At 39.0% G+C, this 72,089-nt stretch overlaps 3 protein-coding genes across 5 annotated transcripts; 1 reads left to right on the top strand and 2 right to left on the bottom strand.

Annotated features, from left to right (window-relative positions):
- Nucleotides 1-36,594: 36,594 nt before the first annotated feature.
- Nucleotides 36,595-56,736, top strand: LOC126381143 (uncharacterized). Of its 2 annotated transcripts, none has more exons than XM_050030674.1 (4): nucleotides 36,595-37,161; nucleotides 54,936-55,160; nucleotides 55,584-55,795; nucleotides 56,373-56,736. In XM_050030674.1, exons 1-4 carry the CDS (start codon nucleotides 37,120-37,122, stop codon nucleotides 56,719-56,721), a joined length of 828 nt encoding a protein of 275 aa, XP_049886631.1. In that variant the 5' UTR covers nucleotides 36,595-37,119; the 3' UTR covers nucleotides 56,722-56,736. The 2 variants fall into 2 exon arrangements, with proteins under 2 accessions (XP_049886631.1, XP_049886632.1); XM_050030675.1 differs by lacking the exon at nucleotides 36,595-37,161 and adding an exon at nucleotides 37,568-37,619 and having other exon boundaries at nucleotides 54,881-55,160.
- LOC126381145 (uncharacterized) lies at nucleotides 37,769-53,937 on the bottom strand. Of its 2 annotated transcripts, none has more exons than XM_050030677.1 (2): nucleotides 53,815-53,937; nucleotides 37,769-38,463 (listed from the first exon to the last, which is right to left on the bottom strand). In XM_050030677.1, exon 2 carries the CDS (start codon nucleotides 38,385-38,387, stop codon nucleotides 37,776-37,778), a length of 612 nt encoding a protein of 203 aa, XP_049886634.1. In that variant the 5' UTR covers nucleotides 38,388-38,463; nucleotides 53,815-53,937; the 3' UTR covers nucleotides 37,769-37,775. The 2 variants fall into 2 exon arrangements, with proteins under 2 accessions (XP_049886634.1, XP_049886635.1); XM_050030678.1 differs by having other exon boundaries at nucleotides 37,769-38,394; nucleotides 53,815-53,931.
- On the bottom strand, nucleotides 38,785-41,288 carry LOC126381140 (uncharacterized). The gene has a single exon (XM_050030669.1). The coding sequence runs from the start codon at nucleotides 41,177-41,179 to the stop codon at nucleotides 38,990-38,992; it is 2,190 nt and encodes a 729-aa protein (XP_049886626.1). The 5' UTR covers nucleotides 41,180-41,288; the 3' UTR covers nucleotides 38,785-38,989.
- Nucleotides 56,737-72,089: the final 15,353 nt, after the last annotated feature.

The raw sequence follows: 72,089 nt of genomic DNA, 5'->3' as shown, positions 1-72,089 counted from the left end.
TGAGGTGCGCGCTCCTTCAAAATTATTTTGAGAGCGGTTTTGACTGTGCGGATCATCCTTTCCCATGCACCTCCCATCTCGGGTGCTCCGGGTGGAATAAATCGCCATTCCAAACCTCGAACTGTCCCGTCTTCCTGTAACAAAGTAGTATTTAATTCCGCTAGACTTCGCTTTAAATCGGTATCTGCTCCTCTCAAATTTGTACCGTTGTCTGAGTAGATTACTGTAGGAAGACCACGGCGGGCAGACATTCTTCTCAAAGCCATAATAGTCGAGTCAGTACTCAAGTCTTCAGTTAATTCAATATGAATGGCTCTGATAGTAAGGCAGGTGAAAATCATTCCATAACGCTTCTGCCTTCTTCGGCCAACAGTGACCTCTAGTGGTCCAAAGAAATCGACACCCGCATAGCTAAAAGGCCGTCGACTATGTTGTAGTCGCGCCTCTGGTAAGTCAGCCATGCGTTGGGGTTGTGGCACCGCCCGTCTGAAACGACACAACAAACACTTGGATGCCACTGTGCGAACAGTGGGCCTGAGTTTTAATACCCAATATTTTTGACGTAGCTCATTAACAACGAGCTCATTAGCTCCGTGAAATGCTTGCCTATGATAGTGTTCTACCAACAAGCGCGCGATACGGTGTTTACCATCTAGAATAGCGGGCCTGACCATAGATATATCCACACCTATGACCTTGTTAATGCGACCGCCAACACGCATTATACCCGACTTGTCAACAAAGGGAGTCAGTGTAAGCAAGCGACTGTTGGTCGGAACACGCTTGTTTTGTTTTAAACTAGACAAATCGGCAGCAATTGAATCCTCTTGGCATTTCCTGATCAGCAGCTCTTCCGCTTCCTTCATTAGAAGAACGTCAAGCTGCGAAGGTTTACGCTGACATCTTCTAATGAAAAGTAACATCCTAGCTGTAGCGCGCACGAGGGTGATCCAGTTCGATATATTATCTTCAGCAGGTAAAGATAATATTGAGCTGTTAGTGGTCACCATGTGAACTGACCTCTCTTCACACTTTACTGTCTCTGACTTTGAAAATTTGCGATCTTTTGGCCACTCATTCTCCGGGCGACGTAAAAATACTGGACCTTGAAACCAAACGTCAGAGTAGGTAAGTGCTGGAGCGTCTTCTCGTGTGGCTGTATCCGCCGCGTTCAATTTAGTGGGAATATATCGCCACTCACACGATTTGCTGAGCTGATCTATTTCACCCAGACGATGTGCGACATACGGTTTATAATTGCGAGAGTCACTTCGTATCCATTGCAACACTGTACTGGAATCTGACCAAAAATATCGTTTGCTCAATGTTACATTTTTGTGATCGTCCTGAATAGTCTTTGCCAGACGCGTTGCTAATACAGCCGCCTGTAGTTCTAACCGAGGAATGGAGACAGGTCGTAGCGGAGTTACTCGACTTTTACTGGCAACAAAAGCAATGAGTACACGGCCGTCCGACCGCGTAAAACGCCAATAGATTACGGCTGAGTACGCCTTAACAGACGCATCGCAAAAAATATGCATTTGCCGCTCGATAATGGGTAACTCAGTAGTTGCTGGCTGCTCCGATAGGGAATACAGGCGTGAATTGTGTTCATCTGCCCACCCCGCTACCTCAACATAGCATTGTGTCCACTCACCAGTGTCAAGGTAACAGCGTGGTATACGTAGGGAACTCAGCTGCTTTAAATCGCTTAGCCATGTTTTCCATTGAGCATACTCATCTGTTTGGATGCGGCAATTCCATTCAACTCCGCTTCGATGTACATTTTGAAAACATATTTTTCCTTTTATTATAAAAGGAGACAAGAAGCCATGTAAATCGTATACCGACATTATTATACTCAACATTTGCGCTTTTGTAGGTGGCTCAATTCCATTTAAAACACTTTCCGGTATACCATTAATCGATATTTTAAAGCCAAATGAATCATCGCTCGGATGCCATATCAATCCGAGAGTGCGCTCAGTTGTATTATTTGCTCCATGTCTAAATTCCAATGCAGTCTGCGCTAGCTGATCGGACGGGAAGGATCGGAGCACTTGTTTACTGTTGCTCGACCAACGCGTTATCTCAAACCCGCCTTTTTTATGTACATATGTTATTTGTTGCGCTAATTGTATGGCCTTTTCTTCGCTGTCGCATGAATGTAAACAATCATCCATATAGTGATCATTTATAATTACGTCAACGGCCTCCGGATACAAATCTTGATACTTTAAAGCATTTTTATTTTTTATGTACTGCGCAATGAAGGGTGAGCAGGTCGCGCCGAATATCAAGCTAGTCATGGCACAAACTTTTATTGGTTCATCGCGACTGCTTTGCCATAAGAATCTCAAAACATGTTGATCTTCACGTCGGATCTTAATGCGGAGAAACATATCTTTTATGTCTCCTATCAAAACATATTTATGTTCACGGAATCGTAACATAATTCCAAGTAATGAATTATATAAATCGGGCCCCGTGAGTAAGAAGTCATTGAGGCATACACCTTCTACCCTGCCTGCACCGTCAAATACTAATCTAAGTTTACCTGGTTTGTTTACGTTCTGTACTCCAAAGTGCGACAAGTACCATATGTGTCCAGCTGAGAGTTCATTATCATCTAGTTCTCGAGCGTACTTGTTGTCGAAAAGTTTTTGCATCTCCTTCCGATACCTATCCGCGTACTTGTCATCAGTTTGAAATTTTTTCATTAAACCATGTAACCGTGACCGTGCATAGTCAAAGCTGTCGGGCATAGCGAACTCGTCCTTAACGAAGGGCAAGCCAACCTCCCATTGATCCCCCACTGGACGTGCTGTCTCATCTAATATTGATACAGCTCTCAGATGTGCCGTATGTTCACGGCGTAAGGTTGAAACTCCAATGGAATCTAACTCGAACGACTCTTTAATTAAATTGTTTAAATGCGAAATATCAGTGTGACTCACCTGTTGTGCTTCGCTGTCCGCGTGAACGATGTGGAATGCGTGCCCGCTACTTACGGGGAAGGCAGTAGGTCTGTAGGACCCATGAATGGTCCACCCCAAGCGGCACCTAGTTGCATAAGGCTGGGATGTGTCCCCATGTAAAATTTCTAAGGGAGCTAAAAGAAAATAGTTATCTTCTCCGATTAGTAAGCGAGGCACCACACAATCTTTACATACAAAATCTTTTACATGTAGTAAATGTTCACATTCAATTCTATTTATAACAGACAAATTTTGCATTGGCAATTTTAATTTATTAACTTGACGTAAACACACATCATAATTTAAGTTATCGTAACCTGATAATTTTGCAAATATTTTTGGTGTATCTGGTTGAAATACTTCAAGGCCAAATGCGTCAATAAACTTTATAGAACTAGAATGAACACTTGGCAGTCCAAGTTCTTTCACCAATTCTGCGTCTATCATCGATATTGATGCACCATCGTCTAATAAGGCATATGTACTTACGGTACCATTAGGGCCGTACAGATTCACTTTTACCACTTTAAGCATCACATCACCAGTCGGTACAGGCCCGGCGCCGCCAGCAGGCCGGCCGGCTGCCGCGCCGCGCCCGCTACCTCGCAGCTCGCAGGGGCTCGGCGCTGCCGCCGCCGCGACGCACGCTACAGTCGCGCCGCCGTCAGCTGACGATGACTCGCCCTCTCTCTCCGTCGCCCGTCGATCGCGTTGCCGTTCCTCTAATGTTTGTGTGTGCATTATAGGTTTTTTATAATGTAGTAAACGGTGATGTGTCATTCCGCAATTATCGATATCGCACACAGACGCAGGGCATGCATTCTTCTCGTGACGAGATAAACAGTTATAACATAGGCCGTTTGCTTTAAGAAATGCCCATCGATCTTTACGCATTGCCCGCTTAAATATTCGACAATCTTGTAGTAAATGCACAAACTTTTTACAAAACTTGCAAACGTTTGTATTGATGTCTTCAGTTGATAACGTTGTAAATACAGGTCGATTATTAGTGTAGCGAGGTTTATCATCGGACCTTTTAAAGGGTACAACAGGATCAGGTTTTTTTTCTTTTAGTTGAGTTACGCCGACGATTGACATCATTTGTGCTTCGCGTGTTAGAAACGTAGCCAGCATTTGCAGTCTAGGCTCATTATCTGTCAACATCTTATTGTAAGCGTAATCGGTCCATTTACTAATTAGTATGCTGGGTAATTTAGAGACAACTGCAGCAGAAAGTTCTGGACTTCTAATCCATACTAATATTATAAATGCGAAAATAACTCTGTCTGTCTGTCTGTCTGTCTGTCTGTTACTCTTTCACGCCTAAACGGCTCAACGGATTTTGATGAAATTTGGTATGGTGATAGATGATAACCTAGAAATGGTCATAGGCTATAAATAATCACGCCATCGTTCTTAGGGGGTAGGCAGTTGGCAGATAACTAAATTGATTTAGTGATTTGTAGTCGTTTTTGTTGGGACTTTTGCTCTTTCACGTCTAAACGGCTGAACGGATTTTAATGAAATTTAGTAAGGTAATAGTTGGTTATCTACAAATGGTTGTACGATCAAATTGATCACGTCATCGTACTTAGGGGGTAGGAAGTAGGCAGAAAACTGAATTGAGTTAGTGATTTTTTTATGGTTTTTGCTGGGAGTTTTGTCTATCATGCCTAAACGGCTCAACGGATTTTGATGAAATTTAGTTAGCTGATAGATAGTAATCTAGAAAAGGATATGGCCTATTAATATTTATGCTATCGTACTTAAGGCGTAGGCAGTAGACAGAAAACTAGGTTAGTGATTTTTAATTGTTTGTTTTAAAAGTTTGCCTCATTCACGCCTTAACGTCTGAACGGAATTTTATAAGACTTGGTTAATTTAAAGATAGGATCTTAGGCACGGACACAGGCTACTTTTTATGGCGGGAAAATACCTCATTCCCGCGGAAATCTAGATTTCGTGATCGTGTCAAGAAGCGCATGACGCCATAGCTACTGGAATGATTTCGATGTTTTTTTTTTTAAACTGAGTGACCTCAAGTTAGTATTTGATCACTTTTCTAACTTAGAGGGTAGGTAGGCGCCATAATTTAGGGAATTTATGATAAAATTTTGATGCAACTGTCTTTATTAAACAGTTATATCTCATTCCTACAGGAACCTACACATAGCTATAGCTAGCTATCTATTAACATTAAAACTCTTTCTAGAATCACATTACGCCAATTAATTGATCTGATTTGTATAAGTTTTTTTATTCAACTGACTGTTACATTACATACAGATAAAATCTAATTACTTACACCACAATTAATATAGTACTACATGACTAGCTACGCTTTAAACTTGAGGAGGTAATTCGATAGACATTTATACGAACTTTAAGCCCAGTAATCAATCATAGTAATAAGGTAATACTCATTTTAGACAAAGAAACGGATAGGTAATCAGTTCGTCAACGAAATTATAACACCTACACTTAGTTTGTTTACTATTTAACGAGGGAAAATAATCCTTACTAATATTATAAATGCGAAAGTAACTCTGTCTGTCTGTCTGTCTGTTACGCTTTCCCGCTTAAACCTCTCAACCGATTTTGATTAAATTTGGCACAGACAATCTTTAGACCCTGAGAAAGAAAATAGGATACCTTTTATTGCGAAAAGAAGGGACGAAGAGATTGAAATAGGGGTTGAAAGTTTGTATGGGATATTTTAATTTTAAAATATAAATCCATGAAACTTTATATTTAAGCACTTGATAAAAAATAATTAAACATTTGTTCTAGCGTTGCTGAAATTTCGACCAGTGAGGGGGTGAAATGAGGGTTGAAAGTTTGTATGGGAGTTCGTCATTTTTGGGGATAAAACCACGAAACTTTATATTTAGGAACTTGATAAGAAATAAAAAAACAATTTGTTAAAGCGTTTTTGAAAATTCGATCTTTGAGGGGATGAAATAGGTGTTGAAATTTTTTATAAGGTTCGTCATTTTTCAAGATAAAAATATTAAATTTTGTGTTTAGGCACTAAATAACAAACAAAAAATCGTTTGTTCAAGCATTTTGAAATTTTTACCAGTATGGGGGTGAAATACGGGTTGAATGTTTGTATGGGTATTCGTCATTTTTGAAGATAAAACCATGAAACTTGGTACGTAGGTCTCTTAGGATGTGCAGAGTTTTTCAACAAACGGATTTTCCGAAATTCGAACGGAACGGAACGGATTCGGAACGGGAACTACGAAGCCAAACTTTTTGTATACAAAATATTAACCACTGAACCTAGGAACATGATATTTAGTAGTTTTGGGTGTATCAAGTTAAAAAAATTTGGCTTTTGTAGATAAAGTTCCTTTTAACGAATACTCTGCATCGCCGCCACTGCCGTCGGTCGTCGTTCGTCGTCGCGCACATTCGCCGAAGTGTGGCGGCAGTCAACGGCGCTGTCTTGTGGTGGGGGAGCGCACGTGGTGTATACGTGGCCTGCTCGCGAGTGTCGAGTCCAAACAATTTCTACATTTTAACAAATAATAACAAAATAGCAAACGTTGTGTACAAAAAAGTTTTAAAATAGGTCATTTTAAAATATTTTTGTACACAACGTGACGCTGACCCCTGTAAGTGTCTTGGACATAAGGGACCGATAAATATTCCTAGGTAATTTCTGCCACTCAATGGAATACATAGGTACTTTATAACGACTGTAAACAGATATTTTTTATTTTTTTTTAAATATACCTACTTACTCTCTTTTAATCACATGCTATACCGTTCCTTTTATATAATCCTTAATATTCAAATTAAAAGTACGCAGACGAAGTCGCGGGTACCAGCTAGTATAATCATATTCCTTCAGTGCCTGCATTGTGGCCACACAGTTGTTGACTTTAATAGAAAAATTAACTATATCTTGTTGATAGTTTGTAGGTAAAGGTGAAAGCCTTTTCAACTGCGATGTGACATGGTGTATAATAATATCAGAACGGCCGAACCTGAGTTCCAGAGCTTGCATGATGACGTCGGGTGGCGTGTTGCCGATCAGCAAGTCGGCTACCGCCTCCTTAGCTTCACCTTTTAATGCGCGGCGAAGCCTCCATAGATTTTCACTGTCACTGAATTGGCAAATAATATTTGACTCATTATATGCACTCTGGAAATTCTTCAAATGGCCTTCTTGATTACACACTCTGCATACATACATCCTGAACTTGCATGTTTCCGACTTATGCTTGCCTCCACATGCATTACACACAAACATGTTGCCATCCTTAGATGATCCTCGATAATTGTACGATGGTCGGTATTTATTATTGGCGGCGTGCGCCCCTGCACCTCCGCCGCCACCGCTGCCTGAGTCACGCGGCTCGCGCGCGCCGCCGCCGCTGCGGTCTGTTGTCGCCGCACGCTGCGGACGGCCTGCCGTGTGTTGTCTACCGCTGCCGCTGGTGTGAGCGGAATGGTCGACTAGGTGAACGGACGCGGTGTTGGAATCTTTAGGTGTCCCCATGCCAATCTTGCCTCGGGTACACCCTTCCACAAACGCCGCGTTCGCCTCTGCCGCCTCCATCGATACAGCTAGCTTGTATGCCCGCTCGAACGTGATGCCGTCGTCTTCCGTAAAAAGTTTTTGACGAATGTCGTCGCTCCTTATACCGCAAACAAACTGATCTCTTAAGTTTTCTTTCAAACTTTCCACTGTAAATCCACAATCCTTACTTAATTTTTTTAGTTCCGTCACGTAGGTAGCAATAGTTTCATCAGATCTTTGAATACGTTGCCGATACCTAAACTGTTCCGCAAGCAAACTGGGTTTAGGATTCAAATGTCCCTTCATTACTCCCACCAAGTCTGCGTATGTTTTAGACGATGGTTTCTCAGGCGTACACAGGCTAACCATAAGTTCGTACGCGTCATTCCCAATCACAGTTATTAACGTCGCAACTTTCAACTCTGATTTCACTGAATTAGCAATAAAATACTGTTCTAAACGGTCGACATAAGTATTCCAATTGTCCTTTACAAGGTCAAACGAGCCGATTTTGCCAACCGACATAATGGCGGTGACTAACGACTATGACGAAGTAGGTAAATAAGTTTCTTTATGTTTACGAACTCACAACACATTAAATGCACTTAATATTTATCACACGCGAGTAGATTCTATTATGCTCGTCGCCACTGAAGAATATGTGAATGATCAGCTGATGAGATCCTACGGAAGCAGTGAATGAAACAGCGGACGTCTGTTCTAAACTGCATATATTCGAAAACTGATTTTACCCACCACCGGAACATTTGTCGCATACCGTACATCCATACTAATATTATAAATGCGAAAGTAACTCTGTCTGTCTGTCTGTCTGTCTGTCTGTCTGTCTGTTACTCTTTCACGCCTAAACGGCTCAACGGATTTTGATGAAATTTGGTATGGTGATAGATGATAACCTAGAAATGGTCATCCATACTAATATTATAAATGCGAAAGTAACTCTGTCTGTCTGTCTGTCTGTCTGTCTGTTACTCTTTCACGCCTAAACGGCTCAACGGATTTTGATGAAATTTGGTATGGTGATAGATGATAACCTAGAAATGGTCATAGGCTATAAATAATCACGCCATCGTTCTTAGGGGGTAGGCAGTTGGCAGATAACTAAATTGATTTAGTGATTTGTAGTCGTTTTTGTTGGGACTTTTGCTCTTTCACGTCTAATACGGCTGAACGGATTTTAATGAAATTTTGTAAGGTAATAGTTGGTTATCTACAAACGGTTGTACGATCAAATTGATCACGTCATCGTACTTAGGGGGTAGGAAGTAGGCAGAAAATTGAATTGAGTTAGTGATTTTTTTATGGTTTTTGCTGGGAGTTTTGTCTATCATGCCTAAATGGCTCAACGGATTTTGATGAAATTTAGTTAGCTGATAGATAGTAATCTAGAAAAGGATATGGCCTATTAATATTTATGCTATCGTACTTAAGGCGTAGGCAGTAGACAGAAAACTAGGTTAGTGATTTTTAATTGTTTGTTTTAAAAGTTTGCCTCATTCACGCCTTAACGTCTGAACGGAATTTTATAAGACTTGGTTAATTTAAAGATAGGATCTTAGGCACGGACACAGGCTACTTTTTATGGCGGGAAAATACCTCATTCCCGCGGAAATCTAGATTTCGTGATCGTGTCAAGAAGCGCATGACGCCATAGCTACTGGAATGATTTCGATGTTTTTTTTTAAACTGAGTGACCTCAAGTTAGTATTTGATCACTTTTCTAACTTAGAGGGTAGGTAGGCGCCATAATTTAGGGAATTTATGATAAAATTTTGATGCAACTGTCTTTATTAAACAGTTATATCTCATTCCTACAGGAACCTACACATAGCTATAGCTAGCTATCTATTAACATTAAAACTCTTTCTAGAATCACATTACGCCAATTAATTGATCTGATTTGTATAAGTTTTTTTATTCAACTGACTGTTACATTACATACAGATAAAATCTAATTACTTACACCACATAATTAATATAGTACTACATGACTAGCTACGCTTTAAACTTGAGGAGGTAATTCGATAGACATTTATATGAACTTTAAGCCCAGTAATCAATCATAGTAATAAGGTAATACTCATTTTAGACAAAGAAACGGATAGGTAATCAGTTCGTCAACGAAATTATAACACCTACACTTAGTTTGTTTACTATTTAACGAGGGAAAATAATCCTTACTAATATTATAAATGCGAAAGTAACTCTGTCTGTCTGTCTGTCTGTTACGCTTTCCCGCTTAAACCTCTCAACCGATTTTGATTAAATTTGGCACAGACAATCTTTAGACCCTGAGAAAGAAAATAGGATACCTTTTATTGCGAAAAGAAGGGACGAAGAGATTGAAATAGGGGTTGAAAGTTTGTATGGGATATTTTAATTTTAAAATATAAATCCATGAAACTTTATATTTAAGCACTTGATAAAAAATAATTAAACATTTGTTCTAGCGTTGCTGAAATTTCGACCAGTGAGGGGGTGAAATGAGGGTTGAAAGTTTGTATGGGAGTTCGTCATTTTTGGGGATAAAACCACGAAACTTTATATTTAGGAACTTGATAAGAAATAAAAAAACAATTTGTTAAAGCGTTTTTGAAAATTCGATCTTTGAGGGGATGAAATAGGTGTTGAAATTTTTTATGAGGTTCGTCATTTTTCAAGATAAAAATATTAAATTTTGTGTTTAGGCACTAAATAACAAACAAAAAATCGTTTGTTCAAGCATTTTGAAATTTTTATCAGTATGGGGGTGAAATACGGGTTGAATGTTTGTATGGGTATTCGTCATTTTTGAAGATAAAACCATGAAACTTGGTACGTAGGTCTCTTAGGATGTGCAGAGTTTTTCAACAAACGGATTTTCCGAAATTCGAACGGAACGGAACGGATTCGGAACGGGAACTACGAAGCCAAACTTTTTGTATACAAAATATTAACCACTGAACCTAGGAACATGATATTTAGTAGTTTTGGGTGTATCAAGTTAAAAAAATTTGGCTTTTGTAGATAAAGTTCCTTTTAACGAATACTCTGCATCGCCGCCACTGCCGTCGGTCGTCGTTCGTCGTCGCGCACATTCGCCGAAGTGTGGCGGCAGTCAACGGCGCTGTCTTGTGGTGGGGGAGCGCACGTGGTGTATACGTGGCCTGCTCGCGAGTGTCGAGTCCAAACAATTTCTACATTTTAACAAATAATAACAAAATAGCAAACGTTGTGTACAAAAAAGTTTTAAATTAGGTCATTTTAAAATATTTTTGTACACAACGTGACGCTGACCCCTGTAAGTGTCTTGGACATAAGGGACCGATAAATATTCCTAGGTAATTTCTGCCACTCAATGGAATACATAGGTACTTTATAACGACTGTAAACAGATATTTTTTATTTTTTTTTAAATATACCTACTTACTCTCTTTTAATCACATGCTATACCGTTCCTTTTATATAATCCTTAATATTCAAATTAAAAGTACGCAGACGAAGTCGCGGGTACCAGCTAGTAGGCTATAAATAATCACGCCATCGTTCTTAGGGGGTAGGCAGTTGTCAGATAACTAAATTGATTTAGTGATTTGTAGTCGTTTTTGTTGGGACTTTTGCTCTTTCACGTCTAAACGGCTGAACGGATTTTAATGAAATTTAGTAAGGTAATAGTTGGTTATCTACAAACGGTTGTACGATCAAATTGATCACGTCATCGTACTTAGGGGGTAGGAAGTAGGCAGAAAACTGAATTGAGTTAGTGATTTTTTTATGGTTTTTGCTGGGAGTTTTGTCTATCATGCCTAAACGGCTCAACGGATTTTGATGAAATTTAGTTAGCTGATAGATAGTAATCTAGAAAAGGATATGGCCTATTAATATTTATGCTATCGTACTTAAGGCGTAGGCAGTAGACAGAAAACTAGGTTAGTGATTTTTAATTGTTTGTTTTAAAAGTTTGCCTCATTCACGGCTTAACGTCTGAACGGAATTTTATAAGACTTGGTTAATTTAAAGATAGGATCTTAGGCACGGACACAGGCTACTTTTTATGGCGGGAAAATACCTCATTCCCGCGGAAATCTAGATTTCGTGATCGTGTCAAGAAGCGCATGACGCCATAGCTACTGGAATGATTTCGATGTTTTTTTTTTAAACTGAGTGACCTCAAGTTAGTATTTGATCACTTTTCTAACTTAGAGGGTAGGTAGGCGCCATAATTTAGGGAATTTATGATAAAATTTTGATGCAACTGTCTTTATTAAACAGTTATATCTCATTCCTACAGGAACCTACACATAGCTATAGCTAGCTATCTATTAACATTAAAACTCTTTCTAGAATCACATTACGCCAATTAATTGATCTGATTTGTATAAGTTTTTTTATTCAACTGACTGTTACATTACATACAGATAAAATCTAATTACTTACACCACATAATTAATATAGTACTACATGACTAGCTACGCTTTAAACTTGAGGAGGTAATTCGATAGACATTTATACGAACTTTAAGCCCAGTAATCAATCATAGTAATAAGGTAATACTCATTTTAGACAAAGAAACGGATAGGTAATCAGTTCGTCAACGAAATTATAACACCTACACTTAGTTTGTTTACTATTTAACGAGGGAAAATAATCCTTACTAATATTATAAATGCGAAAGTAACTCTGTCTGTCTGTCTGTCTGTTACGCTTTCCCGCTTAAACCTCTCAACCGATTTTGATTAAATTTGGCACAGACAATCTTTAGACCCTGAGAAAGAAAATAGGATACCTTTTATTGCGAAAAGAAGGGACGAAGAGATTGAAATAGGGGTTGAAAGTTTGTATGGGATATTTTAATTTTAAAATATAAATCCATGAAACTTTATATTTAAGCACTTGATAAAAAATAATTAAACATTTGTTCTAGCGTTGCTGAAATTTCGACCAGTGAGGGGGTGAAATGAGGGTTGAAAGTTTGTATGGGAGTTCGTCATTTTTGGGGATAAAACCACGAAACTTTATATTTAGGAACTTGATAAGAAATAAAAAAACAATTTGTTAAAGCGTTTTTGAAAATTCGATCTTTGAGGGGATGAAATAGGTGTTGAAATTTTTTATGAGGTTCGTCATTTTTCAAGATAAAAATATTAAATTTTGTGTTTAGGCACTAAATAACAAACAAAAAATCGTTTGTTCAAGCATTTTGAAATTTTTATCAGTATGGGGGTGAAATACGGGTTGAATGTTTGTATGGGTATTCGTCATTTTTGAAGATAAAACCATGAAACTTGGTACGTAGGTCTCTTAGGATGTGCAGAGTTTTTCAACAAACGGATTTTCCGAAATTCGAACGGAACGGAACGGATTCGGAACGGGAACTACGAAGCCAAACTTTTTGTATACAAAATATTAACCACTGAACCTAGGAACATGATATTTAGTAGTTTTGGGTGTATCAAGTTAAAAAAATTTGGCTTTTGTAGATAAAGTTCCTTTTAACGAATACTCTGCATCGCCGCCACTGCCGTCGGTCGTCGTTCGTCGTCGCGCACATTCGCCGAAGTGTGGCGGCAGTCAACGGCGCTGTCTTGTCGTGGGGGAGCGCACGTGGTGTATACGTGGCCTGCTCGCGAGTGTCGAGTCCAAACAATTTCTACATTTTAACAAATAATAACAAAATAGCAAACGTTGTGTACAAAAAAGTTTTAAATTAGGTCATTTTAAAATATTTTTGTACACAACGTGACGCTGACCCCTGTAAGTGTCTTGGACATAAGGGACCGATAAATATTCCTAGGTAATTTCTGCCACTCAATGGAATACATAGGTACTTTATAACGACTGTAAACAGATATTTTTTATTTTTTTTTAAATATACCTACTTACTCTCTTTTAATCACATGCTATACCGTTCCTTTTATATAATCCTTAATATTCAAATTAAAAGTACGCAGACGAAGTCGCGGGTACCAGCTAGTAGGCTATAAATAATCACGCCATCGTTCTTAGGGGGTAGGCAGTTGTCAGATAACTAAATTGATTTAGTGATTTGTAGTCGTTTTTGTTGGGACTTTTGCTCTTTCACGTCTAAACGGCTGAACGGATTTTAATGAAATTTAGTAAGGTAATAGTTGGTTATCTACAAACGGTTGTACGATCAAATTGATCACGTCATCGTACTTAGGGGGTAGGAAGTAGGCAGAAAACTGAATTGAGTTAGTGATTTTTTTATGGTTTTTGCTGGGAGTTTTGTCTATCATGCCTAAACGGCTCAACGGATTTTGATGAAATTTAGTTAGCTGATAGATAGTAATCTAGAAAAGGATATGGCCTATTAATATTTATGCTATCGTACTTAAGGCGTAGGCAGTAGACAGAAAACTAGGTTAGTGATTTTTAATTGTTTGTTTTAAAAGTTTGCCTCATTCACGGCTTAACGTCTGAACGGAATTTTATAAGACTTGGTTAATTTAAAGATAGGATCTTAGGCACGGACACAGGCTACTTTTTATGGCGGGAAAATACCTCATTCCCGCGGAAATCTAGATTTCGTGATCGTGTCAAGAAGCGCATGACGCCATAGCTACTGGAATGATTTCGATGTTTTTTTTTAAACTGAGTGACCTCAAGTTAGTATTTGATCACTTTTCTAACTTAGAGGGTAGGTAGGCGCCATAATTTAGGGAATTTATGATAAAATTTTGATGCAACTGTCTTTATTAAACAGTTATATCTCATTCCTACAGGAACCTACACATAGCTATAGCTAGCTATCTATTAACATTAAAACTCTTTCTAGAATCACATTACGCCAATTAATTGATCTGATTTGTATAAGTTTTTTTATTCAACTGACTGTTACATTACATACAGATAAAATCTAATTACTTACACCACATAATTAATATAGTACTACATGACTAGCTACGCTTTAAACTTGAGGAGGTAATTCGATAGACATTTATACGAACTTTAAGCCCAGTAATCAATCATAGTAATAAGGTAATACTCATTTTAGACAAAGAAACGGATAGGTAATCAGTTCGTCAACGAAATTATAACACCTACACTTAGTTTGTTTACTATTTAACGAGGGAAAATAATCCTTACTAATATTATAAATGCGAAAGTAACTCTGTCTGTCTGTCTGTCTGTTACGCTTTCCCGCTTAAACCTCTCAACCGATTTTGATTAAATTTGGCACAGACAATCTTTAGACCCTGAGAAAGAAAATAGGATACCTTTTATTGCGAAAAGAAGGGACGAAGAGATTGAAATAGGGGTTGAAAGTTTGTATGGGATATTTTAATTTTAAAATATAAATCCATGAAACTTTATATTTAAGCACTTGATAAAAAATAATTAAACATTTGTTCTAGCGTTGCTGAAATTTCGACCAGTGAGGGGGTGAAATGAGGGTTGAAAGTTTGTATGGGAGTTCGTCATTTTTGGGGATAAAACCACGAAACTTTATATTTAGGAACTTGATAAGAAATAAAAAAACAATTTGTTAAAGCGTTTTTGAAAATTCGATCTTTGAGGGGATGAAATAGGTGTTGAAATTTTTTATGAGGTTCGTCATTTTTCAAGATAAAAATATTAAATTTTGTGTTTAGGCACTAAATAACAAACAAAAAATCGTTTGTTCAAGCATTTTGAAATTTTTACCAGTATGGGGGTGAAATACGGGTTGAATGTTTGTATGGGTATTCGTCATTTTTGAAGATAAAACCATGAAACTTGGTACGTAGGTCTCTTAGGATGTGCAGAGTTTTTCAACAAACGGATTTTCCGAAATTCGAACGGAACGGAACGGATTCGGAACGGGAACTACGAAGCCAAACTTTTTGTATACAAAATATTAACCACTGAACCTAGGAACATGATATTTAGTAGTTTTGGGTGTATCAAGTTAAAAAAATTTGGCTTTTGTAGATAAAGTTCCTTTTAACGAATACTCTGCAGCGCCGCCACTGCCGTCGGTCGTCGTTCGTCGTCGCGCACATTCGCCGAAGTGTGGCGGCAGTCAACGGCGCTGTCTTGTGGTGGGGGAGCGCACGTGGTGTATACGTGGCCTGCTCGCGAGTGTCGAGTCCAAACAATTTCTACATTTTAACAAATAATAACAAAATAGCAAACGTTGTGTACAAAAAAGTTTTAAATTAGGTCATTTTAAAATATTTTTGTACACAACGTGACGCTGACCCCTGTAAGTGTCTTGGACATAAGGGACCGATAAATATTCCTAGGTAATTTCTGCCACTCAATAGAATACATAGGTACTTTATAACGACTGTAAACAGATATTTTTTATTTTTTTTAAATATACCTACTTACTCTCTTTTAATCACATGCTATACCGTTCCTTTTATATAATCCTTAATATTCAAATTAAAAGTACGCAGACGAAGTCGCGGGTACCAGCTAGTTACACTTATAATACGCAGCGACAACGATACGAACCGAGAAAAGTATGAAATAAATCCTCGTAAAGGCACTATTCCCTACTATTTTTCTCGGGTTCACGTAGACGCAAACCTGGAAAAGCCTAAAAAAGGGACCATCCCCTACTACTTCCGTGCAGCAAGGCGGGGTGAGGGTTCAGGTCTGTTAACCAACCCGCAACCTCACCCAAGAATCAGGAAATCTAACTTTTTTCGTGAATAATGTGACATACGAAAATGAACATAATCAATCAGTTAGTCCTCCCCATAGAACTCTAGCTGTTTTTGAAGTTTTTCACCAAAATATGGCAGGAATTCTCTCTAAACAAGACTTATTACAAATAACACTACTTGAGCTACGGGATAAGAATATAAACCCAGATGCTTTATGTTTTACAGAAACTTTCTTGCGAGAAAATTATGGTAGGTATGTGAATGTGAAGGGTTATGTTTTCGCAGCCAGCTATAATAGACCAGCAATATCTAGAGGTGGCAGCAGTATATTACTAAAAGAAAATTTAATTTTTAAAGAATTATCGTTTCTAAAACAACATGCAACAATAAACGTTTTTGAGTGTTGTGGAGTTGAAGTATGTCAAAATAAAATGATTATCATTTGTATTTACAGGACACCATCTTCAAACCCTAGTATATTTTTAGACAAGTTTGAAATTATGCTACAAGATCTGTTGAAAAAATTTCCACCTAAAGTTAAGATTGTAATAGCTGGGGACATTAATATAAATACTTTAAAGACGGGACAAATAACGGATCGTTTTGAGGATATTGTCTTAAACTATAATCTAATTATACATGTAAAGGAGCCAACTCGAAAGAAAAGTTGCATTGATCACATTATCAGCAACTAGCTGGTACCCGCGACTTCGTCTGCGTACTTTTAATTTGAATATTAAGGATTATATAAAAGGAACGGTATAGCATGTGATTAAAAGAGAGTAAGTAGGTATATTTAAAAAAAATAAAAAATATCTGTTTACAGTCGTTATAAAGTACCTATGTATTCCATTCTTATCTTATTTAGCCTATACGATCCCACTGCTGGGCAAAGGCCTCCCCTTGATTTTTCCACTCCTCTCGACTTTGTGCGATCTCCGGCCAATCCTTGCGATAAGCATTGAGGTCGTCACACCATCTTTTACGCGGTCTGCCTCGACTTCTAAGCCCGCCCTGAGGTATCCAGGTGAGGTATGAGGTGTATTCCATTGAGTGGCAGAAATTACCTAGGAATATTTATCGGTCCCTTATGTCCAAGACACTTACAGGGGTCAGCGTCACGTTGTGTACAAAAATATTTTAAAATGACCTAATTTAAAACTTTTTTGTACACAACGTTTGCTATTTTGTTATTATTTGTTAAAATGTAGAAATTGTTTGGACTCGACACTCGCGAGCAGGCCACGTATACACCACGTGCGCTCCCCCACCACAAGACAGCGCCGTTGACTGCCGCCACACTTCGGCGAATGTGCGCGACGACGAACGACGACCGACGGCAGTGGCGGCGATGCAGAGTATTCGTTAAAAGGAACTTTATCTACAAAAGCCAAATTTTTTTAACTTGATACACCCAAAACTACTAAATATCATGTTCCTAGGTTCAGTGGTTAATATTTTGTATACAAAAAGTTTGGCTTCGTAGTTCCCGTTCCGAATCCGTTCCGTTCCGTTCGAATTTCGGAAAATCCGTTTGTTGAAAAACTCTGCACATCCTAAGAGACCTACGTATCAAGTTTCATGGTTTTATCTTCAAAAATGACGAATACCCATACAAACATTCAACCCGTATTTCATCCCCATACTGGTAAAAATTTCAAAATGCTTGAACAAACGATTTTTTGTTTGTTATTTAGTGCCTAAACACAAAATTTAATATTTTTATCTTGAAAAATGACGAACCTCATAAAAAATTTCAACACCTATTTCATCCCCTCAAAGATCGAATTTTCAAAAACGCTTTAACAAATTGTTTTTTTATTTCTTATCAAGTTCCTAAATATAAAGTTTCGTGGTTTTATCCCCAAAAATGACGAACTCCCATACAAACTTTCAACCCTCATTTCACCTCCTCACTGGTCGAAATTTCAGCAACGCTAGAACAAATGTTTAATTATTTTTTATCAAGTGCTTAAATATAAAGTTTCATGGATTTATATTTTAAAATTAAAATATCCCATACAAACTTTCAACCCCTATTTCAATCTCTTCGTCCCTTCTTTTCGCAATAAAAGGTATCCTATTTTCTTTCTCAGGGTCTAAAGATTGTCTGTGCCAAATTTAATCAAAATCGGTTGAGAGGTTTAAGCGGGAAAGCGTAACAGACAGACAGACAGACAGAGTTACTTTCGCATTTATAATATTAGTAAGGATTATTTTCCCTCGTTAAATAGTAAACAAACTAAGTGTAGGTGTTATAATTTCGTTGACGAACTGATTACCTATCCGTTTCTTTGTCTAAAATGAGTATTACCTTATTACTATGATTGATTACTGGGCTTAAAGTTCGTATAAATGTCTATCGAATTACCTCCTCAAGTTTAAAGCGTAGCTAGTCATGTAGTACTATATTAATTATGTGGTGTAAGTAATTAGATTTTATCTGTATGTAATGTAACAGTCAGTTGAATAAAAAAACTTATACAAATCAGATCAATTAATTGGCGTAATGTGATTCTAGAAAGAGTTTTAATGTTAATAGATAGCTAGCTATAGCTATGTGTAGGTTCCTGTAGGAATGAGATATAACTGTTTAATAAAGACAGTTGCATCAAAATTTTATCATAAATTCCCTAAATTATGGCGCCTACCTACCCTCTAAGTTAGAAAAGTGATCAAATACTAACTTGAGGTCACTCAGTTTAAAAAAAAACATCGAAATCATTCCAGTAGCTATGGCGTCATGCGCTTCTTGACACGATCACGAAATCTAGATTTCCGCGGGAATGAGGTATTTTCCCGCCATAAAAAGTAGCCTGTGTCCGTGCCTAAGATCCTATCTTTAAATTAACCAAGTCTTATAAAATTCCGTTCAGACGTTAAGGCGTGAATGAGGCAAACTTTTAAAACAAACAATTAAAAATCACTAACCTAGTTTTCTGTCTACTGCCTACGCCTTAAGTACGATAGCATAAATATTAATAGGCCATATCCTTTTCTAGATTACTATCTATCAGCTAACTAAATTTCATCAAAATCCGTTGAGCCGTTTAGGCATGATAGACAAAACTCCCAGCAAAAACCATAAAAAAATCACTAACTCAATTCAGTTTTCTGCCTACTTCCTACCCCCTAAGTACGATGACGTGATCAATTTGATCGTACAACCGTTTTTAGATAACCAACTATTACCTTACTAAATTTCATTAAAATCCGTTCAGCCGTTTAGACGTGAAAGAGCAAAAGTCCCAACAAAAACGACTACAATTCACTAAATCAATTTAGTTATCTGCCAACTGCCTACCCCCTAAGAACGATGGCGTGATTATTTATAGCCTATGACCATTTCTAGGTTATCATCTATCACCATACCAAATTTCATGAAAATCAGTTGAGCCGTTTAGGCGTGAAAGAGTAACAGACAGACAGACAGACAGACAGACAGACAGACAGACAGACAGACATACAGAGTTACTTTCGCATTTATAATATTAGTATGGATATAAAAGATGCAAATGTTATGGTTCTAAAACATCACCTTTCAGATCACGATACTGCTCAGTTGTTAAGAGTTCCTATTGGTTGTAAGGTAGTTAAAACTATGTCCTATTATATTTACAGGCGTGATTATAACGAAGAAAATATTAAAAAGTTTAAAGAGTATATGTATATGTGTATGTGTGTGTTATGTACAGGGTGTAACGGAACGGGGGTATCAACCCGAAGTGTGCCTACTCTGTCACTATCTACAAATCACATGCGAGAGTATTGGCCGCCTAAATTCATATTTGCATTAGTTATGAGCAATTGAATTCCAGGTCTTCATGTAATAAATTCAAATTTGCACAACACTACGTAGCAATCAGCTGTTCAAGGTATTTAACTTTTGAGTGAACAGCTACCACCTCTTTTATTTATGCCTGCCCTAGTAAAGGGTAAACGTGCCAGTGATGGCCATATTAATCAATATTTTTTAAATTGTTTTGTTTCATCCTTGTGAGGCCAAGATTTCCAGACACAATATTTAAAAAAACAATTAGCTTTGGTCCCGGTTACTGCTTACTGATGTAATAAGTAGTCGTTACATGAGCCATGTCAGGGGCATTTGGCGGCTCAATAATAACCCTCGCACCAGGATTGACGAGGTTGGTTATCCACCGCACAACCAATAGGATAGAACAAGATGTGAACATACATAAATCACGGCTTTATCCCTAATGGACCAGACAGAGCTACAAGTAATTACACATATCTAATATCACACTTACTGCGCTACTGAGGTGGGCAGAGTCACTTTGTTGTACAAGTTTTGTCAAAAAATGTAGTCGATTACCTACATTAATAGTTGATAAAGAAATGTACTTTACAATGCATCTCGTCTCCTTGTGTAGTATGCTTTATTTTATGATTACGTAATATCAGGCTCCCTTAACACCGTCATCCAGGTCAAATGGGCATCACGCTAGCGGCGAATGCGTTCATGGCTAGCTAGGTACGGGACAGTTTCATTAGAATACTTTCAGAGTTTTGCAGGCCCTAAACAACTACTACTACTCATACACAGTTACCACCAATCACTGACTAAGGTGTGCAAGTACTAACACTTCACTTTACAATGGATCAACGGACACAGCGATTCAAGAGGTAACGACGCGGCGGACGAGTTGGCCAGAAGGGGAACGGGAGGTAACAGCCATCGGTCCGGAACCGATATTGCCGATCTCATTCAGACAGGTCCGCTCGCTGCTACGAACGAGAGCAGCCAACAAACACACCTTTTTTTGACGTGACTTATCGAAGATTTGCCGCAAATGACATTAACTACTTGGCCGGACAAATGGGGAGCGCTGAAGGCTCTCACCCGGTACAACATTTAAGACAACAGGCCTGAGGGTGCCCAGTTGGGCGCGAACCTCGGCTCAGGGCGTCGTCTGAGAGGAAAAATATTTGAAAGAATTAAACGACCCTAGTAAGTCGATAGCGATAAGCGCTGATTGAGGGAAGTCGTCGACCACGCCGGCGGTGTCGGTATCGGGGTCCTGAAATGTTTGTTGTCGCGAGCTGATTGGCTGATTCTATGGCTAGAGTAATCGGGTCGTCGGGATCGTATTACATACTTCGGACGCCGATGCTATTCAGTACCGTTCCTAAGCGGGATGTATTCGGAAGCCGCAACTACCAGGGGATTTGGTTGGTGCGGAGCAGAATCGAAAAAACTAATTTGAGCCATTGGGCAATGGTTGGCAGACTTAGGTCAATGTGCAGATTTTCATTGCGAAGGAACCACGAACGATTTTGTATTTCCTGTAGACGGTGGATTTGAGAGAGACTCGCGTGAGCGAAAACTACCCCTGCATAGGTCATGATCGGACGGATGCAAGTCGTGTAGATTCCTAAGGGATAATTTACTACGCTTGTTAAGGAGACAATGAACACGGCCCATTACAAACGTGGCGCGATCGCGCACACGTTTGATATGGGCCTTGAAAGTAAGACGTCTATCTAAGACTACGCCGAGATATTTGACTTGCTCCTCCCAAGGGATCGGCTTGCCAGACATCTTGATGACTTAAGTTGACAGCGTGACCGTGACGTATTATAATAGCCCTTTGAAAAGTACACCGCTGCACTTTTCTCCGGGTTTACCTTGATTCTCCATTTGCGAAACTACTTGCCCAAGGCATTGGCGCGTTGGAGAATTCCGGTCATCATAACTCGACCACGGCACGAAGAATAGATGGCTGTATCATCCGCAAATAAAGCTAGTTCGGTATTAGGGTATTTGGGAATGAACAAACACACCAGACTATGAACCACCGTAAATAAATGCAGGCAGGCTAAGATGGCACTACCCAATATCAATAGTTGTCTCTCCAAAAGAATTCTAAATGTGAAGAGGTCTCCACTAATACAGGTAACAGCTGCAGGTAGCAGGTGTAGCTGTGTGGTCACGGTGATATCAACAAACATCTGTTTACACTAGGTGTCACCGACAAGCCCCTGTGCAGAACCTGCATGGACGAGACAGCGGCCCATGTGCTACTGGAGTGTGAAGGAGCCGCCAACTACCGGGTCCGGCACCTTGGCCAGACGGGGTGCCTCCCTGAGGCGGCCGGCAACGTCAGAGGCTTGTTAGAATTCCTTGGGGATTTACAACATAGTAAAAGCAAAATAAATTTCTCAAGTACCGTTGTGACTGCCTACCCCTTAGTGATACGGGCGTGATATTATGTTAGTATGTTCTGATTACTTATGGCTCTGCCCACCCCATTAGGGATACGAGCAACTGCAAGTGATTGTGTATCTTATTAACGAGACATTAATGTTACGTTTACAACATAGTAAAGACAAAATTAATTTCTCAAGTAAAGTACCTACCTAACATAACTTTACTTTTACTATGACATGGTAAAAGTAATCTTAAAATAAGTACTTTCGTACAATACAATAATACTTTATTGCCTACAAGGAATTAAAAACACATAACAGTATTTTTTTAAATCTTTTTCTATCGTGTGGGTTGTGAGGTGGATTACCAACCTCATCAACCCTGGTGTCAGAGTAACTATTGAGCCGCCAGAGGCCCCTGACATGACTCATGTAATGACTACTTTCTTACATGAGTAAGTAGTCACCGGGACCAACCGTGCCTTCCGAAGCACGGAATTGCAAATTGCATTGGGACAGTTAATGGGATTTATACCCTGTACCAGGATGCCAGGGCTCGCGAATAGAAAAAGGCACGCTAGTGTTTCAAACTATCGATAGTTCAGTATCGATTATCGATCATAATCATTTTCAACTACGATTTTGATTGGTAGAAATAAAAAAATAACTTTTCAAAAAATCTAAATCCATGGACTTTTGAGTTATTGAAATTCAGTTTAGACAATCAGCCCACTCAAAATAACCATACTATCGGAGTGTAGCAATACTACTGACTGAGGGCAAAATTATCGATAGTTTGTTATTAATCCGCAACGATACTATCGATTGTATTGCACTTAGGTAATAAAATCGAAAATGTTCCCACTTTCCGAGTTATCAATAGTCTTGCTATCGATCGACTCTCGGTCGGGATAGATTATCGATAGTCATTTTTTGATCGGCAAGCCCTAGTGCACCCGAAATTCAAAATGGCGGTGCTGTTAAGGGAAAGTTATCATTAACCATGATAAAAAATATTATTTTTTTTTGTATTTTTTTTCCTTCCTAAATTGTAGTCGTGTATTGTCCAACAGTGAACAATAACATCACGCCTTTTTCCCATTGGAGTAGGCAGAGACTGCGGAATTTCACTTACCACTACACGCTCGTATCGCTACATGCCCGTACCAAACATACATACATAATATCACGCCTTTATCTCTTATGGGGCAGACCTACGAATAAATAATAAGTCAGGAAGAGTAATTATGAACAAACGCCGGCGAAATATTGGCCCCACGACATTCTAAAAGGTCGTAAATCCATAAAACCAATCAGTAGCGATTCCGTGACGCGCTTCATTGCGACAAGCGCTGTGATTGGTTTTCAACAGGCATCGTAATAGAGGTTGGTCCGTGTGTTTCCGGGGTTCTCAAATCAAGGATGTTGTTATGCAATGCATGGGTGAGTATAAGTAAAAAAAATGGACGAAACTAATGATGGATTTAATAATTTTCAGTGTTTTGTATTTCGGATGAGGCGTGTTGCTGAATTATGTATTCAAGTATATATTATTATATCGCATGTTTTGTGTTTTGAATTAATTGGTATTTAGTAAAAACAACTATTCAATACTTCATTTTTTTACTTGGATGATATATAAATATAATTACAATGTGACTTATTATTTACTATTTATTTACTGGAATACGATGGAAGCCGATTATCCTCTCTTCTTTCGTAACGAACTGCTTTTATCCATTTTTGCAGTTGGTTTTCATTTTTGGGGAAAATAAAAAAGGAAATTTCGATAAGATTAAATAACAGAAATACTTATATTTTGCTGGAAATTGTTAGTATTACTTGTCTGCATAGTATTACAAATTATAATTTATCTGAATTAAGCTAGGAACTTCTTGAATAATGCGGATCAATGTACAATGTGTTTACGAGAACAGAAATGTTATATTTACCGATGATAAGTTATTCCAGTTAACTTTTTGCTGAGCTTTTTTCGTTTCCTACACCAACTAACTACACATGACGACATTTTACATAATATTCCACTGCTTTTTCCATAGAAATATACCATAAATCGAGCAATGGCATACGTCAGTGACGGCGCGAGGCAGATTGAAGTAGGTGCGAGTAGTCTTTTTAAGCCCCGCCCACTCAGTGTACATTTTAGTGGCGTCAAATTGTGAGCGTTGTTACTCTTCCTGACTTATTATTTATTCGTAGGGGCAGACAGAGCCACAAGTAATCATAACATAGGTACATAAATAATTATCATGCTCGTACCGCTAATGGGATGTTCTTGTGACTCTGCCCACCCCATTAGGGATACGGGCAGAGTGATAGTATGTCTTATTATTGACAGATTAATTTCGCCTTCTGCTATTGCGCGGGATATTTGCGAAGAAACGTGGCAATTCTGTGTTAGTGCCAGAGTGTGAGCGCGGGTGATCCTTATTAGATAAACGACTTTTTTACTTTTCTAGGTTCAAAGTAAAATACGTACCTACTTTCATAAAATACAATACATTCATTCATTCAAACAATACCATAAAAATAATTTATTGCGCACAAAGAAATAACATACCCTTAAGTACCAGGATACTAGCATTCGAAAGAGATAGAAACATGCACACGAAAGTAAACTGTCAAATTATTTGTCAGTGCTTGTTTACTATCTGTGGAGTGAAGTTCGAAATTTGGATTTGTTGTGATAACTGTGATCAGTGATAGTTCGAGGTGTCTTTGAGTAATGTAGGTTATTATGAAATGATGATGTGTGTGGGTGCCGGCGATGGCAACTTAAGTGAAGCACGGAACTTGTATCAGCGATTCATAGAAGGTAGACCAGCTGATGAAGCCAGGCAACTGCCTTCACTGCATTGCTTCAGGAAAATGGTCAATCGCCTACTGCATTTAACGGGCTCTTTCCACGCGTCATCCGAGACTGGCCGCTCGGCGACCCGTGATCCGGAGTTTGAAGAAGCCGTACTAGCCGTGCAGCCAACCCAAGGACTACCACGCGAACCTTACCACATGCAACGTACGCCCGAGCTAATTCCTGCTGATTATTTACCTCGTGTGGCATTCTGAGAATGGTACCGAGTTCAAGTGGAAAGCTCACCAGACTTTGCTTCGAAAGTGTTGTGGACAGATGAAGCGGCAGGTCTGTGCATCGAACGGGGATGACGACATTTCGAACCTTTCTTGTAAAACGTAAGTCTAATTATTAATTACCTACCTACTTACCCACACTCACACTTTTATTTCCTATTTACTATTAAATTAAATACCTTACCTAAACAAGTAGGTAATTTTAACTTATTTTACACGTCATAAAATAATGTGAGAATAGTTGTCAAAGCAAAATGACTCCAATTATTAGATGCTTTAGTGTCATTCTTGTTTGTTACAGTCGCCGACGTGCCGCCGACTCGGATTGTTCCAATCGGCCGCCGACTCCTTTTGACGTTGCCGCCAAAGCCGCCGCCCGCTCGAATTTCGTACCTATCGCGGCCGTGCGAGCGTCACGAGTACCAGGCGACCAGGACGCACTAGGAGATTTGTGTAGTGCCAATATTTGAGTGGATTAAGAACAGTGACCTCAATAGTGCTGTGCCGTGTTTTTTACATGCTGGAAATATTAAAATATTTTTTTAACTGAAATTTAAAAAAATATCAAAAGTGTTTTTTTTTAATTGAAATTTTGCAGATAAGATCTACATAAGGTATAGTTTTGTCCCCTTTCGGCTTGATACCCCCCTTCCGTTACACCCTGTATATGTGTGTCGTAGATTTTACCTGAATAAACTTTTTTATTATTATTATTTTTAAGAGTGTTTAGGAAACTTGCCTTGGTCGGAAATATACACAGAGACAGATCTAAATCACGCATTTTGCAAGTTTTATGATTGGTACTGTTTATTCTACAAGTTGTGTTTCCCTAAAAGGCGTATTAAAATAAACAACATGACAGGAAAAAAACAAAAATGGATTAGTAAGAGACTCAGAGTTAGTTGCAAAATAAAACGTTTACTACGCTATAAATACTACACAACAAAATTAACAGTGGATAAAGAAAAATATAAACTATACTCTAATATACTGCAAAAATGTATTTCAAGATCAAAAAAGAATATAAATATAAAACACATTATTAATAGCAAAAATAAATGTATAGCTACATGGTCAATTATAAATAATGAAGTGTGTACAGATAAATCTGATAAGGAAGTTATAGATGCCATTAAAGTCAACAATGTTATATTGTCAAATCCCGAAAAAATGGCTACAGCATTTAACGAACATTTTCAAAACACTGGTGGTAATCATTTTGGAAATGTAAGTGACATTTCAGTAAATAATGCAGCTATTAATAGGTCATTAAACTCAATGTACCTTATGCCATTCTCTGAGCTTGAAGTTAGAAAGGAAGTTATGTCTTTGAAAAATTCAAAGTCTGTAGGCCATGATGAGATTAGTACCCACATTATTAAAATATCTGTGGATGACGTTTTACTCATATTAACCCATTTAGTGAATCTTTCTTTTGAGACTGGAACTTTTCCAGAAGCGCTAAAAACCGCTATCATAAAACCACTCTACAAAAAGGGTGATAGAGATGATATTAAAAATTACCGACCAATAGCACTGTTATCAATATTTTCAAAACTTTTCGAAAAATGCATGTTAAAACGGTTATTACAATTCCTAAATTTTTTTTTTTAATTTTTTTTAACCCCTTTTTTGCGCGCAATCTATCACCCTTGGATAATAAGCACTTCTTGTGGTGTATAGGTATCATTTTAGGTAAGCGACCAGTGTCGCTTCCTGTTTTGGGCCTTAGTTGGCTAGATCCTGCGGCAGCCTCCTTCTTAGTCTTAGTTGTGTGTGCTCATCCATGAGCGGCCTGGCCAGTATATTAGGATGGGCTGTTATTCTGTTTTTGTAAGAGCAGCTTACATTTTTTAACTCTTCACTTACTGTTGGGATTCCCAACTCTTTGTGTAATCTGCTATTGGTAATGTACCATGGAGCATTTGTGATAATGCGGAGGGTGTTGTCGCTTGGGGTTGATTATCTATCTTTTTAGATTGTAGTTAAATTAATTCGAAGCAAATTAAAAGAAAACACAACACACCATTGTTGTTGAAAAACCAGCCATAATATTATTTATTATTTTTTTTCACATGTCACAAAATAAGGCAAAGGAACGGCCTATTCAGCCTACTGTCAAACACTATTATTTTACATTATTTAACATCCTCCACACACCAAAAAGAATAATGTCTACGGATAAATACAAATTAAGTTTGACAGAAATAACTCAAACCATACTTAATGATAGGTCATACTTCCTTAAATCTAAGTTTACATAACAACATTGTCGTTTTAATGTATTAGACAATCATTTGAATGAACATAAACACATATAGGTGACAATATTCATCATAAAAAAAAAGAAGGTACATAAAACATTTTAATACTGTATTACAACAATAAACATTGACTGAGACATAACATAAAGGGAAACAAATCACTTTATTAAAACTTATTGGTGCAGCTTTCAAAAAGGTACATAAGAATGAAACTTACTTGGAATTTTTACCTGTCTACCACTGCGACTAGTCATTGGTACCTGTGGCTGTGGTTCACTGCGGACTGCACGGGTGTCATTATCGATAACAACAGCTTCTTCTGAGGAAACATTAATACCTGTAGGGTTACTTAGTTGAGGAGATTCCTCTGAAATTAACAAATGGTTATCTGTCGAAACTTCTAATGGGTAAAGTTTCTGAAATGGACGTATCCTGCTGCCTACGTGAGTGCGTACACGAGCAGTTCTATATTCCCCATCTTTTCCCACAAATACATCCTCTATTAGACCTAAAGGCCATTTTAATCTTTTTTCATCAGTCTCTATGAGTACTACGTCACCTATTTTTAATTTGTCTCTCTTCTCTTTCCCTTTCTGCACAAGCAGTGTCAAATATTCTGTCCTAAATCTCTGACGAAACTGTTCTCTTACCTCATGTAAATATCTGGAACGACTATTCAAGTTTACTGCATCTACTTGATCGAGATCAGCGACATCTGTTACTGGAATAGGTTGTACAAAACATGCAGGAGTTAGCGGCTCCAAAAATTCCGCTCTGTCGCCACTTACATATGTCAAGGGGCGTCCGTTCATCACTGCTTCGCAATCACACAACAAAGTGTGAAGTTCATCATATGAAACAGACGATTTACCTAATACACGTCGTAGCAAATCTTTTAATATTCTAATAAGACGTTCCCAATATCCGCCCCGGTTCACTAATGTTTTACAAAAAACGTATAACAAATAATCATTTTACAAACAACGTTTGGAAAACTAATCATTTGACAAACTTTCATTTCGCAAACATATTACTTTAAAAACAATCATATGACATAATACAGATTCCACAAATGTTTTACTTAGAAAATAATTCAACTATTAAAATATTATATTTAAAATAATCACATGACTAAATAATTCGTTTGCCAAACTGGTGATTATACAAAAAGTTACAAGATAAATTATTATTTTTTTAAAATAACTATTTTTATGTGAAGCCGTACAAAAGGCGGTATTTTAGAATAATTTTATTGTAGTACCCACTTATTGCCGCACTATTTCGTTTATTGCACTGTCTTTTAAAATAAGTGTGACTGACGCGTATTGTATTTTTTTTAACTATAGTAAACAGAGAAAGATTTTTGTTGATTAACATAGATTTTGGTTATTACAAAAAGTTAGAAAATAAATTATTACTTAGTTTTTAAAAATAACTATTTAAACTCTTGAACAGATTGTTTATAGGCCAGAAAAAAATTTGTATTAATACTAATACCATAGAAACTTAAATCTTTAAAAAAAAATACATACTACGTGAATTAAGTGAAATAAGTAGAATTCGGTTCTGGCACTCGCCGGCCGCTGCCGCGGCACGCTCGCTTCGCTCGCTCGGCTCGTGCGTTGTGGTCGCAGTTCTAACCTAACCTAACCAAAGATTGGAAAATAAAAGATTATTATAATTATTTCACTTCTTTATTATTATTGGACTTTCATGCATGAACCCAAAGTAATGATATACACGTACTTAATAGCTTACTACTTTCTTCTAAAATGATCTTTTTTCATACGGTTTTTGTTAAACTATAGTAAACTAAGAAAGATTTTTGTTGATTAACATAGATTTTGGTTAATAAAATATTTACCAAGCAAAGCATTTTGTCAAATGTTATTTTTGCTTTACGTTGTTTTGCCGTCTAACATGTTTAAAAAATAATCAATTTGTAAATTAATGTTTTAGCGTAATAATTATTTTTTTTGTAAATATATTGTCTAACGAGTAGTTTATTAAACAATAGTTTGTAAAATGATACATTTATCAAATATAGTTTTGACAAATGTTGTTTTTCAAATGAAAATTTATTATTTGTTTTTTGTCAAATAATCGGACACCTGTTCGGTTAATAAATCATTTTGTTGACAATTATGAATTTGTTTCAGCTAGAGGAAAATTTACTGAATTATAAGGACTGGGTAGAGAATAACAAAGCCAAGGCTTAAACCTGATATGCCTGTAATGTTAAAGAATATTGGACTGGATCTTAGCAGTGTCATGCCTTCTGGATTAAACTGGGAAGAACCTGTGCCAGCTACACAGGATAAAGGTATTCAGTGTGGGCCTTACTATACAGTAATAAAACTGTGCAAGTTATGCCAACCATGGTCAGCAGGTCAGTTGGAACAAAGCTTGCGAAATTCCAAACACGAACCTATCCTTACTGAAGAGGAATCATCGGAGGGACACGATCCATCTGCAATTGCAGTACTACTGAACTTGAAGTGCAAGAAACTTTGAAAAATAGTGATTGGCACATTGTTAATACCCAGAATAAAAATAAACTAAGAAAAACAAAATCTTTTAAGGGGCAATGAATATGTTTTTACAATAAAATTCCCATCGACGTTCAAATTTACATTTGAACAGTTTTAAGGCAGTAATTAAACAGAAACTTTGTAAAAAAGGTTATTATTGTAAGATTAGTGATTATTTAGATGATATGAATGCATGGGATTAATTGTCAGGGAACTGGTATTAGGTAGCCTAATTACTAAATTGTATAACAATATTTTAAGGTTTTACTTGCAGCTTCTTTTTCCTGGCTATACAAGTTGAGAAGCTGTAGTAGTTTTAAGCGGTTGGATCATATGTTCATTATGTAAAAAATGATGATACAAAGTGTAGCTATGTTACCTACTGAATAAAGATATTTTTGAATTACTTAATTTTTTTTAATATATGGTCAAGGTCGACAATGACTTTACATTTTAAACATTGATGATAATTTTATAAGAATAAAATAAATGAAAATCAGATCAGTGTTTTGTGGTAATTGTTTAATTACATTTCTTATCTATTTAATTACATTTGATATCTATCTAACAATCTCCCCATTCTAAAAGTTAATTTTTGATTTATATTTCTTAAGATGTGATTTTTTGATTTCAAATACAAATGTTTGCAATGGGGAAAAAAACAATGTTCTGGCAGACCCTGTTTGAACCAAACAATTTATTATTTCAAATACACTGGGTGTACTACGACAGGTTGAAGAATTTTGGCAAAGAAATATCTTTAACAAAATGTTAGATATTGTAAGGCATAGGTATTTAAAGGTAAATACCTAGGCCTTGTTAGATATTGTAAGGACAATATCTATAATATTTTGTGAAAGATATATTTTTTCCAAAATTCTTCACCTTCACAAATTAACTTTTCCACATACAAACATACAGCCACACCTGATGGTGTATTGCACCTAGTTGCCTCATATATATATTGTAGTTACTCGACCTTGTCTCAATGTATGCCATAACTGGCTATCAGCTTGTCCACGAGTTCTTTCTTTAATTTCTGTGGGTAATTTGCTTTCTGCAAACTCTTTCCACTGTAGAAAATCTTGATCCTTCTGAGAACAATTGATTGTATAGTCCAATAAAAGCTTGAATATTCGACAATCATCTAATGGTTTACTTTGCATGTTAGTATAGTTAGTTAGTATTAGACACAAGGAATTGGGCAATAACACTGCAGGTTGTACCCTTCTTTCCATCTCGTTTACCTTTAAACTTGTTTCTAGTAACAGCTTCAGAGAGTTTTGGCTGACTCCAGTAACAATGTATTGACATCACTGACGGCTCATCGGTGCGCTTGATAAGCCACATAATAAAACATATGGAATGTTTGCATCCACCCTCACTGGCAGCACAATCTTCGCACTTCACCACCAATATAGATTCCTCTATCTCGTTCATGGATGTATTTACCAGTATACATTTTGGGACGTATTCTATGTTCGGGTGTCACCATGACCTTGATGAAACAAGTTGATTTTTCGCGTTTCACCTCCACGTACCCTACCCTTGTTTCTACATAAGCATCCCTCGATGAAAACAACACTTTTGCGCCCCTGATTTCCGCAATGTTAAAGGTGTCTTTTTCACGCATGTAATGCAATAACATCATATAATCTACTCTAGGAAGATTTCGGCTGTCCGTCATCGTAAAACCTTCGGAAGCCTTCATTGGCGCAGAAAAATAGAAACAGTAAGTATAGAAAGAAAAAAATAGAAAGATTTGGTTATGTTTTGTTGTGTCACAAACTGGTCACAAACAAGTCGCAAACAAAGTGTCATGTCATGTATGACATTTACTTTTTTTATAATTTTTATGTAAAGGTCTGAACTTATTCTGCCTTCCTCTTCTGACCTCGTGGATTTTTCAATATATTTCTATTATTACTGAATTAAAAAATCTGAAAAAATGTGTTTTGTGTAAATCATAGAAATATCTCGAAATGGTTTTCGATTTAAGGCACCTTAGTAAAAATGAAATGTTGTCAATTACACCAAATCAAAGCACGCAGTTTGTAGTTTATTTCTATATAACTTTCAATACCAAGTTAACACTTTTAGAGCAATATTTTTATTAAATAATACGGAACGTACTCAAACACGTCAGGTCACTATAAACGCTCCCCGCGTCACTCCTCCTTAAAGATGATTATAAGTTCAACCCGAGTATAATCTGTGAAACATGCATTTATATATTAATAAATAGGCAAATGTCGATAACCTAAACTAACTTTAATTATGACACTATTCAGACTTACCATTTAAGGGTCTACATCAACTCGTCATCTGGCTAGCTTCAAGTCGATAAAGAATGGTAGTCACCTCGTATCTGAAAGTTAGAATTAAATCAATATCTTCATCATTTACCGGTTTTTTGAGCTAGATTAGGTGCGTATGAAAATAAATATTGTGCATTCTTACCTCGAGAGTGATCGTTGACTTTAATAGTACTTTCTTGAATTTTCACTCATGAATCGCAGCAAGAAGTATAATTTTGTTCTTACTCACTTTTTGTTGTAAGTTGTTGAAATACCTTTCTCTGTGTATCGGTGCAGATCGTGGATCTTCTACTTAATTTTTAATAAGTAGGCTGTAAGAAATTTAAAGTTATTAGCTCATAAGTTCATAATTATTGATTTATGAAAAAAAATAACTGAATTACAGTACTTAGGTAAACTTATTTTAATTCAAACTCACCTTTTTGGTAAATCACAGTAATTCTGAAATATATCTTGAGGTTCAAACGTACGAGGGCTTCAACGGGCGAAATATGTATGGTACCTAATTCTGAGTAAGTATTAGACACGTGTAATTAAAAGTATTACGTATTAAGTAGGTATGCTGGTATTGCTTTTTTGTATTGATGTTGCAATATTCCGTGAGCTATTTGTTCATCGAAAAAAGATGACTTTAAATATTTTTTGTCAATGCTCATCATTACGTCAACCTCACACGGGCGTTTCGTGAACGTTTGCACTCCGCGAACGTACATTTGACGCAAACGCGGCGCTCAGACCGCGAACCATATCGTTTTTCTAACGTATAGCACGAACGCTCGTGTGGGTCGACCAGTAATTGAATTAGGTTGCTTTTGCTTGCAGTTTTTATAATAGGTAGAGTTCATGTTAAATGGTTTTCAGTGCTTTATTCAATTTACGTTGCAGGTTTTCGTGAGCTGTAACATGGTATCCCAAATAAAATATTTTCGAAAAGGACGTATGTCAACGAATTAAATAGGCTTTAAGGCTTTTTAAATTACGATGTAACATTTTTGCTTAATTTTAGTTTTGGGGTATAAAACAGCGAAGTCTTTGGTAAAAATTATCAGAAGCAGATCAAGAACCTCCTCGCCGAAAAGAGTTGAGTAACCCTGCTCCTCAGTGAAGAGAGTTGAGCCCTGAGCGACCCCAGCCACCGCTTACCAGCCCTGAGTCGACCCCGGCGCTGTGCAAGTGAACACTTCAAGCTAAAACAAGTTCCACTTCTGAGCACTATGTAAGTTCTCCATCACATAATTTTGGAGGTTAACTTAGAAGTTCTGCTTCACCTATTAGTGTGGGGAGTACACATCACCCAAAGAATTTCTACAGTTACAGTGCAGTACATTACATTGATTTGATTTGATTTATTTTGTTTCAGGTCCGATTCAGAATTTGAAGTTATTCCGAAGCAGGGATCTACAAAGAAGACTCCTGCTGCACGCCAAATGAAGCGTTCGCGAGCCCCTCCGTCGATTTCGTCGATTGACCAGGAGAATACAAAGTGAGTATAATTAACCATGTGACATGTTAATATTTTTTTCAGCAGGTGGTGCATTGGCTTGTGGCGCATCACTACATCGACGACGTCCCATCACTACACCAGGCGAGCGAGGAGCATGCTGGGGCGCGGAGACGCGCACACGCAGCGAGCTACCAGTTCGCCGCGGGCATCGCCAGTGCCGCTCCAAACGACTCCGAGCACACCCGCGTCGCTTTGCTTACGCTCCCGCGCTATTATCCTCGCTACGTATTTACGCGATTATTCTTTCTCCTTCAAGCTTACCTCATCATTCTTCACTCTAGTATTGTATACCTTCCCCCATCGCTCGCGTTTCATCTTCTGTGCATCTGTAACCTTCTATTCTATCTCTTCTATCATTAAACTTCATTTCTACGCTTCAAGCTTCGTTTCAATTATATAGACATATATCTATAGTGGTGACCCGTCAGGCTACGGAACACGCACGATGTTGAACACTGAAGAGCGCTTCGAGGACGCAACGTCATCGGTGGACCGCGTTGCTGTACGTTTACCTCCCTTTTGGCCGGACGACCCGGACGTGTGGTTCGGTCAAGCTGAGGCCCAATTCTCCGTATCTGGTATAAAGGACGATACTACAAAATTCAACATGATACTAAGCCAGCTGGAACACAGGTATGCTAAGGAAGTTAAGGATATAATGAAGGACCCACCAGCGACTGACAAATATAAAAAATTGAAGGCGGAGCTTACCAAGCGGCTGTCTATTTCACGAGAGCAGCAGATCAGTCAAGTCCTGGCTCATGAGGAGCTGGGCGATAGACGTCCATCGCAGTTCCTCCGGCATCTAAAAGACATGGCAAACGGCGGAGTGACAGAGGAATTTTTGCGGAGCATGTGGTTGAACAGCCTACTACGACGTCCGCGTCCCTCGACGACCTCGCTGACCTTGCTGACAAAATATACGACGTTGCGCCGGTAGTTTCGCGTCAAGTAGCCAGCACATCCACGTCGGACAATTTTGATGGTTTGTTAAAAAGGTTGGATGAGATGATTACCTTCAGAATCCAAAAAGAATTAAGTAACCAGATTTCTAAAATAACGCTTCATCGACGGGGACAGGACAGATCCAGGTCTAGAAGCAGGAGTCGGAACCGCAGCAACAGCCGCCCACGCACACCAGGTATGTGTTGGTATCATCATACCTTTAAGGAGAAAGCTAGGAAGTGTACCCATCCGTGTAATTATAGAGCGGGAAATGAACCGGGCAGTCAGTAATGGCGGCAAGTGACTGTCGGCCTACCTCCAGCCGCCTTATCGTAACGGACAGGAAAACAAAGATTAATTTCTTAATTGATACGGGTTCCGATCTTTGTGTCCTACCTCGCTGTTTTCTACGTCAGACCTGTAAACCAACAGACTACGTTTTAACGGCAGCAAACGGTACCAACATACGTACCTATGGGATCCACACTTTGCATCTGGATTTCGGCTTACGACGCGACTTCACTTGGAATTTTGTAGTGGCGGAGGTAGATAAACCTATAATCGGAATTGACTTTATGACACATTTTGGCCTACTTGTGGACTGTAAAAGACGCAGACTATTGGATAGTATAACTGATCTTTCCATTGCAGTTCATGAAACTAACTGCCAGATTTCCAGCATTAAAGTGCTATCGGGCAGCACGGAGTACCATCACCTACTAGCACAGTTTCCCACCATCACGAAACCTGCTGGAGTGATGCGAGAGGTAAAGCATAACACTGTTCATTATATACGGACAACACCTGGCCCACCTGTATTTTGCAGACCTCGCAGGCTCGCACCAGATCGTCTCGAATTCGCAAAAGAATTGTTCGAGGAGATGCTAAGGGATGGCACCGCGCGACGTTCAGACTCACCATGGGCATCTGCACTCCACCTGGCACCGAAGGCTGGTGACACCTGGAGACCCTGCGGTGACTACCGTGCTTTAAATGCGCGGACAATTCCTGACAGATACCCAATTCGCCATATAGAAGACTTTTCTTACCGTCTAGCAGGTTCGCAGGTCTTCAACACTCTGGATTTAGTAAAGGCATACAACCAGATACCGGTTTACAAGGATGACACGCCGAAAACAGCAATCACTACGCCATTCGGTATGTTTGAATTTCCCTTTATGTCATTTGGCCTAAGAAATGCTGCACAGACTTTCCAGAGGTTCGTAGACGAAGTTCTTCGAGGCTTAGACTTCTGCTACGCGTATATCGATGATATATTGGTATTTTCTCGCGATCACAAGGAACACCTGGAACACCTAAAATAAATTTTTGAACGCCTAAAGGAGTATGGATTGCTTATTAACGAAGCTAAATGCTCATTTGGTCAAGAACAGGTCAAATTCTTAGGGTACATCGTGTCAGCGCAGGGAACGCAGCCCGTACAACAGAAGGTCGTAGCTATACAAGAATATCCACCACCAAAAACGATCAATGGCCTCCGCAGGTTCTTAGGAATGCTGAACTTCTACAGACGATTCATACCTCACGCAGCAAATGACCAAGCTTTACTACACGGTATGATTGCAGGACCTAAAGTAAAGGGATCACAACCACTTACCTGGACTCCTGAACTGTTACAGGCTTTCAACACCTACAAGGATAGTCTTTCCAGATCAACACTGCTAGCTCACCCCATCGCGAATGCACCGCTAGCCCTTGTCACCGACGCCTCGAGCACGGCCCTGGGAGCGGTTCTCCAGCAATATGTCAACTGTGAGTGGCAACCATTAGCGTTCTTTTCAAAAAAGCTGAAGAAAGCACAATGTATGTACAGCGCTTATGATAGGGAACTTTTAGCAATATACGAGTCAACCAAACATTTTCGCCACATGTTGGAAGGCAGACACTTTTCAATATACACAGACCATAAGCCTCTTATGTTCGCTTTCCAGCAACGCGATCGCCAATGTTCTCCAAGACAATTCAACCAGTTGGATTTCATAGCTCAATTCACAACAGAAATTAAGCACATCTCAGGGAAGGATAACATCACTGCCGACACTATGTCACGCATTGAGCAAATATGTTCACCACCGGACCTACACCAGTTGGCACTGTCTCAACAGCGCGATGAAGAACTGATCCAGATCATAAAAGATGGACACTCTTCACTCAAGCTGCAGGAAATCCCGGTACCAGGTATAGATTTAAAACTGTATTGCGATACATCGACGTCGAGGCCACGTCCTTTTGTTCCAAAAGAGTTCCGTCGACAGATATTCAAATCTTCACACAGCTTGAGTCACCCTGGCGCAGCAGCTTCTACAAAATTGGTGTCAGAGAAGTTCGTATGGCCTTCTATAAAGAAAGACTGTCGTACGTGGACACGTGCATGCGAACCGTGTCAAAGGAGCAAGGTGCATAGACACACATCTTCACCGTTGGGTAATTTCAAGCTACCACCATTTCGCTTCAGTCATGTCCACATTGACTTGATCGGACCGCTACCACCGTCTGAAGACTACCGTTATTGTCTGACAGCCGTAGACCGATTTACTCGCTGGCCAGAGGTACAACCGATAAAAGACATCACTGCAGAAACAATCGCACGTGTATTCTACAAGATTTGGATATCACGTTTTGGGTGCCCAGCAACGGTTATGTTAGTACGAGGGGAGCGGGGAGTGAGAATGAAACGACGCGTATTACTCACAAGATGGTCTATTAGTGACTCCCGTAACCGGTCGTGTAGGGCGCAGCGTACACGCAAATATTAATGTACCTTACATTACTAACATCCCTCCACCCTTAGCCTAATATTCCCCAAAATAATCTTTAAAAATAAACAAGTCCCGTAACGGGTTACGAGATGGAGGAGGTGGTGACTGCGCCTCGTCCGCTTCGGGAGACGCGAGGCCTGGATCCGGCGCGAGCGCAACACCGGCTGCGTGGTCGCTGACGTCGTCTGGTGTCTCAGTGCTTTCCTGAATCGACTCCTCTGTCACTTCTGAGTGTTGTTGTTCCATTGAGATTTGCTGGTCCTCATGTGCTAACAGGACTATCGGTGGTAGCTCTGTGCTGGTGTCTCCTGGTCCATCATCGCAGCTGCTGGGTGGCTGACTATCCAAACGCTGTAGCTCATCACCCGCATACTTCCACAATTGATTGATGTGGCGCCTGATGTAGACGTCGCTGGGGTGATCTAGCAGCCGCACTAAGTACATAGCGTTGCCGATGAAGTCCTCCACAACACCTTTTACCCAATATGTTTTTTGCTGTCTGTATTCTTTCACTAAAACTAAGTCACCTTTCATTAACTTTATTTTTCTATTTCCCCCATAGTATTTACCCTGTGAGCACTGGTTTTCGTTCACTACACGTTCGAGGTCGAGGTCTGATGTATTCGGGCGATACACGTTTAACATGTCTAATCTGTTTCTAAGTTTACGGCCAAACAAAATTTCGGCGGGTGATCTGCCTGTAGTGCTATGTTCTGAATTTCTATAGTTGTATAGAAATTCATTTAATTTGATTATCAAATCTTTTGCATTAATTCCTGACAAAATAAGTGATTTTATAGCCTTTTTAACGATCTTAACGCTACTCTCAGCCTGACCGTTGCTGCTTGGGTTATAGGTAGGGGTAGTTATGTGTTGAATGCCGTTCTGTACACAAAACTGTTTATTGGGGTTGTGTGTGTGTGTTGTTGTTTGCTGTTCTGGGATGGCGAATGATACACTTGTCACTCAATAGTAAACTGATTTATTGTTCACGGAAAACTTACTGTTAAATGTTGTGAAAATGTTATGAATGCACGTCCGGTACGTAAGATACAGATAATTGCACTGAATATGAGTTAATCGGCGGAATTAGGCCGCACGTGTTATAAGGTGTTCGATTACATCGAACATATTCCCGGGGGAGCAAAAATGAGCCGGGGTGCATCCACAGTAATGTTATGTTAGTAATGTTGATGATACAAGGTGAAAAAACAATAAAAATGTTAGTAAAACGTAATGTAGCTTAATTACACTGAGTCTTCATTAAAAACTAATTTGGTGAACTTCGGTTGCACTTCGTATTTTTTAAACTCTTTCATTTCACACTCACTATCACTCACAGTCACATGTACACTAGCACGATCCTTTGCTGTTGTTCTTCGCGGCGCAGCTCGAGGTCTGTGGTGGACCACCACTGTGGGCTCAGGCGCGGGCGCCGCCGCGGGCGTATGCCAGCTGCCACGAACACGACGCCACGCTGCCACCACGCCGACTACCACCAATGTTCCAATAATGCCGTAGATCGCTGTGTAATGGTGTATGTTATGATAAGAAGCCCAATCATCAGGTTCGTAGGTTTCCCTTTGTTTCATGACGTTCAGCTTGGCTCCTATTTCCTTGTAAAGCTGTGTAAGTTCCATCTCCGTTTTGTTAACGTCATCATCTTCTTGTTCTTTATCGATCGTAATGTTGATGATATGATTTATCGGTGCCACTGAGACCGTCTCTATGTTGTACCTTACGTCAGTCAAACTTTGGCGATATTTGTGTCCATAGATCGTAAATTCATTTGTTTTTATGACGCAACCATCGTCTAGGCTAATAATGTTAGCCCGCACCAGCTGATGCGCCGTAACTTGATCGCCGCATATTGTTCGCAGTTGACACCGCTCACAGCAAAAGTAAAAGTAGGTGTTTATTTTCTTTAGACTAGTCCACTTGTTTTTGCATCCGGTGATGCTTGTTTTACAATTATTATTTTTATCTACAGAACAAAGATCCCTATCAGTCTTCAATTTGTACATCGGATGTAGCGGTTTGCATAAATATATTGTACTCTCTTGAATGCATTCCTGTAGATTTTCGGGCGTAACTGGAAGATAACTATCTTTATTCAGATTAATTCCCACATATTCTGCAATCGGTGTCACTGTAAGGCTGTTTATTCCATCCAGTTTTGGAATAGTGATTATGTGGTATAAGTCGTAAATGTCTCGACTGACAAGTGGTATATTTATCTCAAAAATAAAATATTTCTCTGTCATTCTAGCCTTTGTCTTCATTAACTTGTAAATTTTGCGAAGATTCTGTTGAATGTTATCGATTGGTAATATTATATCCGAAGTCAGCAATCCAGAAATAATGTTAAGTTGTTCTTTCAACTGTTTTGGTGTCAATAGGTGTAAATTAAACTGCCCTTGATATATATCGGTAATAGTGTCCATCAGCATGTTTTGCACACTTTTAAGGTTTTGTAGCATGCCATGTGCAGATATTGCTGTTAAAGTGAAATCTTGATCGTCGTTTATGTTTTTAATTTCCGTCTGAAGTGTATTCACCGCCTTATCTAGACTATTAAGATGTTTATTTACGATTTTGTGTTGTTTGATCATAATATCTTCTGTTCTCTTTACCAAATTATATTCCGATTCCACTATCGATGTCTGATTACTCCACAACTGTTTTAAGTGCGCCTCATTACGCCTTATCTGTTCAATGTCTCGTGTGTAATGTTCTGCGAAATGTTGATCCAATACTCCGAACAGACTATTCGCAACGTAGCCTATCCCGTCGATAAGACCTCGCCGCTGTCTGGAGTGCTCGCTAAAGTGTTGAGTCAGTAGCAGCTGGTTGTAGTATTGTAGTTCAGTGTACTCGTGACGTAACTGCGGGGTGATCAAGTTGCATTTGTTACTCTTTTCCGCTGTACTACATGTCGTTTCCAGGTAAGTCAGTAATTTTTCGAATGCTGTTGTACCATCCCAATATGGAGACATGTCGTAGTACACCACTAGGGTCCACTGATCTCGCAAAAGTTGCATCTTCGCTATGGGATCGAAAAATAGTGGTTGGTTGTTATTTATCTCCGTAATGTTATTTAACCCGCTCGATGTCGAAACTAATGTCATAAAAAATAGAAGCGCCGCCACAATCGAAGATAGAGTCGATGGTGGACGCCTGCAGTTTCTTCCCTTTGTGTCTTTATCCTCCTGTTTATCTTTTGCTGTTTGTTCTTGTTCTGCTGACTTTACGGGTAATATACTCAGTTTCACAACGGGTCGCTTTATAATTCCATTTTCTGTTTTCAGCGATACGACACGAACGTATCCGTCGCTACCGGGATGTAATTCGATAACTCTCGCCATCGGCCATTTTCCAGCTGGCAGGTTATCGTCTTGTACGATAACTAAGTCGCCTACATACATACATACATACATACATAAACTCACGCCCGTAATCCCTAATGGGGTGGGCAGAGCCACAAGTAATCAAAGACAACTTGCAGCCACTGTTGATACGAAGTCCAAAGATGGATAAAGTCGCCTACCTGCATGTTTATTTGTGGATATTGCCACTTATTTCGTGCGTTTAATTGTGACAGATATACAGCTCTCCATCTCTTCCAGATCTGCTGAAATAGCTGGTATGTTAGGTACCATCTGGTTCTGGCGTCTTCTGCGGTGTCAATCACTGTTACTCCTGCTCTTCCTGTTAGAAAGTGTGCTGGTGTTAGGATATCAAGATCATCTATATTTTCGGTTAGTGCACAGAGAGGCCGTGAGTTTAAACATGCCTCTAACTGTGCTAAGAGGGTTGAGTACTCCTCGAATGTTAAGCGTTGTTCTCCGACTACTCTCCTCAGATGGTGTTTTAGGCTACGTACAGCGCGCTCCCAAAGATCCCCAGCACTGGGCCACGATGGCGCGTTGAAGTGCCATTGAATGTTCATGTCGGTCAAAGCTCCCACGAAGTTATCGTCAAATGTTTGTTTTACTTGTTCGTACTCCTCTTGCAAGATCCTATTGGCTCCTACAAAGTTCGTCCCGCAGTCACTATACATATGCCGCGGGGATCCACGACGCGCCGACATTCTACGAAGGGCTGCTAAAAACGCCGAACTTGTTAAATCGGTCACCAGTTAGGCACACGCGTGGCGCACGCGCGTGGGAGTGGGGTGAAAAACTTCAGCTCCGTGTTTTTATTGTTGTTAATATTATAATACGTCGAGTTGTATAGCAGAGAAATGTAGAAACGGATAGCTATTTGGACGAATGTCCTGTGTTATCATTTGTGGCGAATAAAACAGCGAGTTCAAAGTGTGGTGTATAAAAAAAGTTTTGATACCAGTGAGCTATGGCGTTATGAGTTTTTTGAGACGAATCGTCGTTATGAGTGTGAATGAGTTTTATAGGGCATTTTGTGGAAGTGTTGCCCTCCAAGTGGCTGAGGGCTTGCCAGATAAGATTGGTTTCACATTTCTTTTAATCATTTGTTGTGATACGGAGTGGGTGTATTTGTGTAGTGACAATTTGGCAGTACCCGCATAGTTTTCACTTCGGTCGAACTGCAATTCAAGTAACGTGTTGCTTGGGTACCGGTATTTCGCCGAGACTGCTTTGAGGTATTCGGTGCGTCGGTCAGCGGTGCTCGTATGCGTGGTGTTACAGCTCCTTGGTTGTGAGTTCGAATCCAGACGCGACGCCTTTTTGACTTTTTTTTTTCCCCCTTTATTTAACAGTTTTAATAGTGACTTTTTTTTTTTGAATATACTTTTTTGTTATTATTGTATTTTAAACCAAGTTTAGAGATTTTCATAGGAAAAGAGATTTTAGGAATGAATTAAGGAATGGATCTTGTTAATTTAGTATGTAATGTTTTGTGTTAGTTCTTTTCCCTTTTTTTTGTTTTGTTAGTTTTATATTTTCTTATTATTTTATTTTATTTTTTAGGATGTTTTGATTAAATGTTATTTTTGTTAGGTAATAAATGTAGAATGGGTTTAAGTAGATATTGGTTGCATGGAATTTTTGGACAGTACTTTTAATAAAATTTTTTTTTTTTTTTTGGACGGTTTTTAACTGTTTAATTTATTTGGCTATTTGGTTTCTTTTCATAGTGTGTATTTTTTAAATTGTTTTTACTATTATAATTTTATATTTGGTGTTTTATATTGCGTACTCAGTATTATTATTTTAATTTTTAATATTATTATTTAGGGAATAATGTATCACGTTTTGTTAGACACTGTTTTTATTTTAAGACTGCGAATGGCAAATTCGAATATTGTTGTAATGTCCTAGTTTTTCCGATTCCTGTGGAGTTTTGGAATATCTGTAGCTTGTTTCAATAATTTTGAATTACATTTGGAACGAGTTATTTATTTATTTTAAAGATGTCTTTACCCACCACATTAGATCCTTCAATGCCTAATTCCTCTGGCGGCGCTGCTGGGGGCTTATCACTGGATGGGTATGAGAGATGTGTGCTCTGCGCACAGCCACGTTTCTTTAAGGGTCAAAGGGGTCTTAATATCCATTTGGGTAAGGTTCACAGGAGAGCCCCTCAGGTTCAACCAAATGAAGCCTCCAGTTCTGATGTAACACCAGTCCGCTCGGAGCCGGATATTCCGTTTTGGGAATTTCTGGGGAAATGCAAAAAACACATGCCGGTAGTCAAAAGGATTCCGCGTGGTGCGAGGTTGTCAGTTGCGGCTGCCTTACAAAGAACGGTTGACAGGGTCGTTGCGGTTAACGATTTCGATAGCTGGAAGAAGCTCTTTACTTTTGCGTACCGAATATTGCATGTCTGTAAGGATGATTCTCGTTCTATCTCTCTCACCCAATCAATTAAGAATAATTGCATCAATCAGAGTGATTTGTTACATGTCGAAAGAGATGGTCATGGTGGGGCTGGAGTTATTCGAGAGAAACCTTATAATGTTATAAGGAGGATAGAGAGCAAAGTAGGTGATGGGGATCTGAGAGGAGCGGCGCAGTTAATTTTTACCAGTGATTCGCTGGCCCCGAACTCTGAAGAAACGCTTCTTTCTTTGAGTTCGAAGCATCCTGTTCCTGCGACTCATTCCGTATTGCCAGATCCCCCGAAATCTTCAGAACCCTCTCCGCAAGCAACGGCGGAGGATGTGTTGGCTGCTCTAATGAGTTTCCGCAATGGTTCGGCGGCTGGTTTGGATGGGTTGTCTCCTCAACATTTAAAGGACCTTGTTTGTGGCTCTACCGGTGTTGCAGGGAGAAGTCTACAGTTGAGTTTGGTTTCTTTGGTTAATATCATGTTGGCTGGGAAAGTTCCTGTAGGAGCGACTGACGTTCTGTATGGTGCCAACCTTTGTGCCTTAAAAAAGAAGGATGGGGGTATACGACCCATAGCTGTAGGTACAACAGTGAGGCGGTTGGTTTCCAAGATATGTTGTAAATACGTATACCCTTGTTTGAGTGAGCACTTTCAGCCAAGGCAACTGGGTTTCGGAACCAAGGGGGGTTGCGAGGCTGCTGTGCATTCGGTAAGATCTTTCCTGAAGGAGGGTATTGGGCAGGTGTTAATTAAGGTAGATGTCAAGAATGCATTTAATTCTATCGACAGGGGCTGTTTTTTGAGGGGGGTCAAGGAGCATATACCGGCTATTTATGCGTATTTGTGGCAATGTTATAGTGAACCTTCCAAATTGGTCTACAATCATCATCTTTTGTTTTCTTCTACCGGTTGCCAGCAGGGAGATCCTTTGGGTCCAGCAATTTTCGGCTTGGGTATAAATCCAATAGTTTTCGGCCTCAGATCTCCTTTGAATGTGTGGTACCTCGATGATGGCACTATAGGAGGGGATGCGTCTGTGGTGCTTTCAGATCTCGAGGTTTTGATTAAGAAATTTTCCGATATTGGTTTGCATTTAAATTTTGATAAATGCGAGTTGTTTTTGCAGGATTCTTTAATGGGCCAGGCGAGTGTTAGAATTATTTCGGAATTCAATGCACTTGCTCCCGGTATTAAAGTGGTGAGCAAAGATTCCCTTCGGCTGTTGGGTGCTCCCTTATTGGAGGAATCGATCCCAGGTTTCGTGGATGAGCAGCTCGTTAAATTTGCACAGTCCTCTGATCGGCTTTATAAAATTAACGCACATATGGCATTGTTTGTTATTAGATTTTGTTTGTTTGTGCCCAAGTTCACGTATTTTATGAGATGCTCTTTGTTGTGGTGGTTCCCGGAGCAGCTGGAAAAAATGGATTGTGCAGTTCGGGAGCTGCTCTCGAGAATTTTGAATTGTCGAATGGATGACGGTGCTTGGGACCTGGCTTCTCTCCCGGTGAGGTTTGGAGGCATTGGCGTGAGAAAGATCTCGGCTGTTGCTCTTCCTGCTTTTTTGTCCTCTGCTTACGCTTCTACCTTGCTATGCGGAAAGATACTTAACCCTTTTTCGGGTTCCGTGCAGGTTTTTGGTGTGGCGGAGGCCACGAGTGCTTGGAGTTCGTTGCGGCCTGGTGATCTGCCTTTGAACCAGTTTTCGCAGAAGCAGTGGGATGAACCTTTGTGTAAAAAGGTTCAGCAAAATCTGGTTGCGAGTTGCGCCACTGCGGAGGATCGCTCTCGTCTTTTGGCCCTGTATGAGAGGGAGTCGGGTTTTTGGCTACAGGCGCTTCCTTCGGTGAATGTGGGTACACTTCTTGACGACGTCACGCTGTCCCTTGCTATTGGGCTTCGCTTGGGGGTGCAAATAAATCAGCCACATCTGTGTCGATGCGGAGCCTTAGTCAATGATTTGGGGCGCCATGGTTTGTCATGTCTGAGGAGTGCGGGTCGGATACCTCGTCATGCCTCCTTAAATGACATAATACGCAGGGCTCTTTCTTCTATAGGAGTCCCGTCCATTCTGGAGCCCAGTGGAATTATTCGCGCGGATGGCAAACGTCCGGATGGGTTGACGTTGGTTCCGTGGAGCATGGGTCGTTGTCTCGTATGGGATGCGACTTGTGTTGACTCTTTGGCACCTTCTCATGTACCTTCGACCTCTGTTAGGGCAGGTGCTGCGGCCCAGGCAGCGGAGGAGGGGAAGAGAAGGAAATATGTGGGTTTAAGTGGGTCGTATATCTTTTTGCCATTCGCAGTGGAGACGATGGGTCCGTGGGGTCCTGAGGCGAAATTATTTTTGAGTGACATTTCGGCGCGTCTCATTGAGGCAACTGGCGATCCGAGAGCTGGCAGTTATTTTGCGCAGAGGATAGGCCTGGCAGTTCAGAGGGGGAATGCTGCCAGTGTTTTGGGCGCTCTGCCTCAGTGCGGCGCGCTGGAGGAGATCTTCTATTTATAATAAGTTCGTATTGTTAATATTGTTATTTTTAGATCATTTATTTGTTTATATTTAATATATCTTCACCAGTTCTAAATGAATGGCTTTAGTCACCATGCAAATAAAAAGTGCAACGTAGCCCTTTATAGATTTCGCATTCCTCATCTTGTTTGCTTTGATGTTCAGAAAACCAGTGTAATCCACGCCTGTGTGATAAAAGGGGTGGGCTGGTTCGACACGAGCAGCTGGTAAGTCTCCCATTAATTGATGTTGTGTTTTCGGATTGTTCTTTCTACAGGTTACGCAGCCCCGCACTATCTTCTTCACGATGTTGTTTCCTCCAGGGATCCAGTACTGCAGTCTGAGATTGGCTAGAGTCAGACGAGGACCACCGTGAAAGGTAAGTTCATGTGCTTCGTTAACCAATAGCTCTGCGAGCCGACTATGTGGAGGTATGATTTTTGGTTGTTTCATCTCGAAGTGTATGTTCGCGTGACTTAACCGACCACCGACGCGTAGGATGCCGTCTCTATCTATGTGCGGATTTAGGTTGATTAACTTACTTTTGATATGTATTTTTTCGTGTTTGCGTAATTGTTCAAATTCCTGTCTGTATTCATTCATTTGTGTATGTTTTACGATAGTCTGCTTCGCCTTGCGTAATTTTTGTAACGTGAGATAGCTCGGCCTTTCGTCACGTTTAGGTGTCACTGCCCTGAGTATCCATGCTAATATGCGTGTTACTTTCTGAAATGAATTATGTTTTGTTAACAGCTGGCTTATAATGTTTTCATGGTTATGATGTTGTGTCGCGTTTGAATGCATAGGGTATGTTTTCTTAATTTCCTCTTCTGTTTTGTACGTTTCTTTTTCAGCTTGTTCGGGAATAAATGTTTTTAGCCACGCCGGGCCTTCTCTCCATAGCAAATGTTCCTGTAGTTGAGACGGGTACATTCCCCGGCTCGCTGCATCGGCCGGGTTTTCTAACGATTTAACGTAACGCCAGCACGTGCTCGGCATGACGTCAATGATTTGTTGTACGCGGTTAGCCACAAAGGGTCTCCATCGGTAAGGTTCTCCTTGTAACCAACCGAGCACCACCATCGAATCGGTCCAGCCATGCAGGTCCAATTCATGTTGTGATAGCGCCTCCCTTATTTTGCTCATGAGCTTCGACAGCAAGTGAGCACCGCTCAACTCGAGTCGGGGCAGCGTGATAGCTTTTTTATGTGGTACTAACTTTGTTTTAGCGGCCACTATGATAGTTTTTGTTTGACCCTTTACTCTTGCATAAACGACGCAGGCATACGCTTCAATGGATGCGTCACAGAAGCCATGTAATTCTATGACGTCACCCTTGTGGCTTCGGATCCATCTCGGCACTTCGTGTTGTTTGAGACAATGTAACTCCTCCTTTATCTTAGTCCACTCTCTCTGAATTTTATCTGATACCTTATCATCCCAGTTGAGCTCATCCTTCCATACCGTTTGAAAAAGCAATTTTAATTTTGTTGTTAAGGGTGCCAACCAACCCAAAGGATCGAATAATTTTGATATCTCAGACAGTAGAACTCTTTTGGTTGTTATTTTTGTTTTGTTAGATATGTTATAGTTAAATGTGAAAATATCATTTGTAGAATTCCAAGATAGACCCAATGTTTTCGATTCATCGCCTGTTTTAAAATTGAATACGTTGTCTTCCGATTTGTTTTGTTCCGATTTGATCTCTTCCAGTAGCCTGTTTTCGTTTGAAGACCATTTCCTAAGATTAAAGCCACCCGCCTTCATAAGAAGGTTCAAGTTAGAGATCAATTCCTTTCCTTCTTCTATAGTGTCTGCTCCATGTACAAGGTCATCCATATAAAATGCCGTTTCTACCACTTTTGACGCTTCAGGGAAGTTTTGTCGTTCATCTTCGGCCAGCCGTCTCAATGTCATCATCGCTAAGAATGGTGCTGCTCGCGTACCGTAAGTGACAGTTGTTAGGTTAAATGTTTCTATTGGCTGTTCCGGTGATTCTCTCCAAAATATTTTTTGATACCTGTGATCAGCTTCGTTGACTAGAATCATCCTAAACATCTTCTCGATATCTGCTGTAAACGCATATTGGTATTGTCTCCATTTGAGCAGTAATGTTTGTAGGTCTACTTGGAGGTTAGGGCCTGTTAGCATGAGGTCATTCAGGCTACACCCTGAATCAGTCCTGTGGGATGCGTTGAATACAACCCTGTATTTCGTAGTAAGAGAGTCTACGCGTTCGACACCGTGGTGAGGTAAATAGTATTCAGGTGTCTCATTACCGCGCGGTGCCGGTGTCATATGTTTCATTGTTTCATATTCATTCATGAATTTTATGTAATCGCTAGCCATTTTAGGCTGTTTTAGAAATTTTTTCTCTAAACTTCTAAATTGTGCCAATGCTGTTCCTTTTGAGAATCCCAATTTGTCTTGTATGTCGTCTTTTAGTGGTAGTCTGACTTCATATCGCCCGTCATCCTTTCTGTTAGTTGTTTCATTGTAATACGTAATACACAGTTGGTCTTCCACCGATAATTTTGATTGTTCGCATATCTCTTCGACCTCCCAAAACTTCTTCATCTCATCGATGTTATGCATTAACACGTTGCATTTGTATGTTTTTACGCCTCCGCACAAAAGCCAACCTAGCCTGGTTTGTTGCACAATGGGCTCGGCGTGATTTTCTCCTTTAATCATGCCGCTCAAAAGGATGTTTGAATAAATATCAGCGCCAAATAAAATCTCTACAGGGCGACTGATGTAAAAATCGGGGTCTGCGAGCGATATGTTTTCAATGTGGTTCCACTCGGGTTTAGTAAATGTTCTGTTAGGTAAGTTACCGATCAAATTGTTCATTATAATAACATCTGTTTGAAATTCATAATCATTGTGTATGGAGTGACAGTCAATGTTGAGCATGCCCTTTCCGCAGCTTTCTCTCTCTCCGACCCCAAAAATCGTTCCTTTACAGCTTCCTCTTTTCAGTTTCAACTGTTGGGCGGCTCGCTCGGTAATTAACGAAACTTGAGAACCTTGATCAATCAATGCTCTCATGTTATGGTAAGTGCCATCGGCTCCCTTAACTTTTACCATAGCTGTTGATAATAACACCTCCGTCTGATTTTGTTCATTTTTGCGGCACGTGACTGTTAATGTTTTCATTTTGTAGGTATGTAGCTGTTACACCGAAAGTTGATGCAGTCGACCTATTTGTAAATGCATCATGCAATATGGTGTTATGTTTCTTCGCACATTTTCGACATGTTAGCTTAGATTTGCAATCGCTGTTGTTATGCGAGAATAGGCAATTAACACACACTCGCAACTCTTTAACAGTTTTTATTTTTTGCTCGTTTGTTGATTCCAGAAAGTTCTTGCAATTATACAGTCCGTGATCGTTGTTGCAGAGTGGACATTTTATCAAAGTTGCGTGAAATGTTGATTTTGCAATAGGTTTGTTATAACCGCGATTCCAAGTATTGTTTGTTGGGGCAAGCGAATATTTTTTGATTTGCGGTGATTGTTGAAACTGTTGACCTCCGAATGTTTTAGGTTGGTTTGTTATTATGTCATTTTTGCGACGAGATGTTTCCAAGGCTGTAAATTTTCCCTCTAAGAAGTCAAGAAATTCTTGTAGTGTAGGCAGCTCTCTGCGATTTTTCAGCGAATCGATGTATTCAGCGTGACTGTCGGCGTCTAATTTCAGGTCTAAGATATGTACAATGAGAGGGTCCCACGCGGTAATATCTACTCCCAAGTTCTTAATTGCGTTGAGTGACTCTTGAGTGACGTCATACATTCTTTTAATTTGAGCCAGTGATTGCTGTCTCATGATTGGTAGTTCAAGAAGTATGTTAATGTGTGTTGAAAACAAAAGCCGCTTGTTGTTATAGCGGTGGTTGAGTATATCCCAACACACCGTATAATTTTCAGAACTGATGGGCAGATGCTGGATAAGTCGCTCTGCTTCCCCACGAACTTTACTTTTCAGAAACTGCATTTTCTGAGCCTTTGACAGGGAGGGATTATTGTGAATGGCTTCTGAAAAAAGGTCTTTAAAAGACACCCACTGATTGTAGTTGCCATTAAAGGCAGGGACTTCTAATGTTGGAGTTGTTTTCTCCCTATGTTTTTCCGACCACATCTTTGAGTTAATCGTCTTCTTAATGTTATTATATTGAATTTCGTACCTGTTAAATAAATCTTCCATGTCTTTGTTATCTTGTCCATTCAGCTCACTCTCTATCTCCCAGTGAAGACAATCAATAGTTCTCCAGCGCGACTCTAGTGTTTTCAATGTGTCTTCATACTCCCACTTCTCCGTTATTGTTTCGATGTTAATGTTGGTTAATGTTCGTTGAAAAGCCTTATAATTTGCCGCTTGTTTTCGTAGTTGCTCATCTAACTTGCTGTTGATCGTTCCTTTAAAATAATCATTGTTTTCTTCCCTCTTCGACTCGCTTGTTTTTTGTTGTAATGTTATGTTACTTGTTTCCGGAATTTTCCTCTGTCCACTTTTCTCTTGTTCTGTTTCTTGATATTTAGTAATGTAGGCGCTCACCTCCAAATAAAATGTTTTTGTTGATTCATAGTAATCACCGATAAATTTTCACTCGACTTGTCCTCGTACTTGTTCAATATAAGATGGTTTGCATGAAAGTCGTGGAATAGTTCCATCAACTCATCTAACCTCCTGGAAGCAATAATCTTTCTACGCTCCACATTCTCCTTCTTGAAATCCTTAAACAGTTTCTCAATTGCTGCATTCAGATCGAGTTGTTTGGTTAGAAGATCTTCCATGTTAATGTTTTGTTGAATGTTCAATAGTAAGTCTTCGAATGACTGTTGTTGTTGCTGTGGAATGTTGTTACGTCACACAACCTCTGTTGATGTTCTGTTTCACTGTTTATGTTCCGCTGGTTCCTTTGGCGCGTACGGCAAGCTTTTAGTGTGTTATAAGCACTTTCTCAATCCGCTGGTGAGATCCGCTTGTGGAAGGACAGCGAACCGATTGCTAACACAGCTAGAAGTCACCAAAAACCACCAAAGTTGGTATCCGGCTCGAAGGACCAATATTGGGGTTGTCTGTGTGTTGTTGTTTGCTGTTCTGGGATAGCGAATGATACACTTGTCACTCAATAGTAAACTGATTTATTGTTCACGGAAAACTTACTGTTAAATGTTGTGAAAATGTTATGAATGCACGTCCGGTACGTAAGATACAGATAATTGCACTGAATATGAGTTAATCGGCGGAATTAGGCCGCACGTGTTATAAGGTGTTCGATTACATCGAACACTGTTTGAACTCTGAGGAAACGAATGAGGTGCCGTTATCCGTGCAAATCGTTTTAATCAACCCAAACCTACTCATCACTTCACATAATTTACTTATTACGGCCTTAGTTCCGTACCCCGTGGATACGTCAAAACACTCTAACCATTTTGAATAGGCATCCACTACAATTAGGTATACCCTCCCGTTAACCGGTCCTAGAAAATCTAAATGTACTCGGTACCATGGCTCAGGCGGATAAGGCCAGGCCGTGAGAGGGGCGCGGCGCGGCGCGGGACGTAGCGTCTGACACACGTCGCACGACGAGACGAACCTATCGATATCAGCTGATAAGCCCGGCCACCAAAACCGGTTCCGCGCTTCCGCCTTCATTTTATTTGTGCCTAAATGCCCATTATGCAAATCTCTCAATACCACTAATCGTTTGCTAGACGGTACTACTAACTTGTATCCACGTACTAAACAAGATTTTTCTACAGATAACTCTGCTCGACACATAAAATATGGTTTTAATTGATTACCTATAAAATGTCGTGGCCACCCTGACTGTACATACTTACATACCTTTGATAGTACATCATCATTTTGTGTCTCCTTGCCGATATCTGTGAGATTCACGAATGGTTCTTCGCCGCTTCCATTGTAAACAAAGTTTACGTAGATTGCCGTATCTATAGACTCGACTTCGTTTTGGCTGTCTTGAATGTTGAAGTTGCCCGTAGACGACCTACTCAAGAAATCTGCGGCGTTTAGATTGCTCCTTATGTATTCTATCGTAAAATTATACGATGTTAAGTATATTGCATATCTCTGTAACCGATTAGCAGTAACCTCCGGTATACCTTTGTCTGAATTAAAAATCGATAACAACGGTTTATGGTCAGTTCTTAAAACAAACGGAATGGCCCTACCATACAAATATTGATGGTATTTCCTTACACCAAAAATAATCGCGGTCGCCTCTTTCTGGATCTGACTATAACTTAGCTCCGCTTTAGACAGAGACCGTGACGCGTAGGAGATCGGGCGCTCGATGCCGTCGGCCGCCACCTGCGACAGCACAGCACCCAGCCCGCTCGGCGACGCGTCCACAGTCAGGATCAGCTTGGCTCGCGGATCAAAGTGCGCTAACGTTATGTCAGACACCAAATCACTTTTAATTTGCGATACCGCGGCATCATGCTCCGCGTTCCACTGCCATTTAACGTTTTTCTGTAGTAAGGTATGTAAGGGGCTTAACACACTAGACGCGTTTTTTATAAAGTTCCTATAATAGTTGACCATGCCTAAAAATGACTTTAATTCTGTTACATTAGTCGGTGTCTTAGCCTTTAACACCGCTTCGACTTTATCTTGACATTTGTGTAAACCTTTGCGATCTATTCTAAACCCTAAGTAAGAAACTGATTCCTGAAAAAGTTTACACTTGCTTTTTTGTAAGACTAAACCGGCTTGCTCTAGTCTACCTAGCACTTCCTGTAGCCTGCTCATGTGCTCCCCTTCGGAGCTACCTGTCACCAAGATATCGTCCTGAGAAACCAACACATTCTCGATCCCGGCGAGCACCTGCTCCAGCGTTCTCTGAAAAATGGCTGCTGAGCTAGATAGGCCAAACACTAGTCTGGTGAACTTAAATAAGCCCTTGTGGGTGTTGATGCAAGTGAGCAGTTGGGATTCCTCATCTAAAACTAGCTGGTTGTAAGCTTGCGACAGGTCTAGTTTCGAGAACGTCTTCCCACCATGAAGCTTAGAGAACAACTCCTCTATACGTGGCAACGGGTACTTCTCTATGACTAGCTGTTTGTTCAGAGAGACCGAATAATCAGCACATAGACGGATGTCGCCGTTGCTCTTCAAGACCGGGACTATGGGGCTAGCATAGTCTGCGTTGCCGACGGGCACCAGAATACCTACCTTGACCAACCGTTCCAACTCTCGTTCTACTTTCTCTCTAAGAGCAAATGGCACTTGTCTCGCTTTGAAATACATTGGTTTAGAATCTGGTTTCACACGTAATTCAACTTTGTGTTCTTTTAAGCAACCTAGGTCATCGGAAAATAATTTGGGATATAACACGGTCATCCGCTCCAGATAGTCCGTACAGGTGTTTACTGAAGTGATTTGCAAGCCAAACTTGGATATAAAATCTCTACCTAACAGATTCGGACCGCCACCCCTAACTACAAACACTGTTAAAAACTCAGTTTTGGATTTGTAAGTAAAAGGCAAGGTGAGAGTACCCACAACGGATATATTGGTGCCGTTATATCCCTGTAAAATAACTTCACTAGGCTTTAACTTCACGTTGTTAAAATATTTGTTATAAATTTTGTCAGGAACTAACGTTACCGCCGAACCGGTATCTATTTCAAAAGTAATTTTCTCTTTATAAACCAGTACAGATGCCCGCATTGGCTCACCGTTATTAGATGATATGTTACAAATGAAGTTACGCTTACCATCATCACCCGAATCATCACCCTCGACCTCAATAAAGTGTTGCTGCACCTTATTGTTGGGGCACACCCGACGCAGGTGCCCCCGGTTGCCGCACTTGTCGCACTTGTACCGCTTGTACCGGCACTCCTCCGCCCGGTGTCCCAAATTGCCGCATACAAAACACGCGGTCGAGCGCGGTTCTCGAGCGATCTCAGCCGCGGCCCCCAAGGCTCCTCTGCTGTTGCTGCCGCGCGGGCCGTGTGGTCGCACGCTGCCACCCGCTCCGGCCGCCATCCTATACACGGGTACTTCGACGTGTGGCGCGGCTCCTGGCGCCGCCTGCGCCGCCCCGAGTCGAGCACACCGTATAGCCTGAGCAGTTTCTAACGCTTTGCTCAGCGTCAGCTCCGCCATGTCCATCGTGAAGAGCTTGTCCCGCTCGCGGCCCGGCTGCATACCGAGCACGAAGCGGTCCCGCAACAGCTCGTTGAGACAAGCCGCCGGGAACGCGCAGTCCACAGCGAGCCCGCGCACCCGCGCCGCCCACTGTGCTAGATCTTCCGATGCCTGTTGAGTCACTAAGTAGAACCGATTTCGTTCCGCAAATCCACATTTAGCCGGCTCACAATGGTCGTCCAGTAGTTTCACTATCGCGTCATATTCTAATACGTTAATTTTACTAGGTAACGCTAAGTCCCTAATCAATTTAAACGTTGGTTCTGCTAAACTACTGAGTAACACCGCCCGACGCTTCACTGTCGTTTTGCTGTCCACCTCCAAATCGTTCGCGAGAAACCATTGTTCTAGTTTATCTTTAAAAACTGTCCAGTCTTGGTTCTCGTGATTGAAAGTGCCCATCGCGCCTATTGTCACTCTCGCCATGTCCGTTTATTAATCACACACTCCCGAATAACTTAATCGTACGCGTCTGAGGCCGCCACGTCGCCACTGTTAGTACGAGGGGAGCGGGGAGAGAGAATGAAACGACGCGTATTACTCACAAGATGGTCTATTAGTGACTCCCGTAACCGGTCGTGTAGGGCGCAGCGTACACGCAAATCTTAATGTACCTTACATTACTAACAGGTTACTACGGACCAGGGTAGACAGTTTACTTCACGCCTGTTCAAATCTTTGACAGATCTTTGCGGAGTACAGCTACGCCAGACAACAGCATACCATCCGGCAGCTAACGGGATGGTTGAGCGGCTACATAGGACCCCGAAAGCAGCGATCATGGCTCATGATGACAAGCGGTGGACAGACGTGCTTCCCACAGTATTGCTGGGATTGCGGACAGCGTGGAAGCCTGACATCCAGAGTTCAGCAGCAGAGTTGGTATACGGTGAGGCCCTCAGGATACCTGGTGAGTTTGTTCAAGCGAAAAATAAACACACAGCAACAGAGACCAGTAATTTTATAACACAACTAAAGCAACACATGTCAGAATTGAGACCACAACCAGCAGCAAGGCATGGACAGAAAAATGTTTTCGTCCACAACGACCTCAAAACAGCGTCACATGTGTTTGTACGCAAAGACGCACTACGAGGAGCATTAGAGCCACCATATACCGGTCCATATAAAATTATTTCACGGACTGACAAAACAATTACACTAGATTTGACCAGAGGACCTGTGACTGTATCAGTCGACAGAGTTAAGCCGGCATATCTAGAGGCAGACTTAGATCAGGAAGCGACTCCAAGTTGCATGAGAAAAGACGGTGCGCAGCCTATTCAGACTCGCTCAGGCCGTCGCGTTAATTTTCCCAATTATTTTTATGCAGGACTTTAAATCTCCCAAGGGGGTGGTGTGGCGCATCACTACATCGACGACGTCCCATCACTACACCAGGCGAGCGAGGAGCATGCGGGGGCGCGGAGACGCGCACACGCAGCGAGCTACCAGTTCGCCGCGGGCATCGCCAGTGCCGCTCCAAACGACTCCGAGCACACCCGCGTCGCTTTGCTTACGCTCCCGCGCTATTATCCTCGCTACGTATTTACGCGATTATTCTTTCTCCTTCAAGCTTACCTCATCATTCTTCACTCTAGTATTGTATACCTTCCCCCATCGCTCGCGTTTCATCTTCTGTGCATCTGTAACCTTCTATTCTATCTCTTCTATCATTAAACTTCATTTCTACGCTTCAAGCTTCGTTTCAATTATATAGACATATATCTATAGGCTTGATACCTTGATTTCTTCAACAAAAGTCACGGGTTCGATTCCCTGTCGAGTCAATTTACGATCCGGTTCATTACTTTACGTTCGAGAACGGTCCGTATCCCTCAGTTTAAAGGCTCCTGCTGTTCCTGCTGTTTATGGCCTCCGTGGTCCAGTGGTTGAGCGTTGGGCTCACGATCCGGAGGCCCCGGGTTCGAATCCCTGTGGGGACGTATCACAAGAATCACTTTGTTTTTATTTATGTTATCGTTATCTCTCGAACAAGTATACATTCCCTACATTCCATACATTCACCAATGTTTTAACTATTTATATTTATTATCAAATATGACAGCAAGTTGGTTTTTATTACTTTGTAACTCTAAAATATATTTTCTTTTTATTACAGGAAGAAAGCAAAGACACACGACATCTTCGGGCTAAGTCACGGGCGCACAGTCGGCAATGAAGGAAGCGACAAGAGGATCGTATCGTACTTCGTGAACAAGGTGGCGAACGGGTCAGAGCGGCGTACAACTAGCTTGGATGGCGAATACGTGGTGGACTTGAAGATATACCATGCCAACGACGTGAACAACACTGATTCAAGAGAAGTCTGGCGCAAGGCTCTTCTACGAATCAAGCTGCAGACTCCGGATGACAGCGATGAGTGGAAGTTGTTACAGAAGCTAGTTACACGAATTGACAAAAACTTTGAAGATGAACCACGATTTTACTCTGACAAACATGTAGATTGAACACGATTGAACAAATAAAAGCATTACTCCTTACCTACTTTATTTTCTTTAATTACGCCTAACATCAATACTTACACACTCGTACCTACCAAAAACTCGTAAATAAAAATTTTCTGATACTTAAGTACTTCAAATTAACATTGAATCACTTTGATTAGTTACTTTGATCACTTTGATTACAAACGCAGATTCGATTCTTATTCAAAGATTTAGCGAAGTTAAAATTCTGTTTATCACGATTATTTACACTTTTATCATGTTTACATTGTGTTAAACATCCTCTTGCAGTGGGCAGTATTCACAACATCTATTGTAAGTACATACAAAATAGAATTATTAAAGCATGAACCTTGTTTAAACTTGTTGAGACTTGAACCTTGTTTCAACTTGTTAAAACATTTTTCAATAACTTACTTCTTTCACATTTTATTTTTGTTGTTATTCTTGATTTTGTTCTTGGTGTTGTCTTGTGATGGGTAATTAATGTGTTATTTTATACAGGGTGTTAGGGACATCGTAACGAAAAAAAAAATGGAACGCCTATTTGATTGTACTAAAAACGATGGTGGGTGTTTTTCTTGTCGCAAATGTTTAATTAAGATTTTGAATTTTTACTGTGCCGCAATGTAAGTCGAACAACGCGGCACACAGACGTTAAACCTACGCACGGCTACGTTACGCGTGCGTGCGTGATACGATGTTGTATCTAGGTAGGAGTTTTCATTCTCTTGTATTTAGATGCTTAGTGGTGCAACGTTTAAAAATGTTGAGTTTGTTGAAGTAGAACACCTACTGCCACAATTTTTCACGCACGGTACCTACCTACCAGTTATTAAAACGTTCCTAACTTATTAACAATAAAAACCCTACTCTTGCCTTACCTTAATTGTTATTCCTTCGGATGAAGTACCTAGGTAGGTACCCTAGAACATGTCACGTCACGTAGGTATGCAACATCGCGTTTCCTCCGCGGTAGGTAGGTATCACACGCACTCACAAACACAACACCTTGCTCTTTAATAAACATCAACAATCTTCCATACTTTTGTGCAATAAATGGTCTATGATCTATCATCATAGTCGACACTACTCATTTACAGAATAAAAGAAACACAAAACACTCACAAACACGAAAAAAATATCCTCGAAAAACATCACGCGATTCGGGTCAAGTTAAGCTTAGTATTCGACTGAGCGGAAGCGCGCGGCGGCGTTAGCGCAAAGCATCAAAGGCGCGCCGACGACGCGCCGGCCGCGGCCGAGTCGAGCCGACGACTAGACAGAGAGAGAGAAGTATGTTTATGGTGCAAGTGACAGAGAAAGAAATAGTATCTGTTCGTATGCCTACTTTATTGGCGAGCGTTGCCCTTGACCCGTGCGCCGGCTATTCACCTGCGCATAGCTGAAGTTGTAGATACGTTATTATTATTATTGATGACATTGATAAAATGTAATAATTAGTAATTTTTATTTGTTTATTTTAAATGTGCGTTCTATGCAGCTTAAAACACAATATGGGACTGAAAAAAATCTAATTTTTTTATGAATTTTGCGACAGGAAACTTCACTTGATACCCTCAAAGAAATACCTAGTATCTGTTCGTAATGCCTACTTTATTGGCGCGCGTTGCTCTTGATCCGTGAGGCTATTCACGTCCGAGTATCCATCAAGACAGATTAAACAAGCCCTAACTCGGAGGTCTTGCGTCCCAGGATCCTTTAATTATGTCTTAGAACCTTCTTGGCCTATGTGGTCCAGTGGTTGAGCGATGGGATGCGGAGGGTCCGGGTTCGTATTCCGGTGGGGACATATCACAAAAATCTGTTTATAAGGCCTTTGGTTGGGACGTTACATTGTAGTGCCGTTTCTTTCAGCCTCCGGATTAGTTACAGGGGATCCGTTTTATAGCTTTTTTTGTAGTATTGAACACAGCGCCATCTCGCCTTGTTCGATGTAAGGTCCGTGAGCATCGACTTGCTATCGTTGGGCTCCGCAGTCGACGACTTTCCACCAGTAACCGGAAGATGGCGTGTGCCGATATTATGCGGAAGGCTATATCTTGGAGTCCCTTGTCAAGTAGCTGCTGAAGAATGTTGGTGTCAATATTTAATACAAAATTATATTTGGGAATTTTCGGTCTGTCTCCTGTCCTTGGACTTGTTAATAACTTGCATTTTGAGTGTGCGACGGCGGCGTCATCTAACGGACGATTGAGGTCGTACTAGCTTTGTCCGTGACGTCCCAAGTTGTGATGCGGTGGGTAGCGGTTCGAAATGAAAGGCCCAAGTGCAGATTAAATACTGAATTTATTTGAATAAATGCACCCTATTTATAATGGGTTGTATGACTAACATTTTAATGATAAATTTATATTGGGTTACAATGTTATGTTAAGGATCAAGTTTAAGGTATCTTATAACTAATCTCATTATCCGTAAATGGTCATAGAATATGGTCATATAATATTTCTTTCCTCTTGTTACGATCAAAACAAACCTTATATGGTATACACGTGTACCGTCTCTTCTTTCTTTGTTTTTCTTATATATCTACCTACTCCTACACCACATCTTCATCCTTTGGGAAAAATAAAATAATAATTAAAGTATATTATTATTATTTTTGTTTACACAAAATACAGCTTTGTCCTATTCTTGTGCACAATATTTTCTTTGTTATCTTCTTTTATTTTTACATTTTCACCCATATCACTAATGACTGTGAATGGTCCTAGGTAAATTTTACCCAACTTATCTCTATTTTCATTTTTAACCAATATTAAATCTCCTGGTTCATATTTTATTGCGTTTAACCTTTTATCATGAACTGTTTTTCTTTTTTCCTTTGATTTTATTAAATTTTCTCTAGCTTCTAATTGTGATTTCTGTAATCTGTACTTTAATTCTATTGGATAATTATCATAGTTATAAATTGGGTCAACTTTACTCATAAGATTGTTTGGTATATTACATAGTTTTCCAAATACTAGTTCAAATGGTGTAAATTTTGTTTCACTGTGTACAGTAGTATTATATGCAAAACACCAGTATGGTATCCATGAGCTCCACATTTGATAATGATTATCTGTCTGGATTCTTAGGAAAGCTCCTAAGGATTTATGTGAGTTTTCTAAAGATCCTATACTTTCATGATGGTATGCAGTTGCTTGAATTTGGTTTACATGTAATAGTTTACAAACATCTTTCATGATTACTGAAATGAATTCTGTACCTCTATCAGTTGCTATTTCGCAAGGTATACCGTATCGTAAAATAAAATTGTCAACAAATGATCGTGCTACAGTTTCGGCTTCCTTGTTTGGAATTGGGTAAGCTTCGACATATTTAGTTAGTTCACATTGTAGAGTCAAAATGTATACATATCCATTTGCATCTTTATTAAAAGGTCCTACTATGTCTAAATAAACTTTTTCAAATGCCGTAGATGCTGTAGTTGTGATACACATTGGCTGTTTGATATTCTTATGATATTTTTGTATTTGACATTTTTCACACTTCTTTACAAATTTCGCTATATCATTATCCATGTTTGTCCAATAATAATGTCTCTTAATATTGTTCGTCATTCGCCTAATACCTGCATGGCCACTGCTAGGTAAAATATGAAAATCATTCAGTATAACTTTCTGGTCATCTGTATTATCTACTTTTTTAACACCTTGTATAATACACAATCGTGGTCCCTGCCACTTACTTTCTTCTTTTATTTTCTTAGCTAGCTCTTTTATAATTTTCTTATTATCTTCTCTGCGAATTATGCATAATTCCTTTATTTCTAATTTGTTACAAAATTCCTCTAGTTCTTTCACGACGAAAACTCGTTTCAGCCATGATCCAGAACTGGGATTTATAGTAACCATTGAGTTCATAGGTGTGTACATAAATGTATCATTTCCGCTACGTATTCCTTTGCCACATAATGCATTCTTTTTATATTCATTTTTATCTAAACTTAGTTCTATATAATTTTTAGGCTTTCTTGTTAATTCTACGACTCTTGGGTGATCAGTCCAATCGTCTGTATCATTGCCTTTTATTTTTTCGGTAGTTTCCTTGTTTCTTCCATTTTCTATCATTTGTCGCCGTCTTCGTGTCATGACCATTATAGTATTGATTTTGTTGTTCATTGATTTTAACTCGTCTGACGTTATTATTATTCGCGATAATGCATCTGCTGCTGTATTGTCTTTCCCTCGAGTGTACTCGATCACAAAATTATACTCTTTCAAACACAATCTAAACTTTGTTAATCTACTTGACGGGTTGTTCATGTTGAATAAGTATATTAATGGTCTGTGATCTGTACAAATTTTGAATTTCCTGCCGTACAGGTAGGGTCGAAAATATTTAACTGCCCAAACTATTGCCAATAGTTCCCTTTCTATGACTGGATAATTTCTTTCAGCTTGATTCAAAGCACGACTTGCATATGCTACTGGTAGTTTGTTTTTATTTGATAAAACACATCCAATTGCTAACCCTGAAGCGTCTGTTTGTAAAATAAATTGGTTTTCTTTTTCAAAATTTGGGTATTGTAATAATGGTGGATTTTTTAGCGCATCCTTTAGCGTTTCAAAAGCAATTTGACAGTCTTTATTCCATTCAAATTGTGCGTTTTTTCGTGTTAATTTATTTAAACTGCTGGTTATTTTTGCAAAATCTGGTATAAATTTTCTGTAATAATTCGCAAAAGCAACGAATCTTTTTACTTCATCCGCATTTTTTGGTACTGGATACTTTTCTACCGCTTTGATTTTATCAGGATCTGGTTTTATACCTGTGGGCGTTACAATGTGACCCAGATACAACAGTTCTTTTTTCAGAAAATTACATTTCGATGGATTCAATCTCATGTTTACTTTTCTTAATCGCGTAAAAACATCGATAAGATTTTTGTTATGCTGATTTAAATTTCGTCCTACTACAATGATGTCGTCCAGATAAACTATACATTTATCATAATTTAAACCTGATAATGCAATTGTCATTGCTCTACTAAAAGCGTTCGGACTTGTTTTTAAGCCCATTGGTAGCCTCTTCATTTGATAATGTTAATCCGCCACGAACGCTGTGTACTTTCTACTTTCAGGATCTAATCTAATTTGATAGTATCCCTGATTTAGATCAAGATGACTAAAGTACATAGCTCCTGACAATGAATCTAAGATTTCGGTTATGTTTGGTAGAGGAAATTTGTCGTCTTGTATACACTCATTTAACTTTCTATAATCAAGTACTATTCTCCATTTTCTTTCCCCACTGGCGTCTATTTTCTTTGGTACTATTAGTAACGGACTTGACCACTCTGAGGTTGACTCTTCAATAATGTCACTGTCTAACATTTCTTGGATTTGTTTTTTGATTTCTGCCTTTTGAGCATGTGGTAAACGATAAGGTTTGGAATATACTGGACTAACGCCTGCTTTTAAGTGTATCTTCTGTTCATATAAATTACAAATGTTTAATTTATCCCCTGGCAAATGAAATATATCTGCAAATTTCGCACAGATTTTGGATATCTCAAATTTTTCTTCATTGTTCATTTTATCTAATTTAAGCATTTCAAATAATTTTCTTACTCTTTCTCCGTCTTTCTTTACTTCTTCGAAAGTATAGCAATCATAAACTTCAAGAGGTTGTATCTCGGGAGTTAAGCAATGTATGACGACTTCTGTCTCCCTTGTATTTATTAGTCGTATAACAATTTTTCCATTGCTACATTTACTCAAACTATTTGCCACAAACACACCTTTGCATACTTCGTTTGCCTTAATTACACAATTTTTTTTTCATAATTTGTGTTAATTTCAACAATTTTTTCGCACCTTGCTGGTATCTTTATATTGTAAGCTTTATTTACTGATCCTGTTGTGTATAAATGCATTGGTATAATAACAAAATCATTGTCTTTATGTAATGTCAAAGTTTTATTTTCAAAATCTATTTGCGCTCTATATCGTACCAGAAAGTCTTGTCCAATAATTCCATCTATGTTTTTTGGTAAAACTTTGAATATATGAAATTTGTGTGGGAATGTTACTTTCTTATAATGCATTGTCATTCTAACATAACCTTCAGTTGTGGTCTGACCACCTATACCAGTTATGCGTATAAATTCTCGATGTATTTCATCTATAGATAGTGGTTTTGAGGATTCTTTTATTATTGATAAAGAAGCTCCTGTATCTATTAAAAATATAAATGATTGTTTACCTATGTATAACTGCACCGAGTTTATATTGTTATAGGTTAACACATATTCATTAGTCTCGAAAAAATGTTTCAGGAATTAAAATTTCCTCCTCTTCTTTTTCTCCCTGATGATTATGCAGTTCATCAGTCATGTTTACATAATGTCTCCGAGTGTTATTTTGGTTATTTCTGTGGTGGTTAGGCCTATTTGGACCACTTGATCTACCACGGCTTCTCACAAAATGACCTCTGTTAGATGCTCTCACATAATTTGTGCGAAAATTTGAAAATCCTGCCTGTAAGGAGCGATTTTGATTTTTAGAGTTAGTTTGATAATTTGGTTTTCCACGAGTTGCAAAGTTATGAAATCCTCGTTTTAAAGGTCTTCCCCTAGTCCAAAACACCTGTCCTGTTGATGAGGAACCCGTGTTTACTTCTGCATCTTTTGCCCCTTGAATTGCGTCTTTTAACGTTTGGTAATTACGTGCTGCTATGATTGTTCTTAATTTTTCATCTTTCAGCCCTTCTGCAAATTTATTAATTGCCTGTTTTTCATTTAGTGGTTTCAGAATATTATAAGCGTCAGCTTTCCCATCAGCTTGTGAAATAGTTAGGTCAACAAACATCTGTTCAAGCTGTGAGCCAAATTTTTCAATAGTCCAATTTCCTTGATAACAAGTTTGCATTTTCTTCTGTAGCGCGACATCTGATTTAGTTGTTAAGAGATGTTTTTTCATATCAGCAATCATTTCTTTAACACTTTTATAGTTACTTCCTAGCCTTAACTTTGCTACTTGGGACAATCGTGTCTTTAACACGAATTGTACAAGGTTTGATTTACTTTCTTCAGTAATCATTGTAGAATACAATTCTATAGCATCTATCAATTGTTTCGTAACTGTTTCTGAACCATCCATTACTGGTAGTAATGAAACTGCTGTTTTTAATTCAAATTCAGCGGCCATGTTTGTCTTATTCATTAACCTTTCTATCTCTAAATATTTTATGTTTATTTCCTCTATTAACTTAACGGCGTCCTCTGACAATTTTACCTTTTCGTATAATTTTAATGCTATTTCAAAGTTTGCAAATGTTTTCCTAGCTTCTTCTAGTTTACTTTTAGCAGCATCACTTGTTACACGTTTTTTACCAAATTTAATTAGGTATTGTCTTATATCATGCAATTCCGTGTGAAACTTATAAAAAATGTTTTCTGCCATGTGACGTTAAGTACTTGCTAACCATAGTAATATATATTATTTATATGCTTTGACTTATTATCACTAAAACAATTATCTCAAAACCAAATTTAAGTATGTGATTAAAAATAAAGTAATAGAAATTATTTAATTACACTTACAGTACATTTTACTCTGCTCTGCTCACTACTTCTTCACTTTTATAACACTTTAACCAACACTTTACTTACTGATCACTCACTCACGTTTACTGTTGATGTTGTCACACTGATAAACGTTGCGATCGTAGAACTGCTGCAGTGGATTGCCGCTCAATCTTCTTGGTTAATCGCTTATGCAATTTTTTGTAGATCATGTAAGCTAATATTATGGCACATATTACCACAATGGCAATGGTAAGATTGTAGGTATCTGCTGTTTTTTCAAAGCTTGGGATGCTGTTTGGAGCAAAGTTATTTTGACCACTTTGGGTGATAATCACTTCTTCTTTTTTTTCCTCCTTTGACTGCTGCTTACCCATTGCTATTACTTTACCAATCTGCATAAGTTGTATCTCTCTCCCACTTGATCTTCCATAACCACAAAAGTCTTCCTGCATTCACTAACTGAAGATCTGCTATGGCTTTCGTTCCATCTGGAAAATCAATGTCCAATTGATTTTCTACTACCGCTTTATGAGCTGGTGTTATTGTTTTTGGACATAAGTTTACGTGCCCTATATGTCCCTCTATGTATGCCGAAATAACGTTTCGACCGTCTTCTGTTGTGAACTTCAAGTCCAGAAGTACTACTTCGTTTATCTTGCAGAACGTACGTAATCTCCTTTTAATAATGTCTAGGTACGAGAAGGTGTCCACCAAGTTGACGTTGATCTCGAACTCCATCTTGAAGCCTCGAATACGACTGACCGATTTCAATTTGTTTCTCCATTATTAGAGACCAATTAATAAACAATCTAAATTACCGACGCATTCCTACGGATCACTTAACTCAAACTCGACACTCTCGTGCCAAATATGGGAGGCGTTGGATAGCCGACACTTAACGCGAACGCGAACGCATCCTGGCAGGGTCGCCATGTGATGCGGTGGGTAGCGGTTCGAAATGAAAGGCCCAAGTGCAGATTAAATACTGAATTTATTTGAATAAATGCACCCTATTTATAATGGGTTGTATGACTAACATTTTAATGATAAATTTATATTGGGTTACAATGTTATGTTAAGGATCAAGTTTAAGGTATCTTATAACTAATCTCATTATCCGTAAATGGTCATAGAATATGGTCATATAATATTTCTTTCCTCTTGTTACGATCAAAACAAACCTTATATGGTATACACGTGTACCGTCTCTTCTTTCTTTGTTTTTCTTATATATCTACCTACTCCTACACCACAAAGTAGCAATCAAGAATTGTGATTAAGTCATATATGTCTAAACTTTAGCTAAAGTGAGATTTATCCAAATCAAATAGGACTTATTAGGACTTCATAAATTCATTTCCTTCTTTAATACTATATAGTTTTCGACAAATCCTACTTTAGATAATTTAGAATACACAAAACCAAGTTAAGTATTCACAAAACTATTTAGTCTTATCTCAGCCTACTGTTAAGTCTACAAGTATTCTTTTACTTTACTCAGATTATTTAAAGGCTCACTTAACACTAAATTGATTTAGTGAAGTATCAGTTTAGTCTTGTAAAGTAAAAATTGATTGCCTAGATATACTTAAGGCAATTTTTATTATTTGTTGCTCCTATACAAGACTGTTTTATTCGTTTTTGACTACAATAAGTAAAACGTAAGAAAAGTCTATTCAATGGACGATAAAATCGAAATAGAAGCAAGCAGAAAGATGGATGAAGTCCAAATAATAAAAGGATCTGGTGGTTTTCGAAGGCAGAATATTAAATACAGAAAATTAACCTGTGATAATGCACATCCCACTGTTTTTGTTAGCGATGCGATATCTTCTTCATTGCCATCATTTTTTTTATATCGATTGGTATAACACAATCATTTAATTTTGGCAAAAATATCGTAAGTTCCTGTTTTTCAAATCCGATCCAGCGTGTGGCGGCCCGGGTACCTACGTCTCGCACAAATCTTCTCAAAAATGACTAAGCTAGTCTAACCTAGTCTAAGCGCACGGCAACACTACACCATGAAAAATCGAGTTTTATATTAAAACCTGCTAAGTTCAAATATAAAATTAGCTACCTATTAGTCTAATCTATACTTATAATAAATCTGTAGAGAGGTCAATTCTGTACATTAAATATTTTTTCAAAATAACTATCAGGGGGTGATAAGTGATCGATACTGATGCCAAAAATGCAATCAGTAAAATTTTTGTCTGTCTGTCTGTCTGTCTGTCTGTCTGTCTGTCTGTCTGTCTGTCTGTCTGTCTGTATGTTCCTTATAGAAACAAAAACTACTGGACGGATTTTAATGAAACTTGGTACAATTATTCTTCACACTCCTGGACAGGTCATAGTATACTTTTCATCACGCTACAATCAATAGGAGCAGAGTAGTGAAGGGAAATCCTTTTGTATGAAAAATCTAAACCACTCAAGTTAGACGTTTGAAATTTGGCATGCAGGTACCTTAGATACCGTAGAGGTGCACTAAGAAAGGAATTCCCGAAATTCCTACGGGAATGGGAATTAGCGGGAAAATCCTTTTGTATGAAAAATCTAAACCACTCAAGTAAGACTTTTGAAATTTGGCATGCAGGTACCTTAGATAACGTAGAGGTGCACTAAGAAAGGAATTCCCGAAATTCCCACGAGAACGGGAATTAGCGGGAAAATCCTTTTGTATGAAAAATCTAAACCACTCAAGTTAGACCTTTGAAATTTGTCATGCAGGTACCTTAGGTACCGTGGAGGTGCACTAAGAAAGGAATTCCCAAATTCCCACGGGAACGGGAATTAGCGGGAAAATCCTTTTGTATGAAAAATCTAAACCACTCAAGTTAGACGTTTGAAATTTGGCATGCAGGTACCATAGGTACCGTAGAGGTGCACTAAGAAAGGAATTCCCAAAATTCTCACGGGAACGGGAATTAGCGGGAAATACCTTTTGTATGAAAAATCTAAACCACTCAAGTTAGACATTTGAAATTTAGCATGCAGATACCTTAGGTACCGTGGAGGTGCACTAAGAAAGGAATTCCCGAAATTCTCACGAGAACGGGAATTAGCGGGAAAATCCTTTTGTATGAAAAATCTAAACCATTCAAGTTAGACGTTTGAAATTTGTCATGCAGGTACCTTAGGTACCGTGGAGGTGCACTAAGAAAGGAATTCCCGAAATTCCCACGGGAACGGGAATTAACGGGAAAATCCTTTTGTATGAAAAATCTAAACCACTCAAGTTAGACCTTTGAAATTTGGCACGCAGGTACCTTAGACACCGTAGAGGTGTACTAAGAAAGGAATTCCCGATTCCCACGGAAACGGGAATTAGCGGGAAAATCCTTTTGTATGAAAAATCTAAACCACTCAAGTTAGACGTTTGAAATTTGGCATGCAGGTACTTTAGTAAACTTAAAGATTAGTTGCAACAGGATATTACAAAATTCCCACGGGAACGGTAGTTAACGGGAAAAAACATTTGTATGAAAAAATCAAATCTAAATAAAAGGAGAAACTGACTGACTCAGTGACTGACATATCAACGCATAGCCTGAACGGCTAAATGTAGGCATTTGAAATTTGGAAGGGACATAGCTTAGGTACCGTAGAGGTGCACTAAGAAAGGAATTCCCGGAATTCCCACGGGAACGGAAATTAGCGGGAAAATCCTTTTGTATGAAAAATCTAAACCGCTTAAGTTAGACGCTTGAAATTTGGCATGCAGGTACTTTAGTTAACTTAAACCTTAGTTGCAACAGGATATTGCAAAATTCCCACGGAAACGGGAGTTAGCGGGAAAAAAACATTTGTATGAAAAAATCGAAACCGCGTAAGATAGATGTTTTCAATTCAATTCAATTAAATTATTTATTGCATTCCATGTAGTACAATGGGGTGTTACATAGGCATAGGAACTAAAACATGGACCCTGTAGGGCACAGCAACGTTGAAGGGAAGAGAGGAAGTGTGTATTAAAATTAAAACTCAATGAACAATCAATTAAAAAAAAATCAATTCAATCAATTGATTCAATCTAGCATGCATGCATACCTTAGTAAATATAAAGTTTATTTTTGGCTGTATTTTGAAAAATGGGAGTTATTGGGAAAAAAAATGTATGAAAAAATCTAAACTGCATAAGTTAGATGCTTGAAATTTGATATGCACTCCCACACACACGAAGATCTCTCTCTTATATAACACGCCACGCGGACGAAGTCGCGGGCAAAAGCTAGTAATAAATAAATCCAATCAAAAACATAAATGTGAAATGAGAGCCAAGTTCAATATTATGATAAATGCTTTGGTTGTTGACTTCAACGACAAAAGAAGTGAGATCTAAATGGGTGCCAAGTTCAATGGTCAGTCCTGAAATTTATTTATAAGTAACAGTATAACATATCATATCTTCTTATAACATAAGATAATATATTGTTGCCTAAGGTCTGTCTTATTGTAGGTAAGTACATAATATCTTCGTAACGCGTGGGTCCTTTTAAAAGGAAAAATTCAAAACTAAAAGTCGACTTTATAGGTATAAAACATTTGAATACCTATTAAACTCGTTTAAGATTCAAGTTAAGTTAAAAAAAAAATATGCCAGTAAAATGGATGAGAGTTGTGTTGTATCGTGTGCGAAAAGCTGACAACCTATCACCGCTAAACACATGTCCCCACTTGCTTACCTACCCTTAAAGTACTTGTCGAATGTGGCATCAAGTGGTTTTATGATCACTTAGTGCTCTGCCTACCCCGATAGGGCATATAGGCGTGATTGTATGTTATGTTAAATTAATCTACATACCTACCACAAAAAGACCGGCTGTCATGAGTTTTGATTACTTACTGATTCTTACATCTATAGTTAGGTACAGGCACTAATTAGGTATTTATGTTAAGCGTTCATGATAGAATCTAATTATTAAAAAGTTGCCAGTTTTTTTATTTTTTCCTTTATATTCATCTAATTACCTATCTGCATACCAAATTTTAACTCTCTAGGTCATCTGGAACTGGGTTAGAGTTTTGATAAAAATGAGTCAGTCAGTCAGTCAATGATAAAAAAAAAATGAGGATTTTGGACATTAATATCTAAATAACCGTTTGAGATAAGCTTATGAAATTTAGAACACTTATATGTATCTCACAAGTCTCAATATATGAGCCAAATTTGATACGTTTATGTGAAATAGTTTTTGATTTATGAGGGGGTCAAAAGTGGCTCCAAATGGTTCGTGTAATAATACACACGGTGCGGCTCGCCAGTTCTATTTCTTGAACTTGGCTTGACACGCTACCTAATTTTAAAAATGTACCTATTTTTAACTAAGCTTTATTCACAATCATAAACAAAACATATCTATTTTAAGTTTTGTGTATGGTTAAATGCATTTAAAGTGGGCATTAGATTCGATTCCTTTATTTTTTTAGCTTGATAAAAACATCGGGAATTTGGCCGCCTTTTTTAACAATAATGTTTTAGGTGGGATTAGAAACTACCGCGCGCACACACGACGTTAATCAAATTGCAAGGGTTCTTCGTATATACAATATTCAACGGATACTCGTTAATTTTTACAATAATCACATTGTTTTCGTTGGCAATTAGAAGCGCGGTGATCGTACCTACTTTGCGTCAGCGAACCATGTAGGTACCTATGAGAATGTATGCGCGGAGACTCATTAGCAAATTGAGTTTATGTTTGTTAGTTCCAATTGTGATAAATATTAAATAATTAAGTAAATCACATTCCTATCCAAGTAAGAACTCAGCATAACAATATTTTTTTATCTTCCACGAGTCGAAAAACTTACCTCTCAAACAAACATACTTTCCAGGTTTTAAGCTTGTTCGATTTTAATTGTTACTTGTTACATAAATGATTCTGGCACAGAATAAACAAACATGATTTTACGACATTACTTTACTAAATCAAAATAGAGGATCACTTTAGATATAAGAGTTTTAAGTAGGAATTCACTAAATACTTTTTGTCTTAAGTTGGTATACTCCTAGACAATTGAAGTAAAATTTATCTTAACTAGTACTTGATGAAGTGCAACTTGACTTTACTTTTCTAAACTGATTCTTACTAAATCAATTGTTTCTAAAGTCTTACTTCATTTAGAAAAATATTACTTAACGCCATTTTGCACTTACAGGAAGAAAACATGTAATATTTTTTTGACAATATTATCGTCAAAAACTGAAGTAAATTAATATATATTTCTGTTGTAGTAACAATTACTGCGTTCAGCTATCACATATTAATAGAAAATGAATTTCTCTATACTATATGTCACCATTTTTTTTATTTGCTAAATAATCAATCCAAATTTTATTATTATTTTTCTGGTATATTAAAGGCCCTTCTGTTTTTTAACACTTTCTATCGATTTTACACGAGAAACAATAATGCGTTTATAATTTCCTGTATGTGAAACGGCAGAATAACCTTTTGTTAAAACAACTTAACAAATATTTTAGACGCCATTTTCTTACAGACTTCATTTCTTGTGTTAATATAAATGTTCGCCATTATATTCTAAAATAAAGACGCGTGAAGTAAAAATCGTTTTAGTATGACCTGAAGTTTTACTTCGTTAAGTTACAATTGACTCAGTGCAATTCAAACCTATAGTCTTAACTAAGTATTGTAGATATCTTCAAGTATACATTCTTGGTATTAAGTGATACTACAAGAATTCTAAGTTTAGAATATGCAAGAACATTGTCTAAAGTAGGGTTTAAGTCTGACTTAGCGTTGTCTTAAGTCTGTCTTGTATAAGAGTTAAAGTATGTGCCCACTTTTACTAAACTGTATCTTCAAGATATCTTGAGGGATATCTTGGAGACCTATAAGACTTATCCAAGACAAGGGCTTGATTTAGTCTACTTGCCTTCAAGATATCTACAATTCTCTTTTAAGACAATCGGTTGCTACTTGGGGTAGGCGTTGAATTGGGCGATTTATATAGTCCTGCGCCTGCGAGCTGCCGCATTCCCCAGACAGCGCTCCGCCGAGCGGGTGTGTCCACACCTTCGATTTTTAGTGTGAATTTCGGGTGAGAATTTGTCTTTATAATGCGTTATAGCATTTTAATCGTAATTATCAGTGTCGATATATGTTGTCATTGTTTTTCTTTTAGGCGGTTTATAAGCGTGTGACCGGTGGCCCGCAACTCCGTCGCACGCGCCGCCAAATCTTCGTAAATTTTTATTCTGGTAAGTAAGTTATACATTTCTGTCATCTGTCGTGACTCGTGAGTGTTAGTGTTTGCGGTCAGGATTCTAATGTGCGATTTGTTCCGAATAGGTGTGGTTTTGGTGTCCGTGGCGTGGACACGTTACTCCGCCATTTTGTCCCAGCGTTGTGGCATCGACGTCATCGTACGTTGGCCGCATACGTGGCTTCTCGACCTCCGACAGGTGAGTCTTTTTATACGATTTTGGGGAGTTAGTTAGGTTGTGCCTCCGCCCCTAGAGGTTTAATTTACCCCTGTGCGTTTTGTCCGCAGGAGGTGTTTTGAGACGTCTGTTTTGTGATGGCTGTTTTGGGGTGGCTGTTTTGAGATGGCTGTTTTGCGAAGGTGTTTTGTGACGGCTGTTTTACGAAGGCTGTTCTGTTCTATGACGGGTGTTTTGTACAGCTGTTCTGCTACAGCTTATTGGTAGCTGCTCCTAGTCGGCTCGGCTTCCTTCCCGCTGCCGAGGGCAAACGAGTTAGGGAGGTTTTTATAACACTTTTCTTATTATTTAATCAGAATCAGAATCAGAATCATTTATTCAACGTAATTATCATGGATA

This window comes from Pectinophora gossypiella, unplaced genomic scaffold (genome assembly GCF_024362695.1).
Source record: "Pectinophora gossypiella unplaced genomic scaffold, ilPecGoss1.1 Pgos_37, whole genome shotgun sequence".
In the NCBI taxonomy this organism is placed as follows: Eukaryota; Metazoa; Arthropoda; class Insecta; order Lepidoptera; family Gelechiidae; genus Pectinophora; species Pectinophora gossypiella.
This window is presented reverse-complemented; position numbering and strand designations above follow the sequence as displayed.

Coding starts and splice junctions, on each gene's coding strand:
- LOC126381143 (XM_050030674.1), top strand. CDS start 37,120: ATGGACACTCTTCACTCAAGCTGCAGGAAATCCCGGTACCAG. Junction 37,162..54,935: donor GCAGGAAATCCCGGTACCAG/GTATAGATTTAA, acceptor AATCTTTGACAG/ATCTTTGCGGAGTACAGCTA. Junction 55,796..56,372: donor CGCGCTATTATCCTCGCTAC/GTATTTACGCGA, acceptor TTTTTATTACAG/GAAGAAAGCAAAGACACACG.
- LOC126381145 (XM_050030677.1), bottom strand. CDS start 38,387: ATGTTAAACGTGTATCGCCCGAATACATCAGACCTCGACCTCGAACGT.
- LOC126381140 (XM_050030669.1), bottom strand. CDS start 41,179: ATGTATGTATGTATGTATGTAGGCGACTTAGTTATCGTACAAGACGAT.